This window comes from Chenopodium album, chromosome 4 (assembly GCF_948465745.1).
Source record: "Chenopodium album chromosome 4, dcCheAlbu1.1, whole genome shotgun sequence".
NCBI lineage: Eukaryota > Viridiplantae > Streptophyta > Magnoliopsida > Caryophyllales > Amaranthaceae > Chenopodium > Chenopodium album.
The window spans coordinates 57,526,681-57,598,769 of record NC_137837.1 but is presented as its reverse complement, the minus strand read 5'-3'; the positions used below and the strand labels follow the sequence as shown (position 1 = coordinate 57,598,769).

General features: G+C 37.5%; 2 protein-coding genes and 2 non-coding genes across 4 annotated transcripts; 3 read left to right on the top strand and 1 right to left on the bottom strand.

Moving 5' to 3' along the window:
* Positions 1-4,230: 4,230 nt before the first annotated feature.
* On the top strand, positions 4,231-5,773 carry LOC145627957 (putative mitochondrial protein AtMg00860). The gene is made up of 2 exons (XM_081680297.1): positions 4,231-4,375; positions 5,472-5,773. Exons 1-2 carry the CDS (start codon positions 4,231-4,233, stop codon positions 5,771-5,773), a joined length of 447 nt encoding a protein of 148 aa, XP_081536423.1.
* A 7,903-nt stretch (positions 5,774-13,676) lies between these two features.
* Positions 13,677-13,783, top strand: LOC145629602 (small nucleolar RNA R71). The gene has a single exon (XR_014111766.1). It is a non-coding gene; the product is annotated as a small nucleolar RNA R71 (small nucleolar RNA).
* Positions 13,784-58,220: 44,437 nt separating this feature from the next.
* On the bottom strand, positions 58,221-60,122 carry LOC145627956 (uncharacterized). The gene is made up of 2 exons (XM_081680296.1): positions 59,450-60,122; positions 58,221-58,888 (listed from the first exon to the last, which is right to left on the bottom strand). The coding sequence occupies exons 1-2, from the start codon at positions 60,120-60,122 to the stop codon at positions 58,221-58,223; spliced, it is 1,341 nt and encodes a 446-aa protein (XP_081536422.1).
* On the top strand, positions 59,632-59,738 carry LOC145629843 (small nucleolar RNA R71). The gene has a single exon (XR_014111972.1). It is a non-coding gene; the product is annotated as a small nucleolar RNA R71 (small nucleolar RNA).
* Positions 60,123-72,089: the final 11,967 nt, after the last annotated feature.

The following is a 72,089-nucleotide window of genomic DNA, read 5'->3' as shown; positions in this document are numbered from 1 at the left end:
CATCTTATCGCTACTCCTGCTGTTATTTTTTTACCAGATTCGGGGTTTTCCGCGGGGTACGTCATGTGGTAGAGACGAATTGAGAGCTCAGCACCTTCTGGATTGCTTGAGTGGAGCTGCGGTTGCTATTTATGATGAGTTAGTGGGCTCTATTACGCATGTGGTTAATCTCTGTCTCGTAGGGAAATGCCCTGCTGAGTTAGGGGAGTATATTGCTAGTGCTCTTCTCACGCCACTTGTTAAGCTTGGTGGTGGTATTCGGCCTATTGTTGTAGGTACTTTTGGCGGCTTCTGGTTTCAAAGGTTTGGGCTTCTTCAATTGGTCCGCATCTAGGTAGCTATTTAGGATGTCTTCAATTTGGTGTTGGGGTGCCGGCGGGTGGTGAGGCTATTCTCCATGATGTGAATCGTTTAGTTGAGGCTCGTGGTGGTGATGTAGGCCCCTCTATGTTGCTAGTTGATTTCCATAATGCCTTTAATTTTTTTAACTATACTGCTATGTTGCATGAGATTCTTGTTCATTGTCTAGCTCTCTCGCGTTAGGTTGAATTTTGTTACTCTACTCTAGCAAGGCTGTTTTATGGGGAGCATACCTTATGGTCCTGTAAGAAAGTGCAACGCGGCTTGGTAATTGGATGATGGCACTATTATTGGTGACACCTTGGTGGTAGGAAAGGTCATGGATTAGATCTTGGCGGAGGGACCTCGTCTCCTCCTTCATGTCAACGTTGAGAAAACAAAAATTTTCTGGCCCTCGGAGGACCCTCGTAGCCGTCTCGTAGGTGTCTTTCCTCCAGATATTACTCGTCCGGTGCATGGTGTTAAGTTTCTTGGTGGTCCTGTCAGTGCGGACTCCTCTTTTTGTGGTTTGCTTGTTTCGAAGAGAGTATCGAAGACTATTGTGCTAATGGATGGTGTTGTTAAGCTCGATGATCCCCAATGTGAGTTGTTACTTTTTTGTGCATGTACTGGAGTTTCCAAACTATACTTTGCTATACGCACTTGTCCTCCTCGTCTTTTTAAAGCGGCCCAAATTTCTTTAAATGTGGCTCTTCGAGCATCTTTAAAGCGCATTATGATTGCTTCGGGACCTGGTTTTGGTGATTAGCAATGGCGACTTGCCACCTTGCCCTTTGCTTTCCTTGCGTCGCGTTTGCAGTCTACTAGTCTTCAGGCTACCCTTCTTCGTGATTCTGGTATTGTAGGTTCAAGACAAGACTTCGATCATGCTCTATGTCTTTTTAATGGAAACGTGGAGACTAACCTTATGCATAACCCTAGTGAGAGGCTGCCCCAAATCTCATGAAGAAATTGGCATATATATATTTCACGAAGAATACTGACGCGGGTGCATGGAACTTAGTGGAAGAAGTGGAAGACTTGCCACGTGTCGTGACACGAAGTCGGTCCAAGCTTCTTGGAGGTCACCTTTGGGGACTAACCATCATCATACTTGAAGACAAGAAGAATTGAAGAGGTTCGGCCGAACCTAGGAAGTCCGACCGAATCATTTTGTCAGTTTCAAACCCGATTTTGTTAGTTTTGCAGTAGTGGTCGAACTCCAAAAGTTCGATCGAACCAGGAGCAAGAAAGTTCGACCGAACCATCCCTAGGTTCGGCTGAACCTACCCCCAAGTTCGACCGAACTTACCCCTTAGTTCGGCCGAATCTTTTCGCGTTTTTCTGTCAGCTTGTGCGAACTATTTAAGTTGTTTTAAGACGTGTTTTCCTTTCAATTAATGTTAAACTTTGCTTTATTTTGTAATCAAAGAGACTTCCTCTCTCTACCATAATGTTTGCGATTATCTTGTTTTCTTTGTGATTGCTACCTTGTAATCTTTGTGGTAACACCTTAATCCTAGATTAACCTGGTGTTGGCTTTGATTAAGATCCCTATTTTCATTATCTTGGTGATTTTGAGATAGGTTTACCTTATTTTGTTGGTTTGAACTTGTTGTTACTTGAATTCACCTCCCTTTTTCTTGGGTTTTGTTGGTTATTTCATATCATTTGGTATCAAGAGCCTAGCTTATTATCCTAGAAATATCCTACCTTTTTGAGTTTGTATTTCCCTATCTCAAAAGATCTGATCTTTTGCCACAAAAATTTGAAATTTCTCTCAAAAATACAAGCTTTCTATCTTGAAACATGGGTGATAGATACTATTATGAAGATGATGAAGGTTACAATGAAAATTCTAGATTGGATGCTCTAGAAAGGAAGTTCGATACACTTCTTGAGGTCTTGGAGAATAGAAGAAGTCCTACAAGGAGGGGAGCCCTAGTGAAGAAGATGACTCTCACTCTCCTCACCGGAGAAGGGAACACCGCTAACGACACCATGAGGACAATCGTGACCGAGACATCAAGTTGGAATTTCCGGACTTTGAAGGTAATCTTGATCCTAATAAATTTCTTAATTGGGTTAGGATTATGGAGAATGTGTTTGAATATAAGGGTTATAATGATGAAAAACGTTTCAAATTGGCCATCCTTAAACTAAAAAAACATGCATCTTTGTGGTATGAGAACTTAAAGAATCATAGGAAGAAAGATGGAAAATCAAAAATCACTTCTTGGGAGAAATTGAAGAAACATATGAACAAGGCCTTTATGCCTAAAGATTATTTGCAAGATGCTTATCTTAAATTGAACTCTCTTAAGCAAGGAACTATGTCGGTAGAGAAGTATAATAGGGAGTTTGAGAAACTTTCTATCATGAGTGGAATTGAAGAAGAACCGGAGCATAAGATTGCTAGGTATATTGGTGGTCTTGAAAAAAGCTTGGGCAAAAGGTTGATGTGCATGCCCATGGAAGTTTTTATCAAGTGGTGCAAAATGCTTTGAAGTTTGAGAAGTATGACAAGGTGAGTAGTGCTAGTGGGTATACTAAGCCTACCTTCAAGAGTTCTTTTGCTCCAAAGGGTGAGACAAGCAAGCCCATTGCCAAGGATGAAAAAGGCAAGGCTCCAATGCACTCTTCTAGCAAAGATGATCACAACAAGATGAGAAATCGGAAGACTTGCTACAAGTGTAGGGGTTAAGGACATTTTGCTAATGAGTTTCCAAATAGTAGAGCTATGATGATTCGTGAAATGGATGATGATGATTACGAAGATGAGAAGAAGGATTTTGGAGACCCTATATATGATGAAGAGAGATTCTAGTTGAAGCCAATGAGGGTCAAATCCTTGTTGTGAGGAGGGCACTTCACTCCATTTCTACCCCTTTGGCGGAAGAGCAAAGGGAAAACATCTTCCAAACTTTTTGCACCATCAAGGATCGAGTTTGCAACCTTATCATTGATAGTGGCTCTTGCACTAATGTGGCTTCAACAACATTAGTGAGAAAGATCAATCTTGAAACTACCGATCATCCTACTCCCTACAAGCTTCAATGGCTTAACAATCACAATTAGGTGAAGGTAACGAAACAAAATCTTCTTTCTTTCTCAATTGGCAAGCTATATAAGGATGAGGTGCTTTGTGATGTATTGCCTATGGATGCTTGTCATGTATTTCTTGGTAGACCTTAGAAATTTGATAGAGATGTAATGCATAATGGAAGAAAGAACACTTATTCATTCATGATGGATAAGAAGAAGATTGTACTCAACCCTTTGTCCCCCACCATCAAACACAAAGAACCCTTGGGTACGGGAAACATAATCAAAGAGAACCTTCTCATTTGGGGAAAATGAGATGGGAAAAGAGATAAATCAAGGACACTTTGTCTTTATTTGTCTTCTTAGGGAAACAGAAGAGAGTGAGCGAGAGAACCCAATCCACCCCCCTGTCAAGGAAGTATTGGTTGAGTACCATGATGTTTTTCCCGATGATCTCCCCCCCCCCCCCCCCCCGCGGTTTGCCAGCTATTAGGGTAATTGAGCATCAAATTGATCTTATTCTCGGATCACAACTCCCAAATAGACCGGCTTATAGGTGTACCCCCAATGAATCAAGAGAGCTTCAAAGACAAGTTGGTGAGTTGATTGAAAGAGGATTTGTGAAAGAATCTCTTAGCCCTTGTTCGGTTTTGGCGCTTTTGGTTCCGAAAAGGGATGGTACATGGAAGATGTGTGTGCATAGTAGGGCCATTAATAACATCACCATCAAGTATCGCTTCCCTATTCCCCGACTTGATGATATTCTTGATGAGTTACATGGTTCCATGGTGTTTTCGAAGATTGACCTGAGGATGAGGTACCATCAAATTCGTATGCGTGAAGGAGATGAGTGGAAGACCTAAGGATGGCAACGGGTTGCATCTGGACTTGATCCGAATGGATCTAGATTCGTTTTTGCACCCTGGATCCAGATCCGTCGGGTATGGAGAAGGAGGATCCATAACCATATCCGTTGGATCCTACGGATCCTGTACATTATACCTATTTTTGTAGCAAAAAAATTAGTTTTCAATTAAAACAATGGTTTTAATTTCAATTTTCAAACCTCCCTCAACTGTTTCGTTCAATATTTGAATCCCAATTCTACAACTACTCCAATAATCAAGAAAACTTATATAAATCTCAACAATCCATTAATACTTGTCTTATCAAGTTATGAATAACAATACAAACAAATACACCACATAATTAACGAACACAAAATAACCACAATTTACAATAACTAAATGACAAATGAAAATTAAAACATACAGAAAACTGCAGCTGGTTACAAATCATTCAGCATTAATATAAAAACAATTTGTTTAATAAAACCAAACATAAAGTAAAGAATTTGAAGATAATTAAACTAGAATTCACGAACTGTAAGTACTTGAAGTTGTTGGAGAGGATGGGCTGGATATCTAGAGTGTTGGACTAACGGTCGCCGAAGTTAGGCTGATGGAGTTACTTACGATTTGCAGAGTGAAGGTGGAAGATAGGGAGTCAGGGAAAGAGGAGAAAGAATTAGAGAGTGTGTGACAATGTGAGATTTTAGGGTTTAGTAGAGTTAAAGTTAGATGTGGGCTGGGCTTGTATTTTAAAAATTATTTTTCTTTATAAAAAAAACGGATAAACGGATCCGGATACGGGTACTGGGGTTAGACCCGTATCCAGATCCATTTTTCAAGACAGGATCCGTATCCGACTCGGATCCGTCGGGTCCAATTTTACAAGATCCATATCCGCGGATCCGGGTCAGATACGAATCTATTGCCATCCCTAGGAAGACCGCTTTCAAGACAAATCAAGGCTTGTATGAGTGGCTAGTTATGCCATTTGGGCTCTCTAATGCTCCTAGCACTTTCATGAGGCTCATGAATGAGGTACTTTGCCCTTTCATTAGTAAATTTGTTTTATTTATTTTGATGACATACTTGTTTATAGCAAATGTGAACTTCATCATGTTAAACATTTCAGGCAAGTATTTGAAACATTGAGAAGTAGGCGACTTTTTGCCAAGTTGGAAAAGTGTACTTTTATGGTGGATAGTATTATTTTTCTTGGTTATGTGATTTCGAATGTAGGGATCTCAATGGACCCTAGTAAAGTGGAGGCCATTCAATCTTGGCCTACTCCTACTACTCTCACTCACGTTAGAAGTTTCCACGGTCTAGCTTCCTTCTATCGAAGATTTGTGAAGAATTTTAGCACTATTTTGGCCCCGGTGACCGAATGCATGAAGAAGGGTACTTTTGAGTGGACACCATCGGCTCAAAGGGCTTTTGATACCCTCAAGAAAAAGTTGTGTGAGGCTCCAATATTAGCTCTTCCGAATTTTGATCAACCCTTTGAAGTTGAATGTGATGCTAGTGGGGTTGGAGTTTGAGCGGTTCTTGTGCAAGGAGGGAGGCCGGTTGCCTATTTTAGTGAGAATCTTGGTGGAGCAAGAATGAGGTATAGTACCGATGACAAGGATTTCTATGCTGTGAGGGCTCTTGATCACTGGTCACATTACTTGAGGCCTAGACCATTTGTACTACTCTCCGATTATGAATCTCTCAAGTACATCAATGGTTCTCATAAACTCAATGCAAGGCATGACAAATGGGTTGAATTCCTGCAATCATTCACTTTCTCTTATATGTACAAGGAAGGGAAGAGCAATGTTGTTGCCGATGCTCTTTCTAGGAGGCAATGTATGATCACTATTCTTGATGCGAAGTTTTTAGGGTTTGAGTTTCTTAAAGAGTTGTATCGCAATGATGAGGATTTTGGTGGGTTGGTGAAGAAGTGTGAGGAAGGGGTCGATGGCTCTTTCATGGATCAAGAGGGTTTCCTTTTCAAGGGAAACAAGCTTTGTGTTCCGAAATGCTCCCATTGACGGTTGCTTGTTAAGGAAGCTCATCAAGGAGGACTAGCCGGACACTTTGGGGTTGCAAAAACAAATGACATTCTTTGAGAGCATTTTTATTGACCCAAGATGTTTAGTGATGTGCAAGATGTGATAGCTCGTTGTGGGGCTTATCACAAGGCTAAGAGTCAATTCCGTGAAGGTCTCTACTCTCCTCTTCTGGTCCCTAGTCACCCTTGGGATGATCTTAGTATGGATTTTGTGGTTGCTCTCCCTCGCACTCAAAGGCGAAATGATTCCGTGTTTATTTTGGTTGATCGTTTTAGCAAGATGGCTCACTTTATTCCTTGCCACAAGACCGATGATGCTTCTCATATGGCTACCTTGTTCTTTAGAGAAGTGGTGAAGCTTCATGGCATTCCAAAAAGTATTGTGTCAGACCGAGATCCTAAGTTTTTGAGCTACTGTTGGAAGACTTTGTGGAAATTAGTGGGAACCAAGCTCTTGTTTAGTACCTCTAATCACCCTCCCCGACGTCCAAACCAAGGTAACTAACATTTCCACCGTTCTCTGAGCTATCCTTATCAAACAGATGAAAGATGGGGATCTTAAGCTACCTCAAGTTGAATTTGCTTACAACCGCTCTCATTGCATAGCTACCGGGAAAACACTATTTGAAGTAGTGTATGGTTTCAATTCCCGCCTACCACTTGACTTGTTGCCTAGTATCCCTCAAGAGGAGTTGAGATTTGAGGCAAAATATAGATTTGAAGCGATGAAAAAACTTCATGAAGATGTCAAGAAGAAAATTTAGAAGGCAAATGAGAGTTACAAGGCAAGGGGAAACAAATTCAAGAATCCAAGGGAATTCAATGTAGGTGATCTTGTGTGGCTCCATCTTTGGAAGGGAATATTCCCAGCTAAGAGAAAGAACAATCTTATGCCAAGAACCGAAGGCCCCTTTGAAGTTGTTGAGAGAGTTTGACCTAATGCTTACAAACTCAAACTACCGGGAGACTTTGGAGTTCATGCTACCTTTAATTTCGGTCATCTTGTTCCTTTTCTTTTTTAAGATGATATTGGTGATGAGGATCCGGAATTGAGGGCAATTCCTTTAGAAGAGGAGGGGTTTGACGCGGGTGCATGGAACTTAGTGGAAGAAGTGGAAGACTTGCCACGTGTCGTGACACAAATTCGGGCCAAGCTCCTTGGAGGTCACCTTTCGGGACTAATCATCATCACACTTGAAGACAAGAAGAATTGAAGAGGTTCGGCCGAACCTAGGAAGTCCGACCGAACCATTTTGTCAGTTTCAAACCCGATTGATCGAGGTTAGATAGGTCGTTGGTTCTACTAACCCTAATCAAATTAACAATTTATAATGCCTAAACTTACACTAAACTAGTTAGTGGCAAGTAAAGGGTCGAACCACTAAGGAAGCTCACTCGTCCAACATCAATATCACTAATGCAAGAGTCAAGAGGGGAAATGTTTTTTTTGATATATTGGATAAAAAGCACTAAAACTACGAATAAGCAAAGATAAAGACGAATAAAATCAAGAAAGAACAACGCTAGGGATACGGGGGTGTCAAACATGATTATAAAAAAGGGGAATAATCATAGTTATCATGAAGAACATGCCAAAGAACACAAGATCCTACCTAAACAATTCATTCTCATGCAATAGTCTAGGCAAATCAATGAAAGAGGTCTATGCTAATTAGGATCATTCTCATGCATCCCATTAGGCACAAGCTAACCAAGGAATAAAGGGGCACAATACATGGAACTCCATTTTTAACAACTCATTCTCATGCAATCATTAAAATAGAGGTGATCTAAATCTAGTTCAAATCATTTTCATGCATTTAAACTAGAAGGCAATCAAATAAAGTGCTACAATAATCTCAAGTCAATAAAAATCATATCTTTCATCAATTTAAGGTATGTAATCAATCCACTATAATCATTCATCCAACATTCAACACATATTTTCCACCCCCTTCCCCTAGCTAAAAGATTAGCCTAGAGAAAGGAGATTAAACATAATAGCAAAACCAAAAATATATTCAAGAAACACAAAACAAAACATGATTAAAAACAATGAAAACAATAATAACTAGATGAACTAAAAAGACTAACAAAAATAAGCAACAATAAAGCAAATAAATAAAGCTAAAGGAAAGGATTAGAGATTACTAGAGAGAGGATTAATGAAAGATGAAAACTTGAAGGAATTGCTTGATTGGAAATTAAACTTGACCAAAATTGATTACTTAGAAGAAAATTGAGCAATAATCTACTTTATCTCTCTAAAAACTATCTAATCTAACCCTAAGAGAGAGAAGCTCTCCTAAACTAACTAAGAAAATAGCATAATGGCCTCTCCTCTAATTACCCCCAAAAATGGGTATTTATACAAAGCTCATAAAACTAAGAAAAATAAAAGAAATAAAAGAATGAGAAAATTAAGGAAAAACAAAAGAAAAAAATAAAAATAGAAAGGAAATAAGAAAAGGAAAAGGAAAATATAAAAAGAATTAAGAAAATAAAATAAAATAAAAGAAAAAGAAATTAAAATAAACCCACAAATCCCCCAAATTCCCTCAGCCACGATTTCCACTTCTCTTTCATTTGGCTGCTCTGATTTGCATCACCTTCATCACCATCACCACGCATCCCCTCATCTTCACCGTTCATCATCATCATCTTCATCAAGCATCATTAAAACACGGCCGTTGGGTTTCATTAAAATCACGTGCAAAGCTCGTGATTGACCCACGAATGCGCGCCCGCACAGAGGTCGCACAGAGGTCGCGCATAGCTTCTGCCTCGACTCTGATTTTGGACTCAATCTCGTGCGCTTTCTGACAGGGCTGCGCGGCCGCGAGGTCTGGGTTGAGTAATTTGGTGGCTGCTCTGTTCGAAATCGCTGCTCGTAGTGGTTGTTGATGGTGGTAAATGGGTTGGTGGTAATTGGGGTGAGATGCGTGTTGTTGCTGCAGTTGTTGTTGGTTGCGGTGGATGCGGGGGAAGGTGATTGTGGTGGTTGCAATTGGTGTTGTTGTGGGGTTGAATTGAGGTGGTAATTGCTGGCGAGAGGGGTGGAGATGCGTGGGAGTTTGGTTTAATTGGTGAGTGGTTTAATTTGGTGGTTTGATTGATAGGCGATTGGCGGTTTTGGCGGAGGTTGATTGGAGGTGGATGAAATTGAGTGGGTTGCGAAGGCTGGTGGGTGTGAGATGGAGGTTGAGGGAGGTGGCTGGTGTAGTGCTGTGGTGGTGTTGAGAAGGCAGGGAGCAGGGGATTGTGTGGTGTAGGTTTAGAAAGGGTGTGGTGTATGTTAAGCTGCTAGCAAGAGGGCAGCAGCTAGAGCATTTGCCTCGAACCTTGACCTCCGAACACAAATTTGACTTTGAAACCCGGAACGCCTACAACCAAAAACAACACGAGGGTGAATTGGAAAATAAAATAAAATAAATAAAATAAAGTAAAATAAAATAAGATAAATAAAGTAAAATAAAATAAAATAAAATAAGATGCTAAAGCTAAAGAAATAATAAAATTAAATGAAATAAAATAAAATAAAATAAAATACGAAACTAAAATAAATAAGAAAACGAGATAAAAAAGAGAAATTATTAAAAATATAAACTAACGACTTAAACTACAAACATTAAAAGAAAGAAAAATAAAATAAAACACGAAAATAAACTAAAAACTATAGAAAATTACAAAAATACTCAAAATAAAGAATAAAAGACAAGAATAATAAAATAATAGAAATAAAGGATAAAAAGGGTGAAATTATTGGAAAATAAGCCGGAATACGACTCAATAAACACCCTAAAAGTGACATAAAAGTCACTTATCAAACTCCCCCAAGCTTACCTTTTGCTCGTCCTCGAGCAAATTAACATGAAACACGGGAGAAGGAGAATGATTTATTCAAGCAAAACTAAGACACTAAAGGAGACAAGAATGTACACTAACTCACTTTCGTAGGAATCACGGTCACTTTTAGCAACTAATGACAAGCCCTTTAAACCCCTAGATCGCCCTAGAGGACGAGTGTGCTCTCGTGAGGGTGTCCTAAGAGTTTAACCCACAACTCTAAACAAAACCAAGGCAAAACAAAAAGAAAAAGAAAAGCAAAAACAAAAAGCAAGCACAACCACGACCAACATGACATGACAAGGCTTAAGAAAACCAAACAATCTTTTAGATAGAAAATGCTCCATTCGGACTCAAAACATAGAGACATGCACCAAAGAATGCTCACCTTTCTTAATTAAATGAGGGAATGCACGTTCCGAGATGCTCATGGTTGAAAGAGACAAACCTAAGCTAAGCATAGAGAACTAATGATTTCACTCTCCGCCCTAGCCCCATCCAAGACGGTCTACGTTCTCTCCACTAGCTTCAAATCATCCCTTAGTTAGCTCCTCATGATTCCTCGAGGGAACCGGAAAAAGAAATTTTTATGTGGAATCATAAGGTCATCCCGACATCTCAACTATGCATACTCTCTCCATAGGGTTGAAATCTATCTCCCTCCACCAGTCATTGACCTCACCCCTCTAAAGTCAAAGGGTCTTTACTAGGGTTGTAACGTAAGGCTAAGGGTCAAGGCGGGGCAAAAATTTGAAAATTTTGGTGATATTTCCTAAGTGAAGCAAAAGGGTGATCAAACCTCAAAAACAAACTCAAGAAATCACCAAACATCAAACAAAAATACCAATAATTCCATCTCCCCCAAGCTTATTCGACACCGACACTCAATAAAAACAAAAACGAAGTAACGCTCCCCCCCAAGCTTGAACAAAGCATTGTCCTCAATGCTTAAAGTAGGGAAGAAAACGAAACCAAACTAATTTAAATTATTATTTTTTTTTTTTATTTTATTTGTTGTCCTTGCCTTTTTTAACTTTAGACGGCTTTTTCTTAACATTTGCTTTATTTCACACAATATATACAATTTAATTTTCTTGCTTGGTACAAAAAGCATAATACTTTCTCAATTTATTACAACACAAAACAAACTCTTAAACCGAAATGCTTCACAAACTAAGGGTTAGGGAAACGAAAGGTCATAAGGTTTGTAATGTGGCTCATAATCAAGAAAGGGAATAGGCTCAAAGGGTTGGCAAGAGGAGCAAATGCAAAATAAGAACAAAATAAGTAACAAAACAAAAAGAAGATAAAGAAAAAAGAGAAAAATGGTGCCCTTTTCCTCCCCTAGAGTTGCTTGGTCACGATCTTGGGAGCTAGAGAACAACACAAGGATTAAGTTATGCATAGTTAAGGATCCTAAATGCCGCTCACAAGAATGATGAAGGCTAGAACAAATGACGCTCACACGGGATAAGAAATAAGCAAATACCAACCAAGGGAATCCTATTCACCATAGAGAGCAACACCATCTTACCACTTTCCCGTGAACTAGGGGTTCAAACGTCCTCAAAAGTTCTAAACCGGGCTACCTTAGCTTACAATGTGTCTAATTCAACCCTAAGCACTCTCAAACCGTGTAAACCCTCATCAACTAGGAAGATAAGCATTCAAAGACACATTATCATGAAAGGCACACAAATCCAAATGAATGAGCAATTCCAAATCAAAATAATTTCAACTCGTCATAGCCATGTTTGTCACATAAAAGGGAAAAACAACACAAAAACAAGAGGAAGAAATAAAAAGGTTCACAAATGAGGCATGTAATTCAAGTAAATCCCAATCGTCATACAAATGACCGTTGATAACAACATCAACGATCCCAGGTTCCTTAGAACCAATGCAAACAACCTCGAACCATTCAAACTTCTTCCTAAACTAACCTTAAACTAAGCACTCAAAGAAAAATTAAAAGAGTGAAAACAAGAAAGGTCTCACCGAGAGGTTGGCTTAAAAGAATAATAGAGCATAAAATCTAGTTCATCAAATGTCACTCCGATCCAATCTTCCAAAATGCAACCTACAAGGCAAGACAAGACATAAAAGAAAACATTAAAAGAAAACAAAGAAAGAAAACAAAAAGAAAAAGAAAGGAGGGGGAGAAAAAAGGGTAGAAATCCTCCGGGTTGCCTCCCGGGAAGCGCTTGTTTATGGTCTCTAGCTTGACCCTTCACTTCCTTCAAGGTGGAACAAAAAACATCACCCTCATCAACTTGAGGATTGAATCATAGATGCCCCCAAGATTGAGAACTAGCATTCCTTGAGGTCTCAAATCACCACAAGGGAAAGGAGGGAATAAATCAAGAGCCAATGGTGGCTCATCTTTTCTTTTTCTCTTCTTCTTGTCGTTTCTTCTAAAAGGGCGATGAAGCTTGGAATCCTCGATATTAGGAAGGGAAACCTCACCTTCCTCAAGAGAGCCTTCAAACCAAGTAGGAACTTCAAGAAAGTTATCATACCTCATTGCCACCTTACCATCACATGGAGGTAAGCTCTCATTATCCATCACACCATCGACCACATCAACTCTACATATGCTCACCGCCATAGGGCTCTTCAAAACAACATTCTCAACTAGCCTACAAGGGAAGGGAACCGGGCCTTCAAACTTGTTTGGTTCACTAAAATCTAATGGCTCCTCATTTTGTTCTTGAACGTTCTTCTCAACCACATCCTCCACAACCTTGTCTTCCTTACTTTCATCCTCCTTGCAAGTTTCGAGATGATAAGCATATGAAGGGTTAGTAGATGATTGTAAGGGGAGTTTTGTGGTTAAATGGAGAGAAGAAATGTTGGCTAGTTGGGAGTCAACAACTTCATTGTGAGATTTGATCTCTTGGAATTGTTGAGTGAGAATTTGACGTTGTTGAAGAATTTGGGTTTGTGTGTGGTCGAGTGGGGATTGTTCTTCATACGCTTGAGGATTTTGGTCATGATGTTGACCTTGAAAGTTCCCCATTTGGATGGAAGGGTAAGAAAAATTTTCGGTTAGAGGATTGAAAAGAGGTTCATCTTGGAGGTAGGAGTTTTCTTGTTTTGGAGGTTGTTGAAGTTGTTGAGAATGAGCTTGGGTTACAAACTCTCCTTCCCTCAAAGTCAAAGCCTCACCTTGCTTGGGATTGAACTCTCTACAATACGATGCATCATGATCCGTCCCACCACAACAAGCACATGAGAAATCAATTATTTGTGACAGTTTTGAACCTAAACCAACACTTGAGTTCAACTTGGAAAGACCTTCATTCAAGAGTTCAACTATGTGCTTAAGTTGACCGACTTTCTCCAACTCATAAAGATCACCTTGCTTTCCTTGGGACCTTCTTTGACCTCCCCAAGAATAGCTAGTAGCCACCTCTTCAATTATAGCTTCAACTTGGCTTTGAGGGATCTTAATCAATTGGCCACCGGCACCCGCATCTAGATTGGTTCTTGAAATTGGCTCTAAGCCATCATAAAAGAATCTCATGAGAAAATTATGGTTGAATCCATGGTTAGGACATGCTCTAATCATATCCTTAAACCTTTCCCATGCTTCCCCAAGAGTTTCATCCGGTTCTTGCTCAAAAGAAACTATCTTCCTCCTCATTTTTGCGGTTTGCTCATCGGAAATGAACCTCTTGAGAAAGGCCTTCGCAACATCTTTCCATGTGGTGAGAGAGTTGGGCTTCAAAAGCTTGAGCCATTTCTTTGCTCTTCCGGTGAGAGATTGCCGAAAGAGATGCATACGAATGTAATCTTGGCTCACTTCATTTGTTTGCATCATTGCACACAACTCAAGGAATCGGTCCAAATGCTCAATGGGGTCTTCACTTGCACTTCCGGAAAATTGCTCAACTTGTACCATCCTAGCATATTGTGGATGGATTGTGAAATTAGACTCGGTGGTTGGGAGAAGTATACCACTCGTGAGCTCATAGACTTCCGGATTTCCAAACTCCCTAAAAAGAAGGTCATCCTCTTGTCTTGCCATATCTCTCTTTGAATACAACAAAGCTAAGCACACGATTAGCAATGACAAGTAGGATTAAAAAAAAGGCAAAATAATAAAAAGAAAGCAAATAAAATGACTTTAACAATAGCAAAAATAAATGCTAAACAAGCCGCTTCCCCGGCAACGGCGCCAAAATTTGATCGAGGTTAGATAGGTCGTTGGTTCTACTAACCCTAATCAAATTAACAATTTATAATGCCTAAACTTACACTAAACTAGTTAGTGGCAAGTAAAGGGTCGAACCACTAAGGAAGCTCACTCGTCCAACATCAATATCACTAATGCAAGAGTCAAGAGGGGAAATGTTTTTGTTGATATATTGGATAAAAAGCACTAAAACTACGAATAAGCAAAGATAAAGACGAATAAAATCAAGAAAGAACAACGCTAGGGATACGGGGGTGTCAAACATGATTAGAAAAAAGGGGAATAATCATAGTTATCATGAAGAACATGCCAAAGAACACAAGATCCTACCTAAACAATTCATTCTCATGCAATAGTCTAGGCAAATCAATGAAAGAGGTCTATGCTAATTAGGATCGTTCTCATGCATCCCATTAGGCACAAGCTAACCAAGGAATAAAGGGGCACAATACATGGAACTCCATTTTTAACAACTCATTCTCATGCAATCATTAAAATAGAGGTGATCTAAATCTAGTTCAAATCATTTTCATGCATTTAAACTAGAAGGCAATCAAATAAAGTGCTACAATAATCTCAAGTCAATAAAAATCATATCTTTCATCAATTTAAGGTATGTAATCAATCCACTATAATCATTCATCCAACATTCAACACATATTTTCCACCCCCTTCCCCTAGCTAAAAGATTAGCCTAGAGAAAGGAGATTAAACATAATAGCAAAACCAAAAATATATTCAAGAAACACAAAACAAAACATGATTAAAAACAATTAAAACAATAATAACTAGATGAACTAAAAAGACTAACAAAAATAAGCAACAATAAAGCAAATAAATAAAGCTAAAGGAAAGGATTAGAGATTACTAGAGAGAGGATTAATGAAAGATGAAAACTTGAAGGAATTGCTTGATTGGAAATTAAACTTGACCAAAATTGATTACTTAGAAGAAAATTGAGCAATAATCTACTTTATCTCTCTAAAAACTATCTAATCTAACCCTAAGAGAGAGAAGCTCTCCTAAACTAACTAAGAAAATAGCATAATGGCCTCTCCTCTAATTACCCCCAAAAATGGGTATTTATACAAAGCTCATAAAACTAAGAAAAATAAAAGAAATAAAAGAATGAGAAAATTAAGGAAAAACAAAAGAAAAAAATAAAAATAGAAAGGAAATAAGAAAAGGAAAAGGAAAATATAAAAAGAATTAAGAAAATAAAATAAAATAAAAGAAAAAGAAATTAAAATAAACCCACAAATCCCCCAAATTCCCTCAGCCACGATTTCCACTTCTCTTTCATTTGGCTGCTCTGATTTGCATCACCTTCATCACCATCACCACGCATCCCCTCATCTTCACCGTTCATCATCATCATCTTCATCAAGCATCATTAAAACACGGCCGTTGGGTTTCATTAAAATCACGTGCAAAGCTCGTGATTGACCCACGAATGCGCGCCCGCACAGAGGTCGCACAGAGGTCGCGCATAGCTTCTGCCTCGACTCTGATTTTGGACTCAATCTCGTGCGCTTTCTGACAGGGCTGCGCGGCCGCGAGGTCTGGGTTGAGTAATTTGGTGGCTGCTCTGTTCGAAATCGCTGCTCGTAGTGGTTGTTGATGGTGGTAAATGGGTTGGTGGTAATTGGGGTGAGATGCGTGTTGTTGCTGCAGTTGTTGTTGGTTGCGGTGGATGCGGGGGAAGGTGATTGTGGTGGTTGCAATTGGTGTTGTTGTGGGGTTGAATTGAGGTGGTAATTGCTGGCGAGAGGGGTGGAGATGCGTGGGAGTTTGGTTTAATTGGTGAGTGGTTTAATTTGGTGGTTTGATTGATAGGCGATTGGCGGTTTTGGCGGAGGTTGATTGGAGGTGGATGAAATTGAGTGGGTTGCGAAGGCTGGTGGGTGTGAGATGGAGGTTGAGGGAGGTGGCTGGTGTAGTGCTGTGGTGGTGTTGAGAAGGCAGGGAGCAGGGGATTGTGTGGTGTAGGTTTAGAAAGGGTGTGGTGTATGTTAAGCTGCTAGCAAGAGGGCAGCAGCTAGAGCATTTGCCTCGAACCTTGACCTCCGAACACAAATTTGACTTTGAAACCCGGAACGCCTACAACCAAAAACAACACGAGGGTGAATTGGAAAATAAAATAAAATAAATAAAATAAAGTAAAATAAAATAAGATAAATAAAGTAAAATAAAATAAAATAAAATAAGATGCTAAAGCTAAAGAAATAATAAAATTAAATGAAATAAAATAAAATAAAATAAAATACGAAACTAAAATAAATAAGAAAACGAGATAAAAAAGAGAAATTATTAAAAATATAAACTAACGACTTAAACTACAAACATTAAAAGAAAGAAAAATAAAATAAAACACGAAAATAAACTAAAAACTATAGAAAATTACAAAAATACTCAAAATAAAGAATAAAAGACAAGAATAATAAAATAATAGAAATAAAGGATAAAAAGGGTGAAATTATTGGAAAATAAGCCGGAATACGACTCAATAAACACCCTAAAAGTGACATAAAAGTCACTTATCACCGATTTTGTTAATTTTGCAGCAGTGGTCAAACTTCAAAGGTACGACCGAACCAAGAGCAGGACAGTTCGACCGAACCATCCCTAGGTTCGGCCGAACCTACCCTCAAGTTCGACCAACTTACCCCTTAGTTTGGCCGAACCTTTTCCCGTTTTTCTATCAGCTTGTGCGAACTATTTAAGTTATTTTAAGACAATTTTTCTTTTCAATTAATGTTGAACTTTGCTTGATTTTGTAATCAAAGAGACTTTCTCTCTCTACCATAATCTTTGTGATTATCTTGCTTTATTTGTGATTGCTACCTTGTAATCTTTGTGGTTACACCTTAATCCTAGCTTTACCTGGTGTTGGCTTTGATTAACACCCCTATTTTCATTATCATGGTGATTTTGAGATAGGTTTGCTTTATTTTGCTGGTTTGAACATTTTGTTACTTGAATTCTCCTCCCTTTGTCTTGGGTTTTGTTGGTTATTTCATATTAGTTACTGCTTCTTCACTGTAGACACCCAAATGTTTCTCCCCAAAACCAAACCCAGTGATGAATATGAGAAGATTAAAGTAGAGGCCTATTATTAAGGCAGGTTCAATCTCTTTTAGATTGGATTTGTACCTTCATCCCCGAATTTCCAGTCATGGTTCTAGACCTATTGGATTTAACGATCTCTTGGATCGTTAAGGGGAGTAACCTTAACCTTGTGAACAGTTTACAAGTTCTTTAAACTTGTTGGCGACTCTTTTACTCTAGCTTCCTTCCCTTTGGATGCCTCCATGCTTAAGTGTGTGATCAAAGTGGGGCTCAAGTGTGGGATGCTTGAAATATTCCCTTCAGTTTTTTGGCGACTCCAGTGGAGAGGAATTTATTTTAATTCCTAAAATTTATTTTGGCAATAATTTAGAATGAGTGGATGAGACTTGAAAAGTTCTAAGTATTTCATGTGCGTAATTTTGATTAACATTATTGGCATAAGCATGAAAAGGTTCGCATTGGAAAGACCATCCATAATGCGTCAAAAACATAGAATTTTTACACGTAGGAAATTAGGGAAATATCTTTCACAACTAAAGTTGAAATAACGCTAAAAAAAAAACTGGAAAATTCAAGAACATAAAGTTGCCGAGGCATGTAGGAATTAGCGCTGAGGAAACAGCGTCAGCGCCGAGAGATGGCTTTGTCGCTCGACGATAGTACTTGTCGTCTGGCGACATACGCTATTTTCTTGTGCCAAATTCTTCCAATACCGAGCCAGAAATCTACCTTCTTGTTTCGATTAGTTTTCTAGTATTGTTTGCTCCGTTTTACTTCCTGATTGAGTTTTTCCCTTTTTTCTTAAACCCATATGTGTTATACATATGGCCATAACACTCTGGGAATTCACGCTCCATCTACCCAATCGAACGCTCCTGGCAATGAAGGGTACATCCGAGTTTGTTGAATTCAACAAACCATGGAAGCGAGTTTAACTCGCGGGGTCCCATCCAGTCGCACCAACCCTTTCAAAGGTAAGGCTTCCGCGCGGTGCATCCGGACTCATAACCATGGACCCTCTTTGACTAACCCATATACTGAACCTTAGAGAACTAGAGCCATGGTTAGGTTGCAAACTCATTACATCATATTGTGACTCTTTGACTGCTTGTGCATTATTTGTTGTGCATAACTTATATGTGATCCCCCTAACCGTTTATTTTACTTGTGAATGATTTTTAATAAATTAATTAATGATTAAAGGACTTTGCTAAATTAATAAATTAATTAATAAATGATTAAAGTCTAAATAAATTGATCAAACTTGTCTTAGTACGACTTTTAGGCTTGTCCCTTTGGAGTAAAATACTGGTAACAGTCCTAGATTAATGTTCCAGCAATGGCACAGAGGTCTGGACTGTAGCGCCACGTGCTAGTGATTAGCGCCAGGCGACAATGTTGTCGTCTGGCGCTAATTCTTAGCGTTTGGCGACAATTCTGTCGTCCGGCGACAGTCCATGCTTTTGCTTGAGTTTTCATGACGAGTCTTACTAATCAATTTTCTTAATCGATTTATTAATGACAATAATCATTTTCAGTCCTTAATTGAGTCTAGGCACACAATCTCATGGTCTCACACAAGAGTCAAAGTATGTTACTCACATTCACTATTAAAGCACATACATAATATGTCACATTTTGACCATGTCTAGAGAGTCTTGTACGTGCGTATTTTCCGTTATTTTTTTTAGGAGGGTAAGTCGGATATTATCCTCCAATTAAACCATACTTGTTTGAACCCTTACTTGATCCTAAAAAATCCTAAAAAATACACCCTATTTTTGCTATTTTGACCCTATTTTTGCTTTTAAAATCGATAAAGTCAAAGTCAATTTGAGTTAAGTCATTAAAACAAATAAATGGTTCAATTTATAGCGCTTGGTTAACAAAGGAAGGACAATTAATTAAAGACAACACCTTTGTTCAAATACTCCTTTTTGACAAACCAATCAGTCGGAAAAGAAAAGCCGAGAAGATAATGGCGTCTCAAGAAGAAGTCAATGAACTCAGGAAGGACGTGGCCATCTTAACTGAATTAATGAAGAGTATGGCTCTTTAAATTAATGACCCTGTGAAGCAACAACAAATGGAGCTCATGCAAGAAAGCTTGAGCAAAATATCCAATGATTATAGATTCCAGAGCATTAGCTCACAAGGGGCCTTAGTGGATAAGAACTTCTTCCGCAAAAGTTCAATGCCAATGACAACCCTAAGTTCAAGGAAATAGACAATCCTTACTTCCACCTAAGAGATTTTGAGAAAATAATGAACATTAAGGGGATGGATAGGAAAGTTTTTCATTCACCGTTTTCTTTATCTCTTGAAACTGTTTGTCAACAATGGTTCTTTTCCCTTGACAAAGAGAAAATCTCTATTTGGGATGCCTTTGTAAACTCTTTCATTGATAGGTATAAATGTAATATTAAAGTTGAAATTGATCATAGAGAACTTGAGATACATAAGAAAAAAGAGAATGAAGGTTTTATTTCTTTCTTTAATAAGTGGAAGGAAACCTGTGCTAAAATGATTGAGGTACCTACTGAAAAGGAATCTTTGAGAATATTCATGATTAAAATCCAAGAAAAGTATTCCAAACATCTCAAGTACCAAAGAAACTTGAATATTTTCAAGGCCGTTTATGACATTGGAATTAATATTGAAGACGTCCTTGCAAAACAAAAATTTTCTAACACTAACTCCAACCGTGGCTGGAAAGGAAAGAAGAACGGACATTCTTCTTCTTCCAAAACAACCCATTCAAATAATGTTAGTACCTTTAACCTGAATGAAATCCTTGCCAAGAACAATCAAGGACAAAAGAAACCATTTAGGAGGAACTTTACTCCTATTGGTATGAGTTATGACACCACATTTGACCGTCTTCATGCAAAAGATCTTATAAATCCTATTACAGAATTTAAGGACCCACCAGTCAAAAGGATAACGGCTAACTGGAACCCCAATGCACACTGCAAATACCATCAAGGTAGGGGCCATCTTACTGAGAATTGTTGGAAGCTTAAGGAATCTATCCAAGACTTGATTTATAAAATAAACTCCCATTGCAAGGGCAAGCAAGAAGTCAAGCATCAACAGTGCACCACTTTCTGACTCCTTGGTTATTTCTAGTGAGGAAAGTTGTGTTGATCCCTCATCTTTAATCAAACCAGTCAAAGAAACTCATGCCCTTGAACAAGAAGAGAAAGTATTCTTCAACGCCATGAGTGATTGGTCCCCAATTAAACAACCGACCACTAAAGAAGATGTGTTGCTCTTCATATATACAATGGAGAAAACATTAGGCATGTGTAGAGAAGTTCTTGAACGCACAAAGCAAGAAAAAAGTAAACATGTCAATAAAGAGGTGAAACCTATAAAGACTACTAAGAAGAAACCATTTTCTCTTTAAGTAGTCGAAACACCATAAAGGAGCAATAAGTCCTACACTCCAATTGGGACCACTTATGTGAATATGTTCAAAATGCTCTCTGAGAGTGGAAAGATCAAACTTCTCAAACCGAGACCATTTGAATCACTAAAGAAGATGGACATGTTCTACTTTCCATATTATCAATCACCGGGGACATACAATAGAACACGGTCTTAAATTTAAGGATTTGATTCAAAAGCTAATTGATAATAAAATTTAGTCTAAATTCCTCAAGAGAAAGATGTTACCATTAATGGAGTGTGGGACAGTGACGATGAGGATGTCTACCTCAAGGATATGGAGGAAACCCCACTCTCCACAATATATCCAGTGGATGATATTTGGGATGAAGAAGATTCACCCACAGATGTTCACACAAGATTCGGGAGAAGACAATAACCTATTCCTACTACTCAACAAGTTCCCATACCCATCGTAGAAGACAATAATGTTGTCAAACAACTAAAGAAGACTAAGGTTGAGATGAATGTATGGAAACTACTAGCTACATCCCATCAATATAGGGTGGCAGTTATGAATGCCTTAGATAAAATAGGAATAGGTTTTGAAACAACTCCTGATGGGTTGGCTAACTTTCTCACAAGTAATCTTCCTAGTCCCATCAACTTGATCACCTTTTTCTGATAAAGACCTACCTCAAGAACGTGACAAACATAACAAAGCATTGAATCTCATGGTAATTTGCAAGAGGATGAATGTCCTAATGACTCTTGTAGATAATGGATCAGCGATTAATGTTTGTCCACTCTGAACTGCGAGAATATTGGGAATAAAGGATGAAGACTTGTCCCCGTCTACACAGGCAATAAGAGCCTATGACAACACTCCCCGCCAAGCTCTTGGAACTATACTATCACCATGAATGTAATGGCACGAGTCATAGAACATGCTACTAATTTTCAAGTAGTGGACATTAAAGCATCATTATTCAACTTATTATTAGGTCGCCCTTTCCTTCATGACCTAAAGGTCATACTTTCATCACTTCATCAACAAGTGAAGGATAAAGTTAGAGGAATCTCTATTAGAATCGATGCTTCACTAATGAGAATCATGGCTATCGAGAACCCTATCATAAATGTGGAGCACGATGAAGACGACGAAGACTTTTGGGGATTCAACGAATAGTTCTCCTTAATCAAGGAAGATGAAGTGACCCCTGTTCACTACGACCTCCACTCTAACATGAAGGTAAATGCTATCCTCATAAACCAGGGACAATTTCCTGGAATGACTCTTGGAAAGAAGAAAGGGATAGCAAAGCAAATGGGACTACCTGGCCTCCCTAAATTGGACACTTTTAGACTTGGTTTTGAACCGACTCTTAAAGACCTTAAGCAAGCTCGGGAAAAGGCCAATGTGCGTAGGAACGCTCGTACCCAAAAGAAAGCAATCCCAATGGATCATCATCCTCTTACCCTAAATGGGAAATTCATGATAGGGGGAGAGTACTATCCATGCCATGAATTTTCTGAACCCTTTTTCAAGAATGGGATAAGAGAACCTGGGTTTGAAATATTCTTGGATTGCAACTTTCTAGATGATGTCCCAACTCCTATCCATAAGGAGAGATCACCTCCATGATTTGACTCTAATGTCATGGGACTTCTCTGTGAGCATGAGAATAATGAGCCAACTTATATTGAGGATAATTCCTTGCTCATTCAAACTGTACTACAAAGTGAAAACTTTGATCCTTCTAAACTTATCTCTCCAGCAGAGGGCCTAGTTCAAGGATGGCAAAAGAGTGTGAAGGTTACTTCTCCAAGTGGAAGAAAGATCTCCATAACAACAGCACAAGGACCAATGTTGGAAGAATCGTCTGAGTCAGAGTCCGAGTTAGAGTCTTCCCCTATCGAGTCTTCTAGGTCCTTAGCTATAACACCATCTCCCAGTTCTTTTGTTTTAGCACCTTCTCTTACAATAGTTAGTAATTAAGTCCCAGCGGACATAACTTTATTTGATGTAATGGTTTCCGAGTTTAATGATATGTCTTCATTTGCTTACTCCTCGTGTCACTCTTTAACCCAAGATGAAGAGCATTGCTTAACTAACAATGAAAATGACAAAGAAATAATTAAAGCAATGGAAACACTTGAAAACAAAACACCGGTAATTGAAGATACTAAAAGGTTGATATCTCAAAAGGTCCAACCATTAAAAGAGAAGTTAAAATCGAACTAACACTTAATAAAGATGAAAGAACCGATTTTATTAATCTACTAAAAGAATTTATTGATGTATTCTCTTTGTCATATGAAGATATGCCAAGAATAAATAGAGAAATAGCTCAAAACACAATTCCACTAATTCCAGGAATGAAACCTGTAAAACAATAGTTACATCAAATTAAACCCGACGTGGCTCTTAAAATAAAATAAGAAGTACAGAAACAGATAACAATAGGTTTTATCAGGGTATCCAAATACCCTGAATGGGTCGCAAATGTGGTCCCAGTTCCGAAGAAGGATGGAAGGGTAAGAATGTGTGTAGACTATCGAGATCTAAATAAGGCAAGTCCAAAGGATGACTTCTCTTTACCACACATTGATATTCTAGTAGATAATAAAGAAAATCATGCACTTCTCTCATTTATGGATGGATATGCATTGTATAACCAAATTCTCATGGCATAAGAAGAAATGGAGAAGACAACGTTCATAACACCTTGGGGCACTTACTATTACACGGTAATGCCATTCGGGTTGAAAAACGAGGGTGCCACTAACCAACGAGCATCGACTGCTTTATTCCATGACATGATGCACAAGGAAGTTAAAGTCTATGTAGATGACATGATTGTGAAATCAAAGGATCGCCCAGGGCATTTGGTAGCCTTAAGAAAATTCTTTGAAAAAATAAGAAAATACACCATGAGGTTGAACCCATCCAAGTGTGCTTTTGGAGTCACCTCAGGAAAACTCTTGGGATACATCATTAGCTCTAGAGGAATAAAGATAGACCTAACCAAGATGAAGGCGATCATGTCAATGCCATCGCCCAAAAACAAAAAGCAAATTCGGGGATTCATTGGCGGTTGCAATACATAATAGGTTCATATCTAAATTGACAACAATATGTGAGCCAATATTCAAAAAGATCAAGAAGAATGTGCCAGTAATATGGGACGACGAGTGTTAAAAAGCCTTTGAAAAGATCAAATCCTATCTCGCTAATCCTTTTGTATTAGCGCCAGCACTCCCAGGAATCCCTCTTAGGTTGTACCTAATAGTCTCCAAAGAGACAATAGGGGCTATGCTCGCACAAGAAGTAGAAGGAAAAGAAAATGTCATCTACTATCTAAGTAAAAAGATGCTCGAGTATGAAATACGCTATACACCACTTAAGAAATTGTGCCTCGCATTAGTGTGGGCCACAACCAAGTTAAGACATTACATGCTCGTTAACACAGTCTTTGTAGTATCTCAGATGGATCCACTTAAGTATCTTTTTGAGAAATCTACACTAATTGGGCGAATATCAAGATGGATAGTCAACTTAGCCCAATTTTTTGTAAGATTCATGCCCCAAAAGCCTATTAAAGGATCCGTGGTCTTGGACTTCTTAGCAGATTTCCCAATAGAAGATTCGACTCCCATACACCAGAATGACTTTCCAGACGAAGATTTGATGGTCACAGAAGATGATACTTGGACTCTATACTTTGACAAAGCTTCAAACCAAAAGGGATGTGGTGTAGGGGCATTATTGGTATCACCTAAAGAAGAACATATTCCAATCTCCATAAAGCTAGATTTTGACGTTACTAACAATGCTATAGAATATGAAGCATGCGTGGTAGGCCTCGAAACAACATTGGCATTGGGAGAAAAGAAACTTTGAATATTCGAAGATTCTTTGTTCATCATCAATAAAATTTCTAAGAGATGGAAAGTAAGGAATGAAAGCTAGGCCCCTTACCAAACCTACCTGGAAACTCTCACGAACCAACTGGAAAAGGTACAGTACACATATCTACCTAGAGAAGAAAATTAGTTTGCTGATGCCTTGGTAAGACTAGCCTGAATGGTTAGGATTCCTACGAAAATTGAGCAAATTCCCTTAACAATAGAAAATAGGCATAAACCGGCTTATATTCAAGCCATAGAGGATGATGAAGAAGTCCAAGAAGAAGTAGAAGAGGAAGAACCTTGGTATACGGACATCCTTAACTATGTCACCAAAGGAGAATACCCACTCCATGCTGACAAAAAAGAAAAACGAGCCTTAAGACTTTTGGCTTCCCAATATGTGCTCATAAACGACGAGTTACACAAAAGGGTACCTAAAGGACTAGCTCTTCTATGTGTAGGCAAAAAGGAAGCCCAAAGGGCTATGAGAATAGTCCACGAAGGAGTATGTGGAACATATGTAAATGGCAAAATGCTAGTCCAAAAGATAATGCGCGAAGGGTATTATTGGACTACCATGAATAAGGACTGTTATAAATATGTCAAAAGATGCCCTAAATGCCAAATATATGCTAACTTACAACATGTTCCTCCATCCCTCCTCTACACCTAAACATCACCATGGCCATTCTCAACGTCGGGAATAGATATCATTGGAAGAATTATTCCTCCAGGAATAGGAGGCCATGAATATATCTTAGTAGCAATTGATTACTTCACTAAATGGGTTGTAGCAAAATCATATGTAAAACTCACTATGAAACATGTAGCACTCTTTATCGAAATAAACATTATTTGTCGATATGGAGTCCCATATGAAATGATAAGTGACAATGGAACTCACTTTCAAGCAGAATGTGAATAATTATTACAAAAGTATGGCATTCAACACCATCATTCTTATCCATACATACCTCAGGAAAATGGTGCAGTTGAGGTAGCTAATAAAAATTTAAAGACTATCATCGAGAAGATGACAGAAAATTTCAAGGATTGGCCTGACAAACTCGATTTCGCCCTGTGGGGTTATCGCACGTTAATTCGCTCGTCAACAGGAAATACACCATTTTCCTTAGTCTATGGAATGGATGACGTACAACCTATAGAGCTAGAAATACCTTCCCTATGCATCGCGTTGGAAAGTAAAATTGATGAAGTTGAATAGACTAGAGCGAGATATGAAGAGCTAATTCTACTCGATGAAAAGCGGCTAAAGGCTCTACATCATACTCGATGATATTAAACTCGTATGGCTAGACACTTCAACAAGAAAGTCAAGACAAGAAACATTAAAGTAAGAGACTTGGTGTTAAAAGCATTAAAGGAAAAATGTTTTAGACCAAAGAGGCAAGTTTAGACCCAATTGGTCTGGGCCATACATTTTTAAACTATCTGTAAGGAGGGTAATCCCATCGTAAGGGGTACTCTCCTTAAATGCCTTTGTCCACTTAAAAGCCTAGGACTTTACACTTTTTAGGTTGTAGTAGGATTTGAATTCCTGACTGTTTGGGGGATCTTAAATTAGAATTGATTCTATCATTACGCTTTTTTGTAAGAAACAAGTAGGAGTCGCCAATGAGTTTTGGGAAAAACTCATAAACCTCGTTCATGCCTTTCTTCCATGTGGAGTTCATGGAATAATTAGCACAAATCATAAGTTTACCCATGCCCAAATTGATCTATAAACCAGAAATGAGTTCGGGAGCGAGGGTACTAAACTAACGTTCCTTTTAGAGGGGAATCGTTATCCTAGCCCTAGTACGACCTCTACTAGCTCTTCCTTTTTTACAATTTCATCACCAAACAATATATTCATTGCGATACCTAAAACTATGTTATTGATTTTATTTACAAGCATTAATTCATGTAGGAATTACATCGTAATGTCTTTATTCTTTTTTAATTAAATTCGTTAAAAGGACAAGAAAATAAACAAGATTCGTCTTGGCTTAAGTGATCAACCAACAATTATTTAATTCAATTCTAATCTTTATTTAACGCAAGATACTATGTGGAATTGATAAATTAATTATTTTAAAGGTGATCAGAAAACACTAATTAATTAATTAAAGTTCTTTTAAACAAAAAAAATAAGGGTGATTTAACTAAGTGCTCGGGAATTTACCACTTCCCTTTGATAGATCTCCGTTTAGAACACTTATGGACTTCTTCTTGTTGGGGAACCTCCACCGTAGTAAAAAGATATCGAAAGGGTGAGTGTTTAGGACAAGAGGGCTAGGTTGCACAAGTTCACAAGTATCTCGCCAAAGTTTTAGGTTAATTTCTGTCTATTTAAGCCTCGGTCTAAGCTCGTATTTATAGGGATTGATTAGGTTTAGGGTTTCAAGCATTCTGCTGCAGCAGGTGTCGCGCGGAATAGAATGAGTTGCGCGTGGCACCCCAGCGCAAGTGATTGAGTTGCGCTGCTATGTGCAGCGCAACTAATTGTCTTACGCGCGACTTTATGGTAAGATTTGATTTTATTTTTTCTGTATAATTCTGAATCTTCCGCAGCGCAACTCTAGAGGTTGCGCTGGGTGTCGCACGCAACTGAATTAGTTGCGCGCGGAACCCCTGCGCGACTCTTTGAGATGCGCGCGGCTTTTCCAGCGGCAGCACTAAGATTTAACCTAGGCGCTCCTAAATCCGTCATTATTAGGGTTTCATCACGGGCTTAAGCCTAATTATGATCGCGTTAAGTTATTTAGACCTTTGTTTTGGCTTTTTCTTTAATTTGGGCTAGTCTTTTGTGTTTTGTGGCTAAACCAGTTATCCATAAGTATTCTTCACTTTGAGCCAACACGAAGATGGTTTTATTTATTGTCATTGCACTTCCTGTCGAGACAAGAGGCCAAAAGTAGATGTCTACAGTTAGCCCCCACTTTGATCGAGTCTAGAATAGACGATGATCAAAGTAGTCAAGGAAATAAATCTCAGACTTATTCTGCAAAGTTCTCTAAGGATAGAGAATCTTTCAGTAATGTTTTAAGGATGTCGAAACAATCCTTTGTTCTCTAAGTGTTTGAAACAAGTAGCTATTAAGGCTAGAAAAAGTTCTTCCTAGTCTTAACGCGCTAAAGAATCTAGATTGATGCTTTGCAATTATAGAACGCTTTTACAAGTAAAGGTGTTCTAGGTGATGTCAAGTCATGAGAAAAGATCAGTTTTAAAATGATAAAAGGGGAAGATTTCCTCTCAATCATGTCATCGTTGGTCTAAAGTCCCTCGATATGTCATTGAAACTTTAGCCTAACTTTAACAAAGTAAAAAGATGAAAAAGGGGTTTTTGGTATCCGAGCCGAAATGGTTCGGTATTCGAGCAAGGTCCGGTATTCGAGCCGAATGTCCACAAGATAGAAATACATGTCTTAGGACTGGAGGCATATATCAAAATCCAGTGAGAGGGAAGAAAGTCAGCAACTCTCTCATCAGTTTTGTCCATAAGATGAGTACACGTGTCTCAGGACTGAGGGCACATGACTACATAGGCGCGACATCGTCTCGTCGCTTCTTTATACAGGGGATGAATTCGACACCCTAACTGTCCGGTAAGTTAGTGCGCGCACTTACTACCGTATCCATTCAAGAAGTGCCTGTTCCTGAAGGTTCGGCGCGCCTGTCGACTCGTTAAGCTAACGCCTACAGTAATTCTCCACCTTTTAGTCCCGAGAGGTAGATCTCGCAAAGCTTGGGTTGAGTGAAATTTTACGCAACACCTACGTCGTACGATACGCCATTTGCATTTTTACGCTGCAATAAAACGCCCTCCTTTTTGCTTCGGACGTGAAAAAAGAAGAAAACCCGAACATTTGTAATGTCAGTACAGTAAAATGACAAACCTGTCTATGGGTGCTTTTACGTAAAGCACCACCACGGAACGTCTGAAGGCGCTCTTACGAAAAACGTTCAAAACGTATGCTTGGGGAAAGCACAAAGCACGGTGTGTATGCAATATGATGTAAAAAAACTATCAAAGAGAAAACAAACTACAAAATGCAAAGCAATTTAAAAGCTTTTGATAATTTGCGCGCCATTACGTCTAATAACGAGCAAAAACCGTTGAAAAATGATCAAACGGATCAAAATCTGGATATCGATGATTTTAGTGAACAATATCCGCGCGCAACTCAGTGGGCCGCGCTAGCCTGGCGTGCTGTAAAACCCTAGAAATTCCTTTCCTTTAAATACACACTTTACTCTTTTAAAAATACGTTTTAGGAATATCTAAGACATTTGTAGTTCGGGATAGCGATTGCTAGAATTTCCCTTAATGTAGCTCTATCAATTAATATTGATTGCTAACCAACCATCAATTAATAAGGCATCACAATAAAATAAAATAAAAATAATCCCCCTGGACGTTTGTGGTTTATAAATGGTTTTTGGAGATAAGTTGCTTGGAATGGTGATTAGCATTTCAATAATTGCCTGGAATCAAAAATTGCTCAAAAATCGTATTTAGAGGCTGAATTTGGCTACGAGAGGGTAGAGCTCACTACCAAAGGTAATAAATCTTTCTTAAAACGTTGTTTCTACTTGAAAAACACTACTTTTTCATCAAAATCGGAGGAGTTTAGAATCTGATCGGGATTAAAACGAGATTAATGTTAACGAACGGAAATCTAATTATTTGCGTGTTCAAATAGTGGTGTGAAATGGAATATTTGTAAAACAAAAGAATTTATAAATAAAAATTTATCAAAAAATAATTAAGGTTTATTAATTAAAATAGACTGAAGATATTAAAATAAAAAAAATGTGTTCCAAAAACGGATGTGGTCATGCCACTTATTTGCTAAAACTGAAATAACAAATAAAAATTTTAAAATAAAGAATATGAACTCTTTGCGAGGAAAGTCATAAGATTTAATCCTTTCGAACGTTGTCCCTTTTTGTCGGTGGATTGCTTGTAGCTTAAAGGATCGAAGTTAGAATCATTTGACTCTTACATTGGTTCAGGTGATTCAGGTTCAGGTTCTACAGGAATAAACTCCCCTTCTTCTTCCTCATTCGATGAGATATCTATAATTATTGGAGTTGGAGGTAGGTTTGGATCAGAAATGTCCATAAGTGAACTATTACCCTCTTGTTGGTCTCCATTCTTTGCTGGATTTCCCCCCGACGAAGAAGAAGAAGAAGAAGTGGAATTTTTTGGTTGTTGATTTGGAGGAGGATTGTTCTCCGCTGGATTATCAAAGTAGTAGTCAGGGTAGGGAAGGTTTAAGCGCTAACAATAAAATTTCTCCACCCTTACGAGATATTTGGTTAAGAAAATATAGTTTGGATACCACTGGCCATAATAGTCTCTGTACTTATGGTAATTTGGGATGTCTCCTGGGAGATAAAAATCAGACAATCTTTGTTTGACAACAAATTAAGGGGGCTCCTCTGGAAGACAATGGACAATCATTGCCGAAATACGATCAGGGGTGTCATAAACTTTCTCCCGTAGGACATTGCTCATGTAGGAACAAAAGTATCTGATCTTTCTACAAAGTCATAGGGGTGTTCATTATTTTTCTTTACGAGAGATCCCATTTGGGTAAACTTGCTAGGAAAGATTGGCATCCTTTAGAGAAAAGGTTTAGAAAAGATTTCCCTTCCCTAAAGAAATAAAATAAAATGAAATAAATGATACAAAGTTCAGTGGTCAATCATACAATCTGAAGAATCACATAAAATAATACATATATTGCATGCTTTCATCACAAACATTTAGTCATACAATACGCTTGAACACCCTAAAATAAAATTTATGCACATAGAGAAGAAATTAAATTCTAGCCTATATGTCCTTTCCTTTCCTACCCAAGCTCACCAACATGTTAATAAAAGCTTTAAACACATAATTCTTACCTCAATCCTTTGCTCCCTGCAAAATTAACAAACTAAAAATATTTTATTTTGCTAAAAAAAAAATTTTGAAATTATAGGGATGGGCCAACTTTCGGCCTTCACAAAAATTAGAAAAAAAAAAGAATTTCGGACACTAAAAAAAATTTCGAGTGTCCCTAAAAAAAATTTCGGACTAAAATTAAAAAAAATAAAATGAAATAAATAAAATAAAAAAAAATTCGGCCCTCTTAATAAAATAATTTAAAATAAAATAAAATCGGAATGAAATTGACATCGTAAAATTAAATTATCACTTGGCCAAGTTTAAATCATAATAAAAAAAAACATTTTCGTGTTAGTGGTAATTTAAAATCTCAACCTAAGCTCTGATACCACTTTATAACACCCTAGAAATTCCTTTCCTTTAAATACACACTTTACTCTTTTAAAAATACGTTTTAGGAATATCTAAGACATTATCGCCACCGTGAAAACGGCTAAGGCAACTATCAAAGATACACAGCGGAAGACTTGAAAACCAAAACTATTTAAATAACCCAATTTAAAATATCAAACCAACGAAAATAAAGTTGAAAATCAACAAAACTAAAGCCAATTAAAATCCACTACAACTTGGAACCATTTAAGGCCCTTATTCAAAACCGAAACAACCAATCTTTTGTGTTAGTCCATAAAGTAATATAATAAAATATTCAATGCATAAAACACATCATATTCTAATAGAAGCTTAGCATGATTCTCTCTTCACTCATGCCCCGTCATGAACATGCTTCAATACCCGAAAAGTGTATCTCTACTTGCCCCCACTACTCTCCATTAAAATGGATCATCGTAGGGCCAAGATAAAGACATGGCCAGACACAAACAACACACACAATCAGCAAAGCTGAGTATATAGGCGTAATTAAACACACTAACATGCATTCTCCTATCATCACACACACTTACCTCATTGCACCTGTTTACAAGCACACACAACAATCAACAAGACACTTTAACTAGACACTAAAAATTCATTTAGCGTTGATTACACATCGAACGGGTTTCCAACTAATCCTATCCCAATAAATTGGGGTTAACTGACACGGGAGCTAACCGTGCCAGCAACAAACCTGTGCCACACATAGGTGGCAGAATTCCAGCGCATAAAAAAAGGAATATACAGCGTCCGGTACTCTGTTAGAAGTTATGATCAAATATAAAGTCACATAACTCCCCCCATATGTTCATACTCAAGGTATATACGTTCCAAGAGTTTTGGTGCGTAATCTCTTTCACTTTACGTTATTTACATATTATTAGACTTGGTGATGACTCTCAAGGCATAATAAGTCAATCAACAATAATTATTCAATCAAACAAATATACCAATTTAATTCTTGAATAATTAGTGACAACATAATATTTAATATTGAACCCTTTTTAATTCTACCTCAGTGTCGAAGACACCTTAAACGCATAAAGCGCCAACAATCCTATACCTCGGTGTTAAAACACCTTAAGTGCACAAAGGCACCAACATACAATTTATTGCTTGTGTACATAGACACTTATATAACTCCTTTCTCATGCTTAAAGCATCAATAAAAATTATATGAACCATAATAAAATTTCTTTTCAATATTCCAAACATAATTAAACAATTAGTTTAATTAAACATGCTCTCTATCATGCCATAAATAAATATGTAGTCCATATAATCATGCCAAAATATAATTTTCCAATCCATAAACCATCACAAGTAATTCATGCTTCACAATTCAATCACCAACACCAATAATTCACGATTCAATACATAAACCTTAGCATGATACTACTTGTAATTGATTGAAATTAAACCTAGCATGATTCTACATCATCAAAATATGCTAAGTACACGAACGTACCTTGAATACGATCCTAAAATCGTCACGGCTGGTAAAAATTTCTCACTTCGAAGTCTCCTACACATTAAAATTATAATAGAGCATTAAAACCCACTCTAAACAAATTTCCAGCAATCTATACTATCCTAAAACCCCTCTTAAAATAATTTGAATAAGCTGAAATTATATTTAAAACACTATAATTAAGTCCAACTTAATGGGTAATTTAAATTTCCTTCAAAAACATAATATTAAGTGCTCTACATAAAATTCCAGCACTTTATTCTAATTAAAACTTACTGTAATTTAGTCTTAAAACACTTAAATTGAAGATCCAAACATTAATTCCTCATATGCTTTCATAATTATCATAAATCAAAGACCTAGGGTTTAAAAAATTGGGGCTTTTTAATTAAAACAAAATCTGAAAATTAATTCATACAATTACAATTATCAAACATCAAAATTAAACCCCCAAACTCATAATTTATATTTATATCCAAGAATAGATTCAATTAAAACAAGAAAGCTTCATTTTTTTTTTTTTTTATATAAGGTTCGAAAAAAAAAAAGGGGAAAGGGGAAGAAGGGCGGCAGCCACCACCGGCTGCCGGCTGCTGGCGGCGGCGGCTGCCTGCTGCCGGCGGCTTGCGCCTGCTGGCAGCGGCGGCCACCAGCCTGCCGGTGGCTGGCAGCGGTGGTGAGGGAGGGCTGGCAGCCGAAAGTTTAAGGGGAAGGGGGAAAAAGAAAAAGGAAAAAAAATAAGGAAGAGAGAGAGAAGTTTACCTTGGGTTTTCTCCACTCTGGGCAAAGTTTGATTTGCCTCATAAGTGGGATATTTATACCCCTTCTCTACTAACCCTCTTCTAGGTTTTTCCTAATTCCTTCCCTAATAAAACTTGTTAAAAATTAAACTTCCAAAAATAAAACCCCAACTTTTAAATAACATAATTAAATAAACTTTCCTTTAATAATAATATTAATTAAAATACTTTAATTAAAATAATTACAACCATTTAAATACTTTATAAAATACATACTTTAAATAAAATGCGTATAAAAATACGGGGTATTACAGTCTACCCCCCTTAAAAAAAGTTTCGTCCCGAAACTTGGGGAACGAAATTCAAACCTTTTTCCTTAATATGTATAGTATTGCTGTACTTTTTGTCACTACTTTACTGTTTTATGTCTCTTTGAGAGCATAAATACTCTAAATACTTGTTTAAATTCGTGCAAAGAGCACAAAAATAACTGAAATATAGGGAAAAAGAGCGAAATTCTACCGCATTCTACCCCCCTTAAAGAAAACGAGTTACGCCCCCGTAACTCTACATACCTGAAACAACTCTGGGTATTTCTTTTTCATTTCATCCTCTACCTCCCAGGTGGCTTCCTCATATTCTTGGTTAGACCAAAGTACTTTTATAATCTTAACGTTCTTATTACGTGTACTACGCACTTTACTGTCAAGAATCTTGACAGGTCTTTCTTCATAAGTTAAACTTTGATCTAACTCGATGGTTTCGGGTCGTAGCACATGGGATTTATCGGGGATGTACCTTCTCAATTAGGACACATGAAATATGTCATGTACTTTACTAAGCTCCATAGGTAAGGCTAACCTATAAGCTAATTTGCCTACTCTTTGTAGTATTTCATATGGACCGATGTATTTTGGACTAAGCTTTCCTTTCTTCCCAAATCTCATCACTCCTTTCATCGGTGAAACTTTTAGTAACACCTTATCGCCGATTTCAAATTCTTCTTCTCTTCGCTTTAAGTCTGCATAACTCTTTTGGCGATCTTGAGCTGCTTGGATTTTAGATTGGATTTCTCTTACTTGCTTGACTGTGTCCTCAATCAACTGAGGCCCAAGAATCATAGTTTCACTAATGTCGTTCCAACAAATTGGACTTCTACATTTTCTCCCATATAAAGCCTCAAATGGTGCCATTCCTATACTTGCGTGGTAACTATTATTATAGGAAAACTCAATTAAATCCAAACTGTCTTCCCAACTTCCCTGGAAGTCTACTATACAAGCTCTCAACATGTCCTCCAAGGTTTGGATGGTTCTTTCGGTTTGCCCATCTGTGGCAGGGTGAAATGTTGTACTCATCTTAAGTATGGTACCAAAATTTTCCTGAACACTCTTCCAGAATTTTGAGAGAAATCTGGAATCCCTGTCAGAAACAATATCTTTTGGGACTCCATGTAACCTTACTACATGCTTGATGTAAGCCTTAGCAAGTTGCTGCATTTTCCAAGTTTCCTTCATTGGTATAAACACTGCCGATTTCGTAAGTCTGTCCACCACTACCCAAATGGTGTCATTTCCACACCTTGACTTAGGTAAGCCAGTCACGAAATCCATTGAAATGCAATCCCACTTCCATCCTGGGAATTCTAATGATTGTACAGTCCCTTGAGGCCTCTTGTGCTCTATTTTCACCTTCTGACATGTTAAACACTTTGCTACAAATTCAGCAACCTCCTTTTTCATTCTAGGCCACCAAAACATCTTCTTCAAATCCTTATATAACTTGTCTCCTCCCGGGTGTACTGAGTAAGGTGTGTTGTGTCCTTCTTCCATCAACTTTTTCTTCACTTCCTCACATTTTTGTGGTACACACCATCAACCTTTGTACCTCAAGCTCCCATCTTCGTGAATTTTGAAGTCTATAGCTTTTCCTTGCTTAATTTTCTCACGAATCCTATCCAACTTTACATCCCCTTCTTGGTTATGTCGAATCACGTCGAATATTGTTGGTTGGATACTCAGGTTCGCAAGAATACCTGCTGGTACTCCCCATTCCACGACTTCTAAATTCAATTTCGCCATTTCTCTGCATAAATCATTAGCTACTACTAGCGAGTTTAATCCATGACTAGTTTTACGACTTAGAGCATCCGCAACCACATTTGCCTTCCCTTCGTGGTATTGTATGTCTAGATCGTAATCCGTCGTATACTATAGCCACCTTCTTTGACGAGAGTTTAAATCCTTTTGGGTGAAAATGTACTTTAAGCTCTTGTGGTCTGTGTAAATTCTACATTTCACTCCATACAAATAATGGGGCCAAATTTTCAGTGCAAAAATGATGGCGGCTAATTCCAAGTCATGAGTTGGATAGTTTACCTCGTGTGTTTTTAGCTGCCTTGATGCGTATGCAATCACCTTTCCATTTTGCATAAGTACACACCCCAAGCCATTCTTTGATGCATCACTATATACATCATACAGTCCACTATCATCTGGAAGTGTAAGCACTGGTGCTGTAACTAATTTGTGTTTTAAGAGTTGGAACGCCTCTTCACACTTTTCATCCCATTCAAACTTCTTGTCCTTCTTCATTAGAGTAGTCATAGGTTTAGCAATCTTGGAAAAATCCTTAACAAAACGCCTATAATACCCTGCTAAACCTAAGAAACTTCTCACATCAGATATTGTTTTGGGTGTCGGTCAGCTCTTAACAACTTCTATTTTGGCTGGGTCTACCTCTACCCCGTCGTTGGACACAAAGTGTCCTAAGAATGCTACCTTCTCCAACCAAAACTCACACTTAGAAAATTTTGCATAAAGATGGTTTTCTCTCAATGTTTGCAGAATTGTCCTTAGATGTTCTGCATGCTCTTCTTTGTCCTTTGAGTATACCAAAATATCATCTATGAACACCACTACAAACTTATCCATAAATTGATGAAACACTCTATTCATCAAATCCATAAAGATTGCTGGAGCATTCGTCAATCCGAAAGGCATAACTGTAAATTCGTAGTGTCCATATCTTGTCCTAAATGCCGTCTTAGGAATGTCCTCATCGGCAATTCTCAATTGGTGATATCCAGACCTCAAGTCAATTTTCGAAAACACTGTGGCACCCTTTAGTTGGTCAAACAGATCATCTATCCTTGGTAAGGGATACTTATTCTTTATGGTCACCTTATTTAATTCCCTGTAATCAATGCACAGTCTCATGCTTCCATCCTTTTTCTTCACAAATAGAACTGGTGCTCCCCAAGGGGTGGCACTTGGTCTAATGTACCCTCTGTCCAACAAATCTTGTAACTGATCCTTTAGTTCACTCATTTCTGCAGATGCCATTCTATATGGTGCCTTGGATATTGGGGATATTCCGGGTACCAAATCTATGGTAAAATCGATCGCCCTTTTAGGTGGCATCCCAGGATCTCTTCCGGAAACACATCCAGAAATTCGTTGACCACTTTTATGTTTTCTGGATTTGCCACCTGTTCATGGTTCATATCCCTAACGCTGCAGAAGTATACTGGATGTCCCTTCTTCATGTACTTTGCTAATTTTAACACTGATATTATCTTTGGACACTTTGTTTTACCATCCATCCAGTAAGTCACTGATTCATTTCCATTTGTGATCATCTTCACTTTCTGTGATCTACAACTAATCTCAGCATTATACTTACTTAGCCAGTCCATCCCCAAGATAAGGTCAAAGTCGCTCAGCCTAAACTCGATAAGGTCAGACGGAAATATCTTTCCCTCTATTGTTAAAGGCACGTTTCTAAAAGTTTTGGTACAATTCACTACCCCACCTGTCGGGATGGTTATAGGTAAATCTACTGCCTCTACTGTTTTTAAGCAGTCCCTAAGTTTTGAAACAATACCCTTAGAAACAAAAGAGAAAGTTGCACCAGAATCAAACAATACTTTAACAGGAATAGAGTTAATAGAAAAAGTACCAGTGATAACATCTTTCGTGGCCTCTGCCTCGTGCCTACTCAAAACATTCAGTTTCCCTGCAGTTCCTCCCTTTTGTTGGCTGTTACCATTGTTGGTGTTACTGTTTCTCGCCCCATTCTGTTGCACTCCCTTATTCCCAGAAAAATTGTTGTTGTTCCCCTGGAAATTCTTCTTGTTTCCTCCTGAGTTATAGTTGTTCTGTTTATTCCCATTAGCATTCTTGGAGTAACACTCGTACTCCCTATGCCCCAGTTTGTTGCAAGCGCGATAAGCAACCAAATTGCCTTCACAATCCCTCCCAGGGTGATTGTTCCTACACCTCTAGCAGAAGTAAGACCTTCCATTCTTATTATTCCCCTGGTTATTGTTTCTATCCCCTCCATTGTTGCTACGCCCCCCTTGGCGGTTATTATTCTGGAAATTATTATTATTGGGGAAGTTATTGTTATGGTGGTACTTCTGCTTCTTAAAACCATTCTGGTTTCCCTGTTGGTTTCCAGAAACTTGTCCCACTTCCTTCCTCTTCTCTCTCCCTTCTATCTCAGCTAGCTCCTTCTTCTTCTTTCCTTCCAGAGCATAAAGGTGTGCGGCCCTTCCATATACTTCATCCAGGGTCTCAAATACCTGCCCGCACAGCTTCAACTGCAGATCAGTAGTTAACCCACTCTCAAACTTCCTAGCTTTTGCTTTCTCCGTGGAGACGGATCCTTCAGCAAAACGGGACAACTCAATAAACTTGGTGTAATATTCCGTAACTGTCATCTTATCCATTCTAAGGTTTGAAAATTCCTCAGCCTTCTGCTTCTGCAAAAAGCTAGGATAGAACTTGTCTCTCACTTTTTCCTGGAATTTGGTCCAATTGAACCCAGGTAACGCGCTAATGGTAGCCTCATTTTGTTGCCACCAAAGGTCAGCTTCACCCCTCAGATAGTAGGTAGCACAACCTACTTTAGAGTTTTCAGGGCACCCCACAGCTCCAAACAGTTTCTCAAATTCCCTTAACCAGTTTTCCAACACCACAGGATCAGGCTCGCCCTGATAGGTTGGTGGCTTGCTTTGCGCCACCTTTTTGAAGAGCTTCCCTTGAGCATCCCCGTTACCAGTTGAGTTCCTTGCCAATTGTTGGGCAACCGCTGCCAATTGTCTCACTACATCATTCAAATCATTTCCACCACTACCTGAACTTTGTCCCCTGCCATTTGGTTTCTCCTGAATATAGGACAAGGAAGACTATTAGAAATGGCTAGGTTTAGCTCTCAAGACGAAAACCCTCATATATATTAACAAATCTTTTAAAAATCTAAAGTAAAATGTGAAGCTAACAGTTCGGGATAGCGATTGGTAGAATTTCCCTTAATGTAGCTCTATCAATTAATATTGATTGCTAACCAACCATTAATTAATAAGGCATCACAATAAAAAAAAATAAAAATAATCCCCCTGGACGTTTGTGGTTTATAAATGGTTTTTGGAGATAAGTTGCTTGGAATGGTGATTAGCATTTCAATAATTGCCTGGAATCAAAAACTGCTCAAAAATCGTATTTAGAGGCTGAATTTGGCTACGAGAGGGTAATGCTCACAACTAAAGGTAGTGAGTCTTTTTTAAAACGTTGTTTCCACTTGAAAAACACTACTTTTTCATCAAAATCGGAGGAGTTTAGAATCTGATCGGGATTAAAACGAGATTAATGTTAACGAACGGAAATCTAATTATTTGCGTGTTCAAATAGTGGTGTGAAATGGAATATTTGTAAAACAAAAGAATTTATAAATAAAAATTTATCAAAAAATAATTAAGGTTTATTAATTAAAATAGACTGTAGATATTAAAATAAAAAAAAATGTGTTCCAAAAACGGATGTGGTCATGCCACTTATTTGCTAAAACTGAAATAACAAATAAAAATTTTAAAATAAAGAATATGAACTCTTTGCGAGGAAAGTCATAAGATTTAATCCTTTCGAACGTTGTCCCTTTTTGTCGGTGGATTGCTTGTAGCTTAAAGGATCGAAGTTAGAATCATTTGACTCTTCCATTGGTTGAGGTGATTCAGGTTCAGGTTCTACAGGAATAAACTCCCCTTCTTCTTCCTCATCCGATGAGATTTCTATAATTATTGGAGTTGGAGGTGGGTTTGGATCAGAAATGTCCATAAGTGAACTATTACCCTCTTGTTGGTCTCCATTCTTTGCTGGATTTCCCCCCGACGAAGAAGAAGAAGAAGAAGCGGAATTTTCTGGTTGTTGATTTGGAGGAGGATTGTTCTCCGCTGGATTATCAAAGTAGTAGTCAGGGTAGGGAAGGTTTAAGCGCTAACAATAAACTTTCTCCACCCTTACGAGATATTTGGTTAAGAAAATATAGTCTGGATACCACTGGCCATAATAGTCTCTGTACTTATGGTAATTTGGGATGTCTCCTGGGAGATAAAAATCAGACAATCTTTGTTTTACAGCAAAGTAAGGGGGCTCCTCTGGAAGACAATGGACAATCATTGCCGAAATACGATCAGGGGTGTCATAAACTTTCTCCTGTAGGACATTGCTCATGTAGGAACAAAAGTATCTGATCTTTTCTACAAAGTCATAGGGGTGTTCATTATTTTTCTTTACGAGAGATCCCATTTGGGTAAACTTGCTAGGAAAGATTGGCATCCTTTAGAGAAAAGGTTTAGAAAAGATTTCCCTTCCCTAAAGAAATAAAAGAAAATGAAATAAATGATACAAAGTTCAGTGGTCAATCATACAATATGAAGAATCACATAAAATAATACATATATTGCATGCTTTCATCACAAACATTTAGTCATACAATACTCTTGAACACCCTAAAATAAAATTTATGCACACAGAGAAGAAATTAAATTCTAGCCTATATGCCCTTTCCTTTCCTACCCAAGCTCACCAACATGTTAATAAAAGCTTTAAACACATAATTCTTACCTCAATCCTTTGCTCCCTGCAAAATCAACAAACTAAAAATATTTTATTTTGCTAAAAAATTTTATTTTGAAATTATAGGGATGGGCCAACTTTCGGCCTTCACAAAAATTAGAAAAAAAAAAGAATTTCGGACACTAAAAAAAATTTCGAGTGTCCCTAAAAAAAATTTTGGACTAAAATAAAAAAAATGAAATAAATAAAATAAAAAAAAAATTCGGCCCTCTTAATAAAATAATTTAAAATAAAATAAAATCGGACTGAAATTGACATCGTAAAATTAAATTATCACTTGGCCAAGTTTAAATCATAATAAAAAAAAACGTTTTCGTGTTAGTTGTAATTTAAAATCTCAACCTAAGCTCTGATACCACTTTGTAACACCCTAGAAATTCCTTTCCTTTAAATACACACTTTACTCTTTTCAAAATACGTTTTAGGAATATCTAAGACATTACCGCCACCGTGAAAACGTCTAAGGCAACTATCACAGATACACAGCGGAAGACTTGAAAACCAAAACTATTTAAATAACCCAATTTAAAATACCAAACCAACGAAAATAAAGTTGAAAATCAACAAAACCAAAGCAATTTAAAATCCACTACAACTTGGAACCATTTAAGGCCCTTATTCAAAACCGAAACAACCAATCTTTTGTGTTAGTCCATAAAGTAATATAATAAAATATTCAATGCATAAAACACATCATATTCTAATAGAAGCTAGCATGATTCTCTCTTCACTCATGCCCCGTCATGAACATGCTTCAATACCCGAAAAGTGTATCTCTACTTGCCCCCACTACTCTCCATTAAAATGGATCATCGTAGGGCCAAGATAAAGACATGGCCAGACACAAACAACACACACAATCAGTAAAGCTGAGTACATAGGCATAATTAAACACACTAACATGAATTCTCCTATCATCACACACACTTACCTCATTGCACCTGTTTACAAGCACACACAACAATCAACAAGACACTTTAACTAGACACTAAAAATTCATTTAGCGTTGATTACGCATCGAACGGGTTTCCAACTAATCCTATCCCAATAAATTGGGGTTAACTGACACGGGAGCTAACCGTGCCAGCAACAAACCTGTGCCACACATAGGTGGCGGAATTCCAGCGCATAAAAAAGGAATATACAGCGTCCTGTACTCCGTTAGAAGTTATGATCAAATATAAAGTCACATAACTCCCCCCATATGTTCATACTCAAGGTATATACGTTCCAAGAGTTTTGGTGCGTAATCTCTTTCACTTTACGTTATTTACATATTATTAGACTTGTTGATGACTCTCAAGGCATAATAAGTCAATCAACAATAATTATTCAATTAAACAAATATACCAATTTAATTCTTGAATAATTAGTGACAACATAATATTTAATGTTGAACCCTTTTTAATTCTACCTCAGTGTTGAAGACACCTTAAACGCATAAAGCGCCAACAATCCTATACCTCGGTGTTAAAACACCTTAAGTGCACAAAGGCACCAACATACAATTTATTGCTTGTGTACATAGACACTTATATAGCTCCTTTCTCATGCTTAAAGCATCAATAAAAATTATATGAACCATAATAAAATTTCTTTTCAATATTCCAAACATAATTAAACAATTAGTTTAATTAAACATGCTTTCTATCATGCCATAAATAAATATGTAGTCCATATAATCATGCCAAATATAATTTTCCAATCCATAAACCATCACAAGTAATTCATGCTTCACAATTCAATCACCAACACCAATAATTAACGATTCAATACATAAACCTTAGCATGATACTACTTGTAATTGATTGAAATTAAACCTAGCATGATTCTACATCATCAAAATATGCTTAGTACGCGAACGTACCTTGAATACGATCCTAAAATCGTCACGACTAGTAAAAATTTCTCACTTCGAAGTCTCCTACACATTAAAATTATAATAGAGCTTTAAAACCCACTCTAAACAAATTTCCAGCAATCTATACTATCCTAAAACCCCTCTTAAAATAATTTGAATAAGCTGAAATTATATTTAAAACACTATAATTAAGTCCAACTTAATGGGTAATTTAAATTTCCTTCAAAAACATAATATTAAGTGCTCTACATAAAATTCCAGCACTTTATTCTAATTAAAACTTGCTGTAATTTAGTCTTAAAACACTTAAATTGAAGATCCAAACATTAATTCCTCATATGCTTTTATAATTATCATAAATCAAAGACCTAGGGTTTAAAAAATTGGGGCTTTTTAATTAAAACAAAATCTGAAAATTAATTCATACAATTACAATTATCAAACATCAAAATTAAACCCCCAAACTCATAATTTTTATTTAGATCCAAGAATAGATTCAATTTAAACAAGAAAGCTTCAATTTTTTTTTTTTTTATATAAGGTTCGAAAAAAAAAGGGGAAAGGGGAAGAAGGGCGGCAGCCACCACCGGCTGCCGGCTGCTGGCGGCGGCGGCTGCTTGCTGCCGGCAGCTTGCGCCTGCTGGCAGCGGTGGTGAGGGGGGGTGGCAGCCGAAAGTTTAAGGGGAAGGGGGAAAAAGAAAAAGGAAAAAAAATAAGGAAGAGAGAGAGAGAAGTTTACCTTGGGTTTTCTCCACTCTTGGCAAAGTTTGATTTGCCTCATAAGTGGGATATTTATACCCCTTCTCTACTAACCCTCTTCTAGGTTTTTCCTAATTCCTTCCCTAATAAAACTTGTTAAAAATTAAACTTCCAAAAATAAAACCCCAACTTTTAAATAACATAATTAAATAAACTTTCCTTTAATAATAATATTAATTAAAATACTTTAATTAAAATAATTACAACCTTTTAAATACTTTATAAAATACATACTTTAAATAAAATGCGTATAAAAATACGGGGTATTACACGTGCGCATTGCTGGTCTGTCACGCACAACTAATTTAGTTGCGCGCGATATTTAAGTCAGCAAAAAGAGAATCGCTGAGCGCGATTTTTCATTTCGCTTTCTTTCTCCTTCCTTCACGATTTTTGCTTCTTTCTCTCTCTAAAGAGCTCGGATTTTCTTGTTTTTCAAAGCTAAAGGAAGTAGATCTCATCCCTTATTCATAATTTCCATAATTCGTTCATTCTTGGCTGAATTTGGGCGATTTTCGAACCGTTAAACCCCAAATTTTGAATTTGGGGGTTTTTTATTCGACTTGTTTTCATGAATCTGTTTGTTTGTCGTTGTGACATGTTTAAGCAATATATTGCAACAAATTTCATGTAAAGTATCAAAGTATTGATCCTGTATGAGTATGCCAAGCATATATATATTTTTTGTTCTAATTTTGACTTTGTGCTTGAACTTTATTACTCGCATAGACTATACTTGTGAATTTTAATGTAAATTGAAGTGTTTAGAACAACAATTATGCATAAGAATTATCAATGAAATTTTGAACTTTTATAATAGCATGAATTTGTTCTTGCGACTCATGTTTATATTTTTTTTTCATGCGTAAGTTGCAAAATTCGTTTTATCAATGATAAAAATAACCGATGGTTATTATTATTCACTTATAAAATTATGATTTCAAGATTTGCACAAAACTAATAGTTTAGGAAATTCTTGAAGAGATCATTGAACTGGTGTAGCTTGGTTATATCTCGAGTTCGTAAGCCCCCATTTTACATTTTCGAATGTTGTAGCCCCTTGCTTTGGGTGACTGATGATGATTTGCTGGTTATCAATAATTAGACCCTTTCATGTTGCTTAAAATTGGTCTACAAATCCCGTGTTACGTCTTATTATGATAACAACTAGGATCTTGGAAACGATTAAACTAGTGTGTTTAAACCGCTTTTTTGACCATTGATAGTTTTAACAAAGAAATTTGCTAATTCTAGTAATATTGGTCATTCATTAGAACAAGTAAGGGAAAAATGAAATGTTGTTCAAATTTTTTGTCTATTCTTGCTACTTTTGACTTCTTTCTTTTGAGTTCAAATTTTGTCACTGTTTTGTCCTTTATTTAGAATTTAGGAGTCTTTGTTTAGTTTATAACTCATGAAATTGTTTGTCTTATATTAATAATGTGTCTTGATACAATTTTCATGATAAATGATTGAGTATTAAACTTTCGTATGACCAAGTATCATGATTTTGTTGCTCTACACTAGTCATATTCTCTAATCTCTAGAGTAAATTGAAGTATTGAAACAACAATTATGCACTAAGATTAGTTCTCGAAGTTGAACTTGAAAATGGCTCGAGTATGTAACCTGTTTAATGGCCAAGTTCAGTTGCAAACTTAATTTTCAAAGGAACAAAATGATCATTAAATCATTGTGATGCATTTGAAAATTGTAAGGCTCGAGATCTACGTAAACCATTTGTTGCTTAGGCGATTCCCGAAAGTAGCTCGAATGGCATGAATATCACATTTATTATTATTTTTTTTCTTGTGGATATTGGAGCCTCCATGTGTCGGGTTATGCGCATTCTTTCTATTTCACAAATTCTTGGAGCCCCCAATTTAGGGTAGTTCTAATGACTTGCTATCATTTAGGCCATTCATATGGTACTGAGATGGACCTATGTATATGTCGTATTTTGTTTTGAGATATTTAGGACAATGCCATGGCTTTCACATTTTAGTTAAAGTCATGTTCAAGAAAGCAAGTTAGTTCTTTGCTTGTTTATAAACCAAAACAATTGTGTTTAAGGTTTAGTATATCATACCTAATGTCAAAACCTTTGTAAAGATCATTGTGGTGATTTTATCTCAAAGTTGATTTAGAACATCAAATATTTTCTTTGTTCTTATCAATCTTTTATTTTGGTCTAGTAAGTGGTTTGTTTACCATCCCTTAGCCAATATTCGCAGGAGAACTAAGCGAGAACAAGTTCGAGTTTATAAGAAGTCGAATCTTAATTCATTCCTTTTGGAAATATTTATGTATATACATTTATCATCCAAACGGTTATTGAGAATCTGAAAATTTATTTATTTGAGAAAAAAAAAATTAGAAAGGAAATTTTGAATACTATTTTTAATATAAACATGTTGTTTCGAACTAGAATTCAAAATTTGAAAAGGGATCCAATTATATTATTTTCAAAACTGGACCCAAAATGGAAAGAAAAGTCTAGCTCGTAATTGAGTTTGACTTTTTGTCCAAGATTGATGAAGACAAGTTGTAATTTGCAACTCATTGATAGGCGTGTCGCGTACCTAACAAAAATAAACCTAACTAGACCACTACTATGTAGACGGGCAAGCAAGGGTCGGATCCCAAGAGACTATGGTTCAACTAATTAAATAGACTCAAGTAATTACTAAGCAAGTAAACAATTCAAATAAGTGAGAATCAATAACTAAAGAAATAATTAAAACGATTAAATCAAAACAATATGACAAATCAATGCTAAAAACATCCAAGATCAAGCATCACCACGAATACAATTAATGCAATAATCGTTCTACCCCTAACACATAATTCAATTATTTAATGAGGAAAAGTAATCCATGAATAATACCAATGGTCTCTCCCGAGTTATCAATGGCTTCTCTAATCACAATCAAGCCTACTTCCGTGGAATCATGTAAATTAAAGACCTTGAGAACATTACTCTAACTTCCTAATCATCCATTCAACTACTCCCGTGATGAACTTCAAGCCCTTAATTGATTTATTCAAATCCGTCAAAACCCAACTCCCGTTGCGATTAAAACAAAGGATTAATAACAATACCAATTATCCCTAATCTAGTATTGGAATAAGCATAATCAATTAAGCATATCAATTACAATTATTATTAGAGAATTTAAAGAATTAAATCATGCATTAATTATATTCGGGTTCCGCTAGATCTTGGAATAAGAAAACTACTCACACATATTAACAAAAACAAAAACAATAATCAATGAAGAAAACGTGATTAATAAGTAAATAAAAGTAAAAGAAGAAATAAAGATGAATACCAATTGCTTGAATGAAGAAAAGTACCAATTGTTGATGAACAAGGATTAAAACTTGAAAGTGAAATGTAATCTAGATCTAGAGAGAATATTAGGGTTCTAATGAATGTTTAAAAGCTGCAAAATAATAACTAAGTATGTTTTATCGGGGTTTACAATGGGTATTTATATCCTTTAATTAAGAAATCCCGAAAAATAAGAAAACGGGCTTCGCGAAACTCCGCCCGGTCAGACCGGGCAAAGCCGCCCGGTCGGGCGCGACACACAAACTCGCCTCCTCGCACAATACTCTGCCCGCCCGGTCTGCCAGGGCAATGCCGCCCGGTCCGGGCGGATAGGAGTTGAATTCTTCACTTCTTTTCTTCTTCGCCCTGGCTGCCAGGGCAATGTTGCCCTCCAGGGCGATGGGGGTAAGATACATACCTATGTACTACTTTGCTCTTCTCTTCTCCTTCCTTTGCCCTGGCTGCCAGGGCAATGTTGCCCTGCCAGGGCGGACACGGGTATCATCACTCTTCCATCTTAACAAACTCTTGTGAACATCCAAATTAGTCTCGTTCATCCTGAAATACATCAAAAACAACGAAACTACCCATAAAAGCACAACATGATCACAACCAAATCAAAACAAGCTATGAACAATTAATCTAAGCTTGAAAACTACCTAAATGAACTCTAAAAACACGCTCAATATACGACTTATCAAACTCCCCCAAGCTAGACCAATGCTTGTCCTCAAGCATTGAAACATAGAACACAAAGAAGAGTAGGATGGTCCCTCAAGCAAGAATATATGTGCGAATGAATTAAAACCAAGTGAAAAAACAAGAAATGCAAGTTAGTGATTATAAAACCACCATAAACTTCAAGCATTCGGAATTGACAACCAATCTTTCCACACATCTCCCCTAACCAACTCAGTCATATATGAATAGCATCTCACTTTAGTTGTGCAAATAAAACAAATAAGCCACTCATGTGTTTATAAGGGTTAGAATAAGAAATCACTCATCCTAATTGCAATTATGCACGTCGACTTCATGCAATTGTCCTCTTTAGATTTGCTCATAGATTTTCTCCACTTGTAATGCGATGATGCAAGTACGGAAGTCATGAGATCCTAAATAAGGGTAGGCTTGGTTATATGGGGTTAGATGATGTCATTTAGGAATGTGGTGCTCAAAAATAACAAAAATCCTAATCCCACTACATAGCCAAATGTCGGGTTCAAACCAACCTTATATCCTCCGCACAACATATAAGCATGCCCTTATTCTCACTTTTATTCACGAGACAACATAGATTTCCATGACAAACATTGCTTTTTTTTTTCTTATTCATTCTCATTTTCTCATTTTTTCAATTTTTCTTTTTTTTTTCTTTGAAACTTAGAGCATACATAAACTTATTTTTCTGAATTTTTTCATTTTTGCTCTTTTTTTCTAACTTCTTTTTTTACTTTCTCTTTTATTTTCCAAACACAACTCAACAGGGCATAAATAATACATTGATTCTCCATCAAATAAACCTACAAAAAGGCTCTAAGGCATAAAATGTAAGGCGTCAAAGAAGGGGAATCATGGCTCAAATTGGTTCATCCTAAGAGTTAATGTAAAATAAAACGAAAATAGAATAAGCATCAAACACCTAAGAAGTTTTGGCTCTAATTATCTAAAAGGAACTTCAATCACTCTTCCACATTGCATCATAAGTCTCAAATAATCGCAAAGCAAATCCAAGTATCAAATTACATGAAGGAAAATCTAACACACATGATATAGAATGGCTGAAATAAGATGTATCAGTCAAAAATGGCTCAAAAGTCTCACATAGGTACTCAAGTTGTCCATATTGGTCGAGCGGGGAGACCAATCTAGCCACAAACAAGTTTAATTCCAAATCAATCAGTGAATGGGTTTTCAAAAACAAGTTTTTCAATTTTTAAAATCACACATATATTACATATCATCATCAAGGCATAGTCGTATAAAGAACCCAAAGTAGAAAGTAATCCCTCCCCCAAGCTAAACTTCACATTGTCCTCAATGTGAACATATATCGAATAAGAACAGGCAAGGGAAAAAGAAAACTAGGCCCTATTGGCAGAGGAGGGATCATACCTAAGGGTGGAGCTGGGACCGCCCTCAAAATAACGTCGCATCATAACCCCAAGACACTAAAAAAAATTAAAAAAAAAAAAAGAAACTAAAAGGAAATTAAAACAAAAAAGGAAATGGGTTGCCTCCTGTAGACACCTAAAAATGTCTCCCCAAAACAAAACTCGATGATGAACAACCTTTCACCGCCACTATTGGTCGGGTTTAGTATTTAATCCCGAGAGTGCTTAAAAAATCATATTTTATTAAATTCATACTTTTGAACGGTCCATGGATTAGTCTTGATGTTTGGTAAAAGCATAGTTTTAATTTCAGCCCAACTTATTTTAAGTCCAAACCTTTTTTTATTTTATTGTTTTATTATTTATTTTTTGGCCAAACCCTTTATTTATTTTTATTTAATTATTTTCTTATTTTAGCCCGAATAATAAAAGTCAAAAAAGGCCCGAAATTATCAATTCGGCACCTAAAAAGCCGAAGGAAATTAGGGTTAAAAATGTATTTAGACGGAAAATGGACTGAAAAATTCCCGCGCCACGGCAGACTACCACCGTGTCACGGGAATCCTTCCCGTCTGACGGTGGGACTTCCCGTGACACGGGAGGTCTGCCGTGACACGGGACATTTCGTAACTTTTCCGCGTAAACCCTTAACGCGTTTTTTATCCCGTTTTCTGAAAATTTCCAGCGTCACATCAAAAATGTACCGTGTCACGGGAAAGTGTACCGTTTGACGGTGGAGCTTCCCGTGTCATGGTACAGTCTGACCGTGTCACGGGATACTTTTTAGGGTTTTTAACATTTTAGGGTTCCGTGTGCTCCCTCAGCACATTTTTCCTATAAATACCCCCTCATTTCTGATGTACGGGGCACCGAGTAATTCTCTAATTTAATTTTCTCTCTTCTTGATTTAGCATAAACACTAGCCTACCCTTCTCTACTTCAAAATTCCTTCTTCAAGCACTCAAAGGAGTCCATATTTTACTCGAGGTTCTGTCCTTAAACCAAGGCGTGAAAGGTAGAACTGTTTGAGGGTTTGGCCCCAAAATCAACTTTACTTTATTTAATTTAATTTATTTATTGTTTATTATTTCCTTGAAGTTACTAACTCGTTTATTATTTTGTAGTTGCAAACAAACAGAATCAAAGTAAGGATCATGCTCCTTTTATTTTTATTATTTTTCTAACGATTTTATGTTGTTGGAATTGTTATTAATTGGTTTTAATATTAATGTTATTCTATTATTGATCACCATGTTGCATGTTAAAGGGAATATGTAATTGAAAATCACGCCTAATAAGATAATTTGGACAACCGGTTTAGGATCCTTTTAATCTTATTATTAATTGAAGTGATCACCAATATTTTAGAATTATGTGTGCATTAATATTAAACCAATTTAGTTAAATAATAGTTTGGAGCGAATTGAATTATTGTTTGTATGCCTTTGAGATCACAGGAATTCTTTTCAATATAAGAATCGAGTAGAGGCCAATACGATCGAATGTGACTCCGTGACTCACTTCGTACCATCATCCCCGATCCTCCTTTCGTGGTTCCGAACCATATGGAGTTAGTAATCTCATGGATTATGAATGGGGTGTAACCTTCACGGGTCAATCGTAGTTGCCTATCGTTGTCCCTTAATCTTGGTTGCCTTAAATGATCCGTGAACGGTTTACAAGTTCCTTAAAATCTTGTTGGCGGCTCCCTACTTTCCTTGTCCCTAATCGTATATGTCAATTCCTACTTCCTATGAGTGCCAAGCATATTCACCACATGCTTTAACGTAGGCGCACTTCGAGCGACGCCTACAATTTGGCGACTCCACTGGGGAGGATTCTTAATTATTTATCGATTTGAGTTATCGGTATTTAATTAAGATGAGTGGATGAGACTTGAAAGATTCTTGAAAAAAATATTCCTGTGATTAATTTGGCATTTTTGCATCTGCATAGACGTTTTAACGTCGCATTCAGGTCTGTCCCGTAAGAAAAATAGGATAACTTGGTTGCGCGCGAAGGAAAACAGGGCACCAATCAGATCTTCTGACTGCCGTGACACGGAAATTTTCGCCGTGTCACGGTGCACAGTACCGTGACACGGGAATTTTTGTCGTGTCACGGCAGTCCTAAAATCAGTCCAGTGGCTTATTTTCTTTCCTCACAGTCGACTTCCTTCGATTTTTCTAGAAAAAACGTATGTGTTCTACATGCGTCTTAGCCCCGGGGGATTTAAGCTCTATCGACCCAAAAACGCTCATGGCAATAAAGGTTCATCCGAGTTATTAAATCCACCCAAACCATGGAGTCGAGTTTGATTTAATCACGAACTCGCGGAGCCGCCCGTTGGCATACACCCTCAAGGGAGGCTGCCTTGCTAACGCGTCCAAACTCTTAACCATGATACCCTTTTGACACCCAAAGCTTGACCAATAGTTGAACATAGATCTTGACTCTAGGTTGCGAACTTTTTTACATCATCGTGCCTAAATGCTATGTGGTTGTTTGGTGCTAACCTTCATGTGTTTGCTCTTTTGTTTAACCCATGACCGAGGGTTTTTATTTTCACATAGTAATTAGTACGGATCTAAAATCAGTTAAAATCTGGAAAAATCACAAAACTGACCTGGAACTGCGCACCGTGACACGGGGCTGTCTACCGTTTGACGGCAGACTGCACCGTGTCACGACAGTATGTACCGTGACACGGTGCCCAGAAAAGTGTCCTGTCAGTCCTTTTTTTCGATTTTTGTGCGAATGCTGTGTCCAGTTTTGTGTCGTGTCTAGTTGTAGGGTCAAAACACGCGTCCATAACCTCACTTAATCACTCACATGTCGTGTTCACACACTTTTTTGCTTTAAGTCGTGCATCACTTTTTTTACCGTATTTTAGGAAGTCTTGTTTTTGTGTCGTTTTTTTTTTTTTCGGAGTAAGTCGGATGGTATCCTCCCTTTAAAAATAAACAAGTAGAATTTCAAAATTATAGATTTAAAAAAAAAAAAAAAAAATTCCCGTGCCACGTCAGCATCCACCGTGGCACGGGAATGGTTGCTGCACACGGGACTGTCCACCGTGGCACGGTGGACCTGTAAAAAAAAAAAAAAAAAAAAAAACATGTAAAATATTCCCGTGACACGGGATTTTATCCCGTATGACGGAAGAAGTTCCCGTGTCACGACAAAAAAAAAAAAAAAAAAAAAAAACATGTAAAAATATTCCCGTGACACGGGATTTTATCCCGTCTGACAGGAGAAGTTCCTGTGCCACGGCAACCAAAAAAAAAAAATCTCGTGCCACGTCAGCGTCTACCGTGGCACGGGAATGGCTGCCGCGCCACGGGAAACTCTACCGTGTCACGCCAAATTTCTACCGTGACACGGTGGAATTTTAAAAAAAAAAAAAAAAAAGCGTCAGTCAAGTCTTCCGTGTTAATTTGGTCCTCGCGTCAGTCATTTTGGTTATGGTTCACATGTCTAGCCATACGATCATTCCACGAGTCTTATAACATCACTTAGTCACTCACGAGTCAAGTATAGTCCACACACTTTCTTTATGTTCCGACTCGAGTCGTGCACTTGGTCGTTTATGATCGTATATTAGGTTCATGCACCCTTTTTTCGTCATAATAAAAATGAGTGGAGTTTTCTCACCTGTTTTCAAATGTCTTTTTTTTTCCTTCCTTTCCTATCTTGAGCAATGAGTCAAACAATTAAGTGAATTATTTTATTTCACAGTACTTGGTCAAGGAACAGGGATAGATTAATACGGTTCGAGTCATTACCGCAACAATCTCTCAGATTTAATAGGCGTTCAAAGAGAACTTTGCCATCTCCATTACTCATCACCTTTCAATGGCCACTAAAGAAGACATTGAGAACATCAACAAATCCATCGAGGCACTGTCTTCCATGATGCAAACCCTTACCACTAGGGTCACTACCATGGAACAAAACAAGGTCACTGTTTCACCCTTGACAAACTGAAGGAACAAATGAGTAAGATCTCTGAGGATTTCACTTATGTGGAACGGCCTCCCACTCCTTTGGATGTGAAGGATAGACTCCCTGAAAAGTTCTCCACTGCTGATATTCTAAAGTTCAAGCCTACCGACAATCCAATATTCCATTTGAAGGCGTTCTCTGCAACCATGGCTCTTAAGGGATTGGACGTAACACTCTTCCCTACGGTGTTCCCTCTCTCCTTAGAACATGCTTGCCAACAATGGTTTTATTCCTTAGATGCCAAGCGTATTGCGACTTGGCAAGATGTCACCGAAAGTTTCATGAATCGTTACAAGTGTAACATTCAAACTAAAACTTCTGAACGTGAACTCTCCATTCTCAAACAGAAAGAGAATGAAGGCTTCACCGCTTATCTGAACAGGTGGAGGGAAACGTCTTCACTCTTGGTAGATCCTCCCAAAGAAAGAGAGATGGTTCGTCTCTTTATTCAAAATCTGACTCACAAGTGTAGGGAACATCTCAAATTTCTTCCACTGAACACTTTCGACGCTGTATACGACATCGGCATCAATATCGAGGATGAGCTAATAAAGACTGCTGGTAGTAACAATAATAACACTTGGAAAAACAAGAAGAACGACCATCCTTCTTCTTCGTCTTCTAAGCACAAAAATACTACCAACAATATAAGCCATGTTGATCTCAATGAAGTGTTAGCTCTTGATACTCCATTGCCCAAGAAGAAAAGAACTTACACTCCTTTAGGAATGACTTATGATGCGGCCTTTGATTGCCTTTACAATTAAGGCTTGATCACACCTATTGGGCCATTTCCAGAGCCAAAACCTGAAGAAAGGAGCGCCAAATGCAATCCCAATGCCCATTGCACGTACCATCAAGGAAGGGGCCACACTACGGAGCAATGTTGGAATTTGAAGGACGTCATTCAAGACTTGATGGATGCAAATAAACTTCCTGTCCCTCCAGGCGGCAAGAAGTAATGAATACAAGGCACACAGATCCTTCGTGCAAGATTTCATGCTTTTTTTTATTCTTTTGTTTCAACCCTCTCCCCCAATAAGTCGAGCATAGGTTCCCGTTATCCATGTGTATTGTCTATGTGTCATATTTCTTACCTTTTCCATCAATGAGCATTCCTTTCCTTTGCAATCGATCATCAAATTCATTTGCAAAATATAAAAAAAAAATCAATTACCGAACTAAACCCAAGGTACACCAATGACTTGAGGCACCTTTGCAACCATGTCATTCCCTGTTAACCGTTCAATCACAACGTTTGGCCTTCATTTCTTCAACCCACATTCACTTAACCCTGGGATTGGAAGATGTGTAATTGTATAACATTTAAAAAGCAAGTAAAAAAAATAAAAAAAAATAAAAAAAAAAAGAAAGCAGCAAAGCAACAATAAAACAATGTCTAAAGGCAAGTGTTCCAATGTCTTTGATATGAACACGTCTCAAATTGCGTCTCTCATCGAGTGCTCGGTACCGTGCCTGAGAAACATGAATGCTAAGTGAGTGATGGACCGCATGACCTGAGATTGCCTACATTGATTCAAAAGAATGAAAAAAAAAAGTTCAAAGCAAAAAAAAAAAAAAAAAAAAAAAATGTGTTGAAAATAAACTTGCAAAATTCAAAATTTTCAAATTCACAATTACACATCTTGGGGATTCTCTCGGGTCTTGAGCCTTTTATCCCTTTCTTCCTTAAACAATCAACTTAACCACTTTACAACCCTTGAAAGACCTCTTTGAGGTGTACATACACTTGTGCAAAGTTCGATTAGAACTACGTTCGGCCTGATTCCTAACGGATACGTAGGCAACCTCACATCGAGGTGCGACCACATTCATATTCATATCCATGCATGATCGAGTCAAAGAATATCCAATGCTTATCCCTACCCATTTAGAGCTAGACTTGGGGGCTTGAACCCAAATCACATTAGCTTACCCAGCCTGAATAGTCATCATCTTTAACTCTTCTCACATCTCTTTCCATCGCTATAACCCTTGCAGCCAGCCTTAGTATCACATTCACACACTTCACTCACACATCCATATCCATATCAATCATCCTTCCCTTTAAGAGCCCTTTATCATGAAATCTTGTTTCAACACTGTGCATGTTTCATCATATTTAAAGACAACATTCAGTAGAAGAAACATTGTATACTTGCTTAGCTTCCTGAACTGAGCAATGTTCATTGTTTCGCATAATGTGCTAAGAAACATTTATATATCAATGATTTTTAATCATACAAAGCATATCGTGCTTAGCTCCCTGACCTAAGCAACGTTCATTATGCAATAATCACTATACGTGCTTAGCTTCCAGACCTAAGTGACGTTCAAAATCGCTTCTTTACACCATATATGATGCTTAGCTCCATGACTTAAGTTAATTCATCTATCGTGTCACATGATGTAATTGTCCTTAGCCTTCTGTCCTAAGAACATACATCATGCATACATTATTTTCAGGACAAACAATTCAATCCATACGAATCATTTCGTCTTGCTCAAGGAGGAAGTTCAAAACTTCTCTCCCTTTTCATTATTTTTTTTTTGGGGAAGTTCAAAAAACTTTTTCCAAGTTTTCATCGAAGGAAGTTCAAAAATAAAAGTTCAGTTTTCACATCTTTCTTTTTCGGGAGAAAGTCGGTACCCTCCACTCATGACAAAAATTGACGGAAAATTTTTACTCTTGCATCTTCGTTTGCTTGTGTCTGCACACACACATATACACACACACACACACTCACAAGTCATACACATGTCATGTCACATCAAGTTAGTGGTCAAGTCAATCACAGTATATACGAGTCCATTGGCAAATTTATTTTTGCAGGTCTTATCTACAGCCCACGTCCGGGGACAAGCGGACCATCTACAGCCCACGTCCGGGGACAAGCGGACCACCATCATTTCATGACGCAAGGTTCTCGATACACAGAGACTTGCAATCTCATCATCTTTCGACTTTCCTCAAGCATGGAAAGTATTATCCGGTGGATTTTTCTTCAAGTATAGAAAACCACCAAATCGGCTTTCCTCAAGCATGGAAGGCATTATCGGTGGAATTCTTCAAGCATAGAATGACACCATATTCATCAGTCGGCTTTCCTCAGGCCTGGAAAGCGTTATCGGTGGATTTTTCTTCAAGTATAGAAAACCGCCAAGTCGGCTTTCCTCAGGCTTGGAAAGCGTTATCGGTGGATTTTTCTTCAAGTATAGAAAACCGCCAAGTCGGCTTTCCTCAGGCTTGGAAAGCGTTATCGGTGGATTTTTCTTCAAGTATAGGGAACCGCCAAGTCGGCTTTCCTCAGGCTTGGAAAGCGTTATCGGTGGATTTTTCTTCAAGTATAGAAAACCGCCAAGTCGGCTTTCCTCAAGCTTGGAAAGCGTTATCGGTGGATTTTTCTTCAAGCATAGAAAACCGCCAAATTCCTTTGTCGGCTTTCCTCAAGCATGGAAGGCATTATCGGTGGATTTCTTCAAGCATAGAATGACACCAAATTCGTTCGTCGACTTTCCTGAGGCATGGAAAGTATTATCCGGTAGCTTTCTTCAGGCTTAGAAAGGTACCAAACTCTTCAGTCGGTTTCCTCAAGCATGGAAAGCGTTTCAACAAATGTCACTCTGTGGATTCCTTCAAGCTTAGGAAGCTGCCAAACTCGTTCGTCACCAATACACTGGTGTCAGATACGTATTCTATCCCTTTACTCCTTTTATCTGTAGAACTAACATTTTTCTGCAGGTATCGGCGTATACAGAATGATTTAGGATCGCAGATGGTCTTTAATCATTCTCCGTCCCTATCGGCTACTTTGACTATCGTTTTCAAAACTGACGTTTCTATAAACTCAGTCAAAGTGGGGGCTTCTGTAGACACCTAAAAATGTCTCCCCAAAACCAAACTCGATGATGAACAACCTTTCACCGCCACTATTGGTCGGGTTTAGTATTTAATCCCGAGAGTGCTTAAAAAATCATATTTTATTAAATTCATACTTTTGAACGGTCCATGGATTAGTCTTGATTTTTGGTAAAAGCATAGTTTTAATTTCAGCCCAACTTATTTTAAGTCCAAACCTTTTTTTATTTTATTGTTTTATTATTTATTTTTGGCCCAAACCCTTTATTTATTTTTATTTAATTATTTTCTTATTTTAGCCCGAATAATAAAAGTCAGAAAAGGCCCGAAATTATCAATCGGCACCTAAAAAGCCGAAGGAAATTAGGGTTAAAAATGTATTTAGACAGAAAATGGACTGAAAAATTCCCGCGCCACGGCAGACTGCCACCGTGTCACGGGAATCCTTCCCGTCTGACGGTGGGACTTCCCGTGACGCGGGAGGTCTGCCGTGACACGGGACATTCCGTGTCTTTTCCGCGTAAACCCTTAACGCGTTTTTTATCCCGTTTTCTGAAAATTTCCCGCGTCACATCAAAAATGTACCGTGTCACGGGAAAGTGTACCGTCTGACGGTGGAGCTTCCCGTGTCACGGTACAGTCTGACCGTGTCACGGGACACTTTTTAGGGTTTTTAACATTTTAGGGTTCCATGTGCTCCCTCAGCACATTTTTCCTATAAATACCCCCTCATTTCTGATGTACGGGGCACCGAGTAATTCTCTAATTAAATTTTCTCTCTTCTTTGCTTTAGCCTAAACACTAGCCTACCCTTCTCTACTTCAAAATTCCTTCTTCAAGCACTCAAAGGAGTCCATATTTTACTCGAGGTTCTGTCCTTAAACCAAGGCGTGAAAGGTAGAACTGTTTGAGGGTTTGGCACCAAAATCAACTTTACATTATTTAATTCAATTTAGTTATTGTTTATTATTTCCTTGAAATTACTAACTCGTTTATTATTTTGTAGTTGCAAACAAACAGAATCAAAGTAAGGATCATGCTCCTTTTATTTTTATTATTTTTCTAACGATTTTATGTTGTTGGAATTGTGATTAATTGGTTTTAATATTAATGTTATTCTATTATTGATCACCATGTTGCATGTTAAAGGGAATATGTAATTGAAAATCACGCCTAATAAGATAATTTGGACAACCGGTTTAGGATCCTTTTAATCTTATTATTAATTGAAGTGATCACCAATATTTTAGAATTATGTGTGCATTAATATTAAACCAATTTAGTTAAATAATAGTTTGGAGCGAATTGAATTATTGTTTGTATGCCTTTGAGATCACAGGAATGTTTTTCAATATAAGAATCGAGTAGAGGCCAATACGGGCGAATGTGACTCCGTGACTCACTTCGTACCATCATCCCCGATCCTCCTTTCCTGGTTCCGAACCATATGGAGTTAGTAATCTCATGGATTATGAATGGGGTGTAACCTTCACGGGTCAATCGTAGTTGCCTATCGTTGTCCCTTAATCTTGGTTGCCTTAAATGATCCGTGAACGGTTTACAAGTTCCTTAAAACCTTGTTGGCGGCTCCCTACTTTCCTTGTCCCTAATCGTATATGTCAATTCCTACTTCCTATGAGTGCCAAGCATATTCACCACATGCTTTAACGTAGGCGCACTTCGAGCAACGCCTACACCTCCCATTTAGCGCTTGTTTAAGGTCTTTAGCTTGACCCCTCTTTAGTAGCTCAACCTGGGTCACCACACGGAGAAGATAATCTATGGTATTTCTCATCAATATATCCACCTCCAAACGACTCCTTCAAATTCGAGTTGATGTGCTTTGTATTCCAATTGATCTTCATGTAACTAAACCCATCATGTGGTGGAATAATGTCCTTTTTTCTCACAGGATTTCTATTAGAAATACACTTATCAACCAAAAGGTTAGTAACATAGATTCTCAAACAAGTACCACCATCAAAAGTAAAATTATGGTCATTGAAAAGCTTAAACACAACTTGTTTATCCTGAGCTCTAATGGTCACTTGTCCTTTAGGAACATCTATTAAAGCTTGACTTGTAGCAAGAAAAGGGCAACCAAAGATGAGTGGGATCTTATGGTATTATTTCATATCCACCATAACAAAGTCAACAGGAAAAACAAGTTCACCAATCCTAACTAATACATCTTCAACTACACCCTTAGGGAGTCTAACAGTTCTATCAACCAGTTGAAGAGATATGGGAGAGGGTTTAAGTTTTTTCAAAACTAATTTTTCATACAAAGAAGAAGGCATTAAATTAACACTAGCACCCAGATCACACAAGACCCTATCGAAATATGTTTCATTTATCATACAAGGGATAGTAAAACTACCAGGATCATGCAATTTAGGTGGTAAGCTATCATGTAGAGGATCAGGACATTTCTCCTTTACTACCAAACTTTCTAATTTCTTATCATTATGATCATGATCTAGAATTCCTTTCACAAAATTTGCAAATTGAGGCATTTGAATTACAAGATCAGAAAAAGGAATGATAGCATATACCTTCTTAAGATTCTCAGAATACTTCCCAAAATGCTTATCGAGCACGACTTTTGATAACCTTTGCGGGAAAGGCATCGGTTCCTCATAGGCTTGTGGAGCAACATATTTGGGACCTTCGTTCTCACACATTTCAGTTTTCGACTCCAGATTGCACACTTTCTCCTCTAATCCCCTCGTAGTCAATTCATCTCTCTTCACGAAAATTGCATTGCATTGTTTCGTTTGGACTTTTGGTTGATCTTGAAGAGTTTATAGATGACTCACTTGTTGTGATAGTTGAGAAAGATGAGTTTATATCCTCTTATTTTGAGCAATGAGCAGTTGGATCGAGTTTTCAAAATATTCATTCTACTTTGCTTATAACTCAAATTGCTTTGATATAAGCTCTTGTTTTTGGTATTGGGAAGTAGCAAAAGTCTCCATAATGGATTCAAGATTTGAAGATTGAGGTGGTGGTTGGCGCATGGGATGATGATTGAAAGGTGCCCTTGCTTGAAAAGCTGGTGGTGGTGGAGGATTTTCTATAGCTTGAGTGTTCTTGTGTGAGAACCCTTGATGATTTCTCCACTCTTCATCAAATGGCCTTGTGGAGGTTGTGGTATAAAAAGCAAAATCTTGCTCAATTGTCATTCCATCATAATTAGGTTGACACTCCCGTGCAGTATGGCCTTGCAATCCACACATCTGACAAGTTTCCATCGAGGGTCGAGGGGACTCAGCTTGGAGTTGATTGACCTTATGAGTTAGTGCCTGCACAGAACTAGTCAACATGGTTAGAGCATCAACATCATGTTTATTACCTGTGTTGATAGCATTTCGTCCCCTTGGATGGTAATTATCATTAGCCGCCATCTTCTCAATCAAATCCTTTGCATCGGTTGGGTTCTTCGTCATGATAGAACCTCCAGACGCAGCATCAATATATATGCGAAACTCATGGGTCAAACCATTATAGAATGTTTGGATCAACATCCACTCTGGAATACCATGGTGAGGGAACTGTCTCTGCAATCGCTTAAACCTTCTCCATGCCTCATGTAAGGATTCATCATTATATTGAAGGAAGGTAGATAGCTCGTTCCTTAATTTTGTGGTTTTCTCTTGCCCCAATAATTTTACTAGGAAGGCCTTAGCACGCTTGTCCCAAGAATCTAAGGAACCAATACCTTCATCTCGTAGCCACTCCCTTGCCCTATCCCTTAATGAAAAAGGGAAAAGGCGTAGTCTAATAGCATTATCAGTGACACCGTTGAGCTTCATAGTGTCACACTTCTCCAAGAAACTATCAATGTGAGTCACAGGGCAATCATTTGATGAGCCCGCAAAAGAATCATTGGAGATGAACTGTATGAATTGGGGCTTTAACTCAAAACTCTGAGCGGTGACAGGTGGTCTAACAATACTGGAAAGAAATCCGGTTGTTGTATCCGGAATACCATACTCCAAAAAGGATTTTGTTCCTGGGTCGACCATGTTTCTTATATTTCGATTTCTTCATCTTCTACCTCTTCGTCTTCTTGCAGTAGCTTCGATCTCAGAATCAAAAGGTGTTAAATCATCTGAACCTAAACTTCGAGTTTTCATGCAACAAAGAAACTAAAACGGGAGATCAAAGACACAAGGAACAATAGCCAAAGCAACAAAATATATGCTTAGTAAAACGAATCACAAATAACTAGAATGAAACCGTTAGTCCCCGGCAACGGCGCCAAAATTTGATAGGCGTGTCGCGTACCTAACAAAAATAAACCTAACTAGACCACTACTATGTAGACGGGCAAGCAAGGGTCGGATCCCAAGAGACTATGGTTCAACTAATTAAATAGACTCAAGCAATTACTAAGCAAGTAAACAATTCAAATAAGTGAGAATCAATAACTAAAGAACTAATTAAAACGATTAAATCAAAACAATATGACAAATCAATGCTAAAAACATCCAAGATCAAGCATCACCACGAATATAATTAATGCAATAATCGTTCTACCCCTAACACATAATTCAATTGATTAATGAGGAAAAGTAATCCATGAATAATACCAATGGTCTCTCCCCAGTTATCAATGGCTTCTCTAATCACAATCAAGCCTACTTCCGTGGAATCATGTAAATTAAAGACCTTGAGCACATTACTCTAGCTTCCTAATCATCCATTCAACTACTCCCGTGATGAAATTAAAGCCCTTAATTGATTTATTCAAATCCGTCAAAACCCAACTCCCATTGCGATTAAAACAAAGGATTAATAACAATACCAATTATCCCTAATCTAGTATTGGCATAAGCATAATCAATTAAGCATATCAATTACAATTATTATTTTTGAATTTAAAAAATTAAATCATGCATTAATTATATTCGGGTTCCGCTAGATCTTGGAATAAGAAAACTACTCACACATATTAACGAAAACAAAAACAATAATCAATGAAGAAAACATGATTAATAAGTAAATAAAAGTAAAAGAAGAAATAAAGATGAATACCAATTGCTTGAATGAAGAAAAGTACCAATTGTTGATGAACAAGGATTAAAACTTGAAAGTGAAATGTAATCTAGATCTAGAGAGAATATTAGGGTTCTAATGAATGTTTAAAAGCTGAAAAATAATAACTAAGTATGTTTTATCGGGGTTTACAATGGGTATTTATATCCCTTAATTAAGAAATCCCGAAAAATAAGAAAACGGGCTTCGCGAAACTCCGCTCGGTCAGACCGGGCAAAGCCGCCCGGTCAGGCGCGACACACAAACTCGCCTCCTCGCACAATACTCTGCCCGCCCGGTCTGCCAGGGAAATGCCGCCCGGTCCGGGCGGATAGGAGTTGAATTCCTCACTTCTTTTCTTCTTCGCCCTGGCTGCTAGGGCAATGTTGCCCTCCAGGGCGATGGGGGCAAGATACATATCTATGTACTACTTTGCTCTTCTCTTCTCCTTCCTTTGCCCTGGCTGCCAGGGCAATATTGCCCTGCCAGGGCGGACACGAGTATCATCACTCTTCCATCTTAACAAACTCTTCCATCCAAATTAGTCTCGTTCATCCTGAAATACATCAAAAACAACGAAACTACCCATAAAAGCACAACATGATCACACATAAAAGCACAACATGATCACAACCAAATCAAAATAAGCTATGAACAATTAATCTAAGCTTGAAAACTACCTAAATGAACTCTAAAAACACGCTCAATATACGAATTATCACTCATTTCAACAAAGATATGAAAATGTGAGCAAACTTTCGTAAATCTGATTTTGTTTATGTTTTTCTGCTTGTCATATTTTTCTAATTAAAAGTGAAGTTCTTTCAATTAAATAAGTACTGTAGTTTGAAAATGAATGTTTATCAAACCTAGGTTTGGTGAAGTGTTAGAATAATTTAAAAATCATTCGAATCACTTTCTAAAATATGGTCTCATTTTAAAATTAAAGTTAAGGTGATACCTAAATTTTTAATTTGCAGCCCCCAAGTGTAGACTTTCGGTGGCTTTTAGAATTCATGTATGCATATGCTAGGAGATGTTTCCCATTTTGTATTTTTGATTTGCGGAATATTGCGTATGTTTATCATGAATTGTTTGATCAAGTATCATAATTAATTATCTTGGTCAAATAATAGGAAGTGGTATCTTCCCTTTGTCATTTAAAGTTATTAAGATGGTTCGTAATAAGCTTTGCATGACATTGATTTCGCAGCATAAATAGCGTGTAATCTGTAAATAGAGAGAAGTGAGGATGTCTTGGATTTTTAGCCCTCAGTTTAATGCAAAGAGCAAAAAAATTATACTATTTTTAGAGTATTTTAGTTGCCAAATGGGAGGGATCATCCCGACTTACACCCTAAAAAAGGAATGAACAAAAAAGACGAATTTGTAAAAAAAGGAAGGGGAATCCAACTTTCCAATAGAAGAATAAAGAAAGAAAATTAGACATGTTTTCGAAAAGCAAGGATTATTGACTTAATATTTGAATTATCGTGATGACTTGGCAGTGAGGTATACGTGTGATAGCGATAATGATCATTTTCTTTTTCATGTAGTGATCATGTTCAATCAATATTCCTCGCTTAGAGAAGATGGAGATATCCCACGTAGGCGGACATTTTAGTTGCTCATGAAAAGTTAAAAGACCAATTCTCAAGAGTTGTAAAAGACATCTAAAATTGGCGTCGAGGCTGTCGATATATCAAATCGACAAAAAATTTTGAAAACATCGAATTTAATTTGATTCGATTGCTTTACTAAAATGGTGTCATCAAGCCAATGGCTATCAAATCATCCAAATCATTTGATTTTTTTATATGATTTTGTAATCATAACTCAACACTTTATACATTTTATATATGGGAATGACTACTCAATAGTAGGTCCATATGTGCAAAGGCCAAAGATTGGCCATATTTTCATGGAATGATGATTTTGGTAAATGGTTATGGTCTACTTCAAGGAGGGCCTTTCCAAGGTTGTAACGTGGATAGGATTGAGGTTACGAAGAATGGATAGGCTCAAGTATACCCCCATAATCCCTTACTCTTGGTGCTTATTAAATTAAAACCTTTCTGTTTTGGGTTTAGAACGATTTCTTTCTTTCTTTTGCATTGGATCTTTCCTTTTGGGTTTAGACTAACTTTGTGTCCCCCTCTTATGTTTCGTTCCCCCAATTTCCTATTTGTATCTTTACAACATTCCCATCCCAAGGTATGGAATAATGTAAGTTGAATAACTAAGACTCAATTGATGAGGCTCAAAAGGACTGCCAAAAAGCTGGATTTTCTCTAAGGTTAAGAACATGGGATTATATTTATAGAGTTTCAAGTCGCCTCTTGTGTTGGTGAAATCATCATATCCTTTCTTTTTGGGCCTAAGGTGGGCCTCTTTTCATTCAATACATCTTGTAAGCCAAAGCTCATCAAGATTCTTAAAGTGTTGAGTGTGTATACCTTTTAATATTGCATGTTTGTATGTATACGTTTTGTTTAATTCAAGTCAATAACAATAAAGAGATTGAAAAGAGAACTAGATAGACGTACTTGAAAATATATCTTTTATTCATTGCTTAATGAGAGTACAAAATAAGTAGATTCGACAGTATGAATCTCTTAGTCTATTATAAAAAAACCAAAGGAAAGAAACAAAACAAGACCTAGGGTGCTACATCTTAAATTGTTGACAACTTCTTGAGATTGCGCCTTCGAGCTTTGTCCATTTCCGACGTAGGGGAAATCCTCTCTAAAAATCAAGTCCATCTATAAGATTCATGGTTTCATTTATAAAGTCCCTTATAATAAATATTCCCAACGTATATACTTTTTGAAATGTGTCTAAACCAAGGTATTGTAAATGGCACTTGTATGGTGGAGACATATTGTCTATGATCTTTGGGACAAGTTCATGATCCGGAGGTCTTTGTGGAATAAGAGCAGCCTTTGATCGCCACCTAGAAAAGAAGTCAATGAAGCCTTCTTCTTCCCCTTTCTTAAGCAATTCGAGATCGCGCAAGGTAGTTGTGAGCTCGATGTTACCTCCATATTGGGTTAAAAAGGCTTTTACAACGTCACTCCAAATGGAAGTTTGTTTTGCATCAAGGTTATAAAACCATGATCTAGCAGTTGGGTCCAATGAAAGAGGAAAAGTACATGCATATAGGCTTGGCTCAACCCCTTTCAATGCCATAATTCCAATAAAGCTCATTAAGTGAGTCCTAGGATTGTCTAAAACTTTAAAGGTTGGCAAATCCGTAGTCAAGAACTTTTCTGGGAGAGTCTTTCCACTAGGTTGTGGTGCAAACTCATAATTGAAGTACTTATTCCCAGAGTTAGCTCGAAGGACAAGTTGCAGAATATTTTTCTTTTTATTTTTCTGCTTTTATTTTAGCCTTTTCTGCTTTTTTTTTTATGAGCCTTCATTTGGGCTTCTTCTTCTCGTAAGGCCTTTAGGTTTTGGAGTTCATCTCTAAGTTTCTCCAATGCTGCTTTGTCACCCATGATTGGACTAGTATGCGAATGTGGAAGATGATCTAGTAATGTGTATCACGAGAAATTGAGCTCGTTCACTTAAACCTTTTCTGCCAAGAATTCAAACAATCAATCAAAGTCAAAATGATTGTTTTATTTCTTTTTTTTTTAATCCTTGTAATACAAATTCACTTTAAGCAAGTTTGTTAATGAAGAATGTCAAAAAATTCACGAACAATCATTAATTGAATGTCATGATTTGTGTTGACTTCAACAAGGTAATCATCTAAGGATTTAATTTTAAATGAATTGTTTTCGAAAAAGGTAAAAGAGAAAGTCAAGAAGTTGGATTGAAAATGTTCATCAAGTTTTAGGAATATTAATCAACCCGATCATAAACCTTAAAATGATCAAATATACTATGGTATTTGTTGATCACTTAGATTGCAATAGAGATCTATATCATTTTTTTTCAATTATGATTCTCGTATTGCTCATCTTTAAAGGATAATATTATACTATTTGCTTAAAAAGAATGATGGCCTTCGAATGTAAAATCCAAGAAATAATTAAATCATTTTCTTGGTTTTATCATTAATTAACTTCTCTCTTTTTTTTCTGAGAATAATATTTTTTTTTTGTATCATACTCTCTTTTTTTATTATTATTTTTAAGAACGACATTTCTTTTTTTTTTCGTTCTATTTCTCTCTCTCTCTTCTTTTTTTTTTTTTTTTTTTTTTTTTTGTGTGCGAGGCAATCATCCCAAGTAAAGTTCTTGGGATTTTCCTTTTAAACCATAGAAGAGGTAAATAAATTATACTCTTAAATAAAGGTTGACCAATTACAACTAAAAAAATGATGAGCACGAAATAAGCGCGTTTAAGAATAAACATATTGATGACGTCCTATTAAGAGATGCGAAATTCTAATGACGAACCTCATAAGAAGTAATGTCATCAGCTTGATTATAAAGTACGTAAACGAATCATCATAATCAAAAATAGTATCCCGTGCGATTTTCCGTCTTGTGCTAAGGTGGAAAGTGCAACTTCAAGAGTAACATCTGCCACATGCGTTTTATTTTTATTTTTTTTTGGCGAAAACGCAAAAAGAACGATAAAAAAAACTTTTTTTTTGCGACAACGCAAAAAAGAACGATAAAAAAATGTTTTTTGTATTTTTGAAAAAAAAAACGAAAAAAAGATGATCATAGTAAAAGTTAGACAACGTTGTTAGGCAAAGAGATATTTTTAGCACCTAATTAACGATTAACCTTAAAGCGGTAGTATCGTTTTAACCGTATGATATTGCTCGTAACGAGTCAAAGTCAACGTCGAACAGTAGGCGCGCGCAAGACATAGTGTTGCGCAGAGGTGCTGCGCGGAACTTCAGAACTTGCGCTTGGAGGGCGTGCGCAACTTTGACAGTTACGCGTGCCACCTGGTAGGTTCGACTTTTTTTTTTTTTTTTGTCGAACCATAATTTTTAATATATCTCTAGGTAACAAGTTGAAATTAGTTAGATTAGACACGAAGCACATATTCATGTAGTCACATAAGCACATAAAAGGAACCGTCAAAGCATACAATGTCATTCTAAGGTCAAGGCTTGGGTGTTCAAGGGTACCATATCTTAAAAAACGATGCACAAATAAATCACTCAACGTGTTGACTCATGACATCGCCTTCTCAACATTTTGTTGACGATATGGGTGGGTTGATTGTTATTGATTTCGGGATAGAAGCCTAGTGTTGGCAACCCCTAGTCAATGAGCCAATCCCCAATGGTTAAAGTGTGCTATGCTTATGCATGATGCAATGTTGCTTGTTTGATTTTTACTTTTGTGAAAAAGGAAGATTATATGCGTTCAAGTCTCGCTCTCTAACTAGAGATTATCCAAGTTAATTCTCGTTACAACCCATAAGCAACCTAGTGTTGGATACCTTGGACCATAACTACGAATTAATCATGTAACCTCTAAGTCCCCAGCGGAGTCGCCATTGTAAGGAGGGTGATCCCATCGTAAAGGGTACTCTCCTTAAATGCCCTTGGCCACTTAAAAGCCTTGGACTTTACACTTGTTAGGGTGTAGTAGGATTTGAATTCATGACAGTTTGGGGGACCTTGAATAAAAACTGATTCTATTTTTAGGCTTTTTTGTAAGAAACAAGTAGGAGTCGCCAATGAGTTTTGGGAAAAACTCATAAACCTCGTTCATGCCTTTCTTGCATGTGGATTTCATGGAATAATTAGCACAAATCATAAGTTTACCCATGCCCAAATTGGTCTATAAACCAGAAATGAGTTCAGGAGCGAGGGTACTAAAATAATGTTCCTTTTAGAGGGGAATCATTATCCTAGCCCTAGTACGACCTCTACTAGTTCTTCCTTTTTAACAATTTCATCACCAAACAATATATGCAACGCGATACCTAAAACTATGTTAATTGATTTTATTTACAAGCATTAATTCACGTAGGAATTACATTGTAATGTCGTTATTCTTATTTAATTAAATTCGTGAAAAGGACAAGAAAATAAACAAGATTCGCCTTGGCTTAAGTGATCAACCAACAATTATATAATTCAATTCTAATCTTTATTTAATGCAAGATACTATGTGGAATTGATAAATTAATATTTTAAAGGTGATCAAACAACACTAATTAATTAATTAAAGTCCTTTTAAACAAGAATATAAAGGTGATTTAACTAAGTGCTCGGGAATTTACAACTTCTCTTTGCTAGATCTCCGTTTAGAACCCTTATGGACTCCTTCTTGTTGAGGAACCTCCACCGTAGTAACAAGATATCGAAAGGGTGAGTGTTTAGGACAAGAGGGCTAGGTTGCACAAGTTCACAAGTGTTTTGCTAGAGTTTTAGGTTATTTTTTATCTTTTTAAGCCTCGGTCTAAGATCGTATTCATAGGGAATGATTAGGTTTAGGGTTTTGAGCATTCTACCGCAACAGGTGTCGCGCGCGGCACCCTAGCACAAGTGATTGAGTTACGCTGCTATGTGCAGCTCAACTAATTGTCTTGCGCCAACTTTATGGTAAGATACAATTTAATATTTTTCGTATAATTCTAAATCTTCCGCAACGCAACTTTGGAGGTTGCGCGCGGCAGCCTAGCGCGACTCTTTGGGATGCGAGCGGCTTTTCCAGCGGCATCACTAAGATTTAACCTAGGCGCTCCTAAATCCGTCAATATTAGGGTTTAAGCACGGGCTTAAGCCTAATTGTGATCGGGTTTAGTTATTTGGACCTTTGTTTTGGCTTTTTTTCTTTAATTTGGGCTAGTCTATTGTGTTTTGTGGCTTAACCAGTTATCCATAAGTATTCTTCACTTTGATCCAACACGAAGATGGTTTTATTTATCGTCATTGCACTTCTTGTCGGGACAGGAGGCCAAAAGTAGATGTCTACACTATCCTATCAGGAGGTGCTGCAAAACTGACTGATATGGACAGCAATGAATCCTCAAACATGACATATCTTGACCAGCTTAAGAAGTACTACCCATAATTACTTGAGTAGGATACTCAAGAGAGCTATGTTTGGCCTGATATCTTAGGAAAGGATATGTAGGCAACCCTTATAGGGTGCGGCCACTTTAATTTTTTCAAATCTCGCATCCCAGGATCAACAAGTCAACTCATAACTTTTGGCGCGAAAAATTTCAAGACCAATGCATCCCAGAAAATCTGTCGCCTGACGACAAACATCAGCGTCGGTCGACAAATGCAGTGTTTGGCGACAAGGTGTAGCGCTAGGCGGCGAACAGCAGCGTCTGGTGACAGACTTTAAACTACGGCACCAATTTTTCTGCATTAAACTGGGAAAATTTCGGTGTATTTTGGAAATTTTCGACTTTCGTACTCGAATAATTTTAAGAAAAATAATTAAGTGTTTTCATTGCTTTAATAGAAATTAAATGTAAATGTTGATTTTTAAAAGCTGAAAATTGCATTAAATAAAAATGAAGTAAGATTACATTATTGATGGAATTTAAATAAAGCTTAAAAATAAATTAACTTGATAACTAAAATTGTCTAATAAATCGAAAGTAAAGCAATGTTCTAATCTTTCTTCTCTTTCTTTGCCCTCTTCCAACTTTTGTCCGCTTCTTTCTCTTCATCCATCACTTTTGCTAGCAAGTATCCCTTAGAGGATCTGCATTCAATCTTTGTGCCGATAGTTTCTCCTTTAGCCACCACTCCATGTTTCTTTTTTACCCACACTTTCTTTTCTGTAGAGTCAGCTTTTCTTTTCTCTTTGCCTTTAGTAGTGTTTTTCTTCTTAGGCATAATAGGAGTCTTAAATTCAACCTTTTCCTAGGTGTTACTTAACAGAAGTTTTCTTGTCTCCCAGACGATTCTTCACGTTGGTTTTCTTTTGAACTCTGTTCTTGTCCTTTTTAGGTCTATCAAGTAGCCAATCCTTCACATCTGTAGACAAAGAAAGAGGAACCTTTTAGGTAACAACTTCCCGTAAAGGCCTAGCACTCCAATAGTTATCAAACCTCTCCATGTCTTGTAAAACAGGAAATTCATAAGGACGACGAAGATCTCCAGAAGGAATGGTATGAGCAAGGCCATACTGTCTTTTTACCCTACAGGGTTAATAAAAGGTCAACTTTGATAAACTAGAGAGACGGCAAAAGGGTTATTTGTTGACACCGACCATCTTCTCAATTTTCCACCAAGGGATGACCCACTTGTTGGAAAATCACAAGAGGCGAATATTTTGGTCCACTCCCGGCGGGCCATCTTTATGCAAAAGCGTTTCTTTTGCCTTATAAAGCAATTTGGTGTATACTTGTCAATATTGTCAGGAGGACTAATTAATTCTAGCCTCTCCATTAGCCACATCTGCAAAAATTCAATGCAAAGAATTAGTATTACTATACAAAAATATAAGTTTTTTTATTTCTGTAATTAAAAATATTATTTTTCTACATGTGTATTATAATTGGAGAGCCTTGAAGAGGTAATTTTGGATTTTTCTTTAATTCATCCAAACTAAGCATAGTTTCTCCAACAATTAATGGCATTGGATTCCTCCCTGATTCAACTTGTTCCATGACAGACACAAAAATGGCTTGACCCTCACGATTATTTCCACTAGTGAGGAGATATTGGCTAAACATGCAAAAGAGGAAAGCTCTCCTCCTATAAACATAAAAAGACTCGGAATATGGTCTATCAAAGTAATGGTGTGCAAATTCTTTCAGATTAACTACATTTCCATCTACAATATTTGTTAGATCCCTATCTTTAAGATTAAAGAAACGCTCAAAATCCTTATATTAATATCCACTCACATTAGGAATTACCGCAAGATCTATGGAAGGGAAGCCTAGAATAGCACCAAATTCTTCCGATAAAGGGCTAATTTCAACATAGCCTAATCTAAAGCAATGGGTGTCTGGATCCCAATATTCTAAGGCGGTATGAATAAAATCTACATCTATGTCTACCCCCTTAATACCATAAATACCTCCCAAGTGAAAGAAATCAAGCTGTTTTCTCTCCTTAGCAGTCAAAGATCGACACCACTCACGAGTAAAATCACTAAAGCCCTTAGACTTGATTTCTTAATGAGAATTAAAGCTATAACTATTGTATTAATCTGTTTGAAATATACAAAAATCGGCAGATTTGGGGGATATTTATGCACAAAACTGGTACAGTTTGTTTCCTGAAAGGATTCAGAGAAAAAAGGTTTAGCGCCAGGCGACAGGAGCAGCGTCTGGTGACAAAGCTTGTCGCTTGGCGATAGATGTCAGCGTTTGGCAGCAGAGAGCCAGCACGTCGCCAGCTTTTCGCGCTATGCAAATCATGTTTTTTCGATTACGACTCGATCTTGTACATTAACTTTATGGTTTTTTGACCTCTTGTTTCAAAACCTTATCTAACATTACCTTTCCAACTCTTTTTCGATTAATTTAAGCTTAAATAAATTTAGGTTTATTTTTAGTCAATATTTATTTTGTTTTTCATTTTTACTTTTGGGGGGAGAAAGTCGAATTCCCTCCATTGATAATAAAAATGACAGAAATTTTTATGCAAAATTTCTCACAATTTTTTCACACACTCATATTCACATAAAATGAAAAAAAAATGTAGAGATAAAATAAGCATAATAAGTTTGTATATATAGTGTGTCTAACATAAAAGTCATATAATACAAGCCAGCAAAATCCTACAAGTCAAATAAAATAAATACAAGTACAACTACGGTGCCGGAGGACGCAAATGGGTGGGAACTCCCAAAGTGTCAAAGAACAAAGCAGATCGCGGGGTATACCCTTCGCTAGCTCCAAGATCACCGACAGTCGGGATCGAAAAAGTAAGGCCAGCCCATTTAGGCTCACCCTGATTCTGAATAGCCAACGGCTGAGGCTGCGGCGGCTGTTGCGAGGCCGAGCCAACCTCGTACGTCCCACCACCCCCTAAAGGAGCCGATGTCACGCCTCCTTAGCCTATCAGCCTAACATGTGCACCCTCAGACGAAGAGCCTGAACCCTCTGAACTCTCAGTAGGAGCCGTCTCCAATCGGCCACCCTCACCCCTAGAAGAGGTACGACGACGCCTCGAGTCAAACCCGGATCTCTCTCTCCTAGCCTCGGGTCTCGTCCGAGTATGTGGAGGAGGAATAGGATGTTCTTGCGAAAATAAATCATGTCAGATGCAAAATGAGTAAATAAAACATAAGATAATAATAAGAGAAATCTCTACAGCAGTATTATCACAACGATAGGAGGCTCGATCCCTCAATCTCACCAGTTGGTAGCAAAAGGCGTCCAAACCCCTCGCCATCCTCATTACCACCTCGAGAGAACTGTCAAGAGACAAGTCAGAAACAATCATAGATATATGTACAAGTAAAACGACAAATAAATGACTTACCCAAGTCTGGTGCCGAGGTATCGATCGCTCGATAAAGCAATGATCCGGAGGATCTAGGGGAATCATCTCCTTAACTGGACCATACATCCTCTAATAAGTGATGGATATAGGAGGAGCAACAAACTCCGTATGTGCATCCTGGCAAAAAAAAAAAAAAAAAAAAAAAAAATCTATGTAGTCAGTATCTACTTGGGGGCTATACAAAAGGCAAAAAACAGAAAATGAGGAATACCTCCTCCACTCCCTCTAGCAAAACAGGTGGTGGAGCCAAAAGCGGCAGTAACGTCTCCGTATATCATAGCTCTGAACGGGCGTGAGTTCACCAATGTGTGCCCACTGGTGACCTGCTCGCCAAGGTCCTCTATCTCGCCTTGTCAAACATATGCCGAGGAGGACGAGTAGGAACAACAAAAGCCTCCGAGGAGTGCTGGATAGCCACTCTATCGTCGTGATACACCACAGCGTCATACGTCCCCTGAAAGTACAGACGCTGATCAGTATACTGCGCAGCAAGCTCAACAATGTCGAAATTGACCCATGGCCGAAACACTACGGCCAGCTCCTACAAAGT

What these genes read in the sequence shown, in the direction of transcription:
- LOC145627957 (XM_081680297.1), top strand. Translation starts at nt 4,231, where the DNA reads ATGAGTGGAAGACCTAAGGATGGCAACGGGTTGCATCTGGACTTGATC. An exon ending in CGTTGGATCCTACGGATCCT is followed by an intron (nt 4,376 to 5,471) that starts GTACATTATACC and finishes TTTCGAATGTAG; the next exon opens with GGATCTCAATGGACCCTAGT.
- LOC145627956 (XM_081680296.1), bottom strand. Translation starts at nt 60,122, where the DNA reads ATGGTCGACCCAGGAACAAAATCCTTTTTGGAGTATGGTATTCCGGAT. An exon ending in ACGAAATGCTATCAACACAG is followed by an intron (nt 58,889 to 59,449) that starts GTAATAAACATG and finishes AAACTCTTCAAG; the next exon opens with ATCAACCAAAAGTCCAAACG.